The 72,089-nt window shown below is 41.6% G+C and overlaps 1 protein-coding gene across 3 annotated transcripts; it reads left to right on the top strand.

The window, feature by feature from the left end:
* The first annotated feature begins 33,102 nt into the window (after positions 1-33,102).
* DYRK2 (dual specificity tyrosine phosphorylation regulated kinase 2) lies at positions 33,103-43,861 on the top strand. Of its 3 annotated transcripts, none has more exons than XM_055395112.2 (3): positions 33,103-33,597; positions 34,172-34,320; positions 41,944-43,861. In XM_055395112.2, the coding sequence occupies exons 1-3, from the start codon at positions 33,549-33,551 to the stop codon at positions 43,543-43,545; spliced, it is 1,800 nt and encodes a 599-aa protein (XP_055251087.1). In that variant the 5' UTR covers positions 33,103-33,548; the 3' UTR covers positions 43,546-43,861. The 3 variants fall into 3 exon arrangements, with proteins under 3 accessions (XP_055251087.1, XP_055251089.1, XP_055251088.1); XM_055395114.2 differs by lacking the exon at positions 33,103-33,597 and adding an exon at positions 41,688-41,775 and having other exon boundaries at positions 34,211-34,320; XM_055395113.2 differs by lacking the exons at positions 33,103-33,597; positions 34,172-34,320 and adding an exon at positions 41,711-41,861.
* Positions 43,862-72,089: the final 28,228 nt, after the last annotated feature.

Below are 72,089 nucleotides of genomic sequence, written 5' to 3'. Positions count from 1 at the left end.
CTGTGTGATCTTCCACATGCTCTTCTCCTTCCACTGGCCAAACACAGACGCTCCAGTAAAGAACGTGAGGCTCTAGAGGATGGCAGAGCCACAAGATGTCTAAATGGCTCTAGAGGATCTTGTGTTAATTTGCTAGAGCTGCCATCACAAAGTACCACAGAACTGGGTGGCTTACACAACAGAAACTTGTCTCCCAGTTTGAGAGGCTAGAGGCTTCTGTTCAAAATTCTGGAAGAGTGAGTACCTCCTGAGGACTGCAAAGAAGACTCAGTCCTCTGACTTTCTCAGCTCGTGGAGGCCTGTTCATCCTCATGTATGGGCACCTGTGTCTGATTTTATAAAGACACCAGACCTATTGGATTAGAGGCCCACCCCACTCATCTACTAATCAAATTTGTGACAACAGCTCCATTTTCAAATGAGATCATGTTCTGAGCTACTGGGGCTTACGACTTCAACATGATTGGATTTTTCAGCCCATTGCAGGCCACATGGAAGTTCATCTGCCAAAGAGGGCCATCTTCATTAGACACAGTGTGAGATACTTTTGTGTTTGCTGTCATAGTAACTACTGCCTCCTACCGTAACTATGGCACCCTCCCATCACACTAATCTTGGCCTCGAGAGTAACAAGGAAAAGTACCTACCTATCTATATATTAGGACTTCCTTGGTGTCTCAATTGCCTGCAGTGCAGGAGACTTGGGTTCAATTCCTGGGTCGGAAAGATCCCCTGGAGAAGGAAATGGCAACCCTCGCCAGTTTTCTTGCCTGGAGAATTCCATGGACAGAGGAGCCTGGTGGGCTACAGGCTATGGAGTCGCAGAGAGTTGGGCACGACTGAGCAACTGATACACACACACAGTACCTATATATTATGCTTTTTGGAAAAATTTTTTTAAAGCTTCAAATTGTCCCTTAGCCTTCAGACCTGTAATTTTGCATGGACTTCCCAACACTGGACTGGTCACGGTCTGAAGAGGGTCACTCTTGGTCGTGCAATGGCAGGAGAAAGAGCTTTGGAGGACCTAAGCTTCAGCACTGGCTCAGTCCCTGAGAACAGCTCACCTTTAGGTAAATCACATCTTTCTCAAAGCCATTGTTTATTCATCTGCTGAAAGAAAACAATACTTCCCTTCTGGGATTATTGGAAAGATTAATCAAATTAAATTAATCTTCACAGTTAGCACAAAGTCTGGCATGGAGTAAAGGTACAACGTGGCTTTTTTAAAAAAGTAAGAGGCAGGTTTCTTATCTGGAAACTGTGCTCTTACCCTTCAACATTGGCATTCAATGTCTGAGGGACATAGGATTCAGCAGCTGCCATAGTAAAATAAACCTGGGGCAGATATTTGAACAGATGGCCTGAAGAAGAATTATACTCAGGGAGGCTATAAGGATTTTAACTCAACAAGAATTTCCTGTCACTCAGGCCTACCTAAAGTTAGGCTGCTTTGTAAGGTAGTGAGTTTTCTGTCCCTACCTGTATTCAAGATGACAAGACCCTTTGGTGGAGACCAGTTCAGTTCAGTTCAGTCGCTCAGTCATGTCCGACTCTCTGCGACCCCATGAATCACAGCACACCAGTCCTCCCTGTCCATCACCAACTCCCGGAATTCACTCAAACTCATGTCCACAGAGTCGGTGATGCCATCCAGCCATCTCATTCTCCATTGTCCCCTTCTCCTCCCGCCCCCAACCTTTCGCAGCATCAGAGTCTTTTCCAGTGAGTCAACTCGTCGCATGAGGTGGCCGAAGTATTGCAGTTTCAGCTTTGGCATCAGTCCTTCCAACGAACACCCAGGATTGATCTCCCTTAGAATGGACTGGTTGGATCTCCTTGCGGTACAAGGGACTCTCAATAGTCTTCTCCAACACCACAGTTCAAAAGCATCGATTCTTCAGCGATCAGCTTTCTTCACAGTCCAACTCTCATATCCATACATGACCACGGGAAAAACCATAGCCTTGACTAGACGGACCTTGGTTGGCAAAGTAATGTCTCTGCTTTTTAATATACTATCAAGGTTGGTCATAACTTTCCTTCCAAGGAGCAAGCGTCTTTGAATTTCATGGCTGCAATCAGCATCCGCAGTGATTTTGGAGCCCAAAAAAATAAAGTCTGACACTGTTTCCACTGTTTTTCCATCTATTTCCCATGAAGTGATGGGACCAGATCCCATGATCTTTGTTTTCTGAATGTTGAGCTTCAAGCCAACCTTTTCACTCTCCTCTTTTACTTTCATCAAGAGGCTTTTGAGTTCCTCTTCACTTTCTGCCATAAGGGTAGTGTCATCTGCATATCTGAGGTTATTGATATTTCTCCCAGCAATCTTGATTCCAGCTTGTGCTTCTCCCAGCCCAGCGTTCCTCATGATATACTCTGCATATAAGTTAAATAAGCAAGGTGACAATACACAACCTTGACGTACACCTTTTCCTTTGGAACCAGTCTGTTGTTCCATGTACAGTTCTGACTGTTGCTTCCTGACCTGCATACAGGTTTCTCAAGAGGCAGGTCAGGTGGTCTGGGATTCCCATCTCTTTCAGAATGTTCCACAGTTTATTGTGATCCACACAGTCAAAGGCTTTGGCATAGTCAATGAAGCAGAAATAGATGTTTTTCTGAAACTCTCTTGCTTTCTCCATGATCCAGCAGATGTTGGCAATTTGATCTCTGGTGCCTCTGCCTTTTCTAAAACCTGCTTGAACATCTGGGAGTTCACGGTTCACATATTGCTGAAGCCTGGCTTGGAGAATTTTGAGCATGACTTTAGTAGCGTGTGAGATGAGTGCAATTGTGCGGTAGTTTGAGCATTCTTTGGCATTGCCTTTCTTTGGGATTGGAATGAAGACTGACCTCTTCCAGTCCTGTGGCCACTGCTGAGTTTTCCAAATTTGCTGGCCTATTGAGTGCAGCACTTTCACAGCATCATCTTTCAAGATTTGAAATAGCTCACTCTTATTTCTTCCCAAATGTCTCATTCTCCAAGAAGCTTTCTCTGACCAGCTACAGTAAGTTAGGACTACATTTAAAAATCTCCCCAGGGTAACTTGCACTTTTCTTTCATAACTTATCACAGTGCAAGTTCTTTGAAACAGAAAGACTATCTCTTTTATTTCCTGCTGAATTCCTAGTTATCATTATTCCTCAATTCAGGTATTATTGAGGCATTTATTCATAGGATAAGTAGTTAGAATAGATTTATAACATACATATTGCATGATTTCAGAATGGTGCGGCCAATTAATATAGGATCAGATATAAAATAGTTACATTCTTATGGAATCCAGAAAGACAAAAAGTTTGCATGAAAACATGCCCAGGGGAGAAACTCTAGTGGTGGGCTACAGCAGCAGAGATGATGGAATCACGGGAAAGAGTAGAGAGGAAGGCACCAGAATGGAAGAAAAGGGTGCTTTCTAAACTTGAGTATATTTCCCCTGTGACACAGGTTTTCAAAAAACTGGCCCTGTACTATGATTGGAAAGGGCAGAATACTTCTCAAGAGCCATGTTCACTGTCACCGCCATGCTCATGTGCCTTAGGATCTCCAGAGACCTTTCCAGCAAAACCAAGCTCACAGCTTAACCCTAGGGGATATCCTACCTGTGCATCAACCTGAGCCATGCTCAGCATTAGACCACTGCCCCCTGGGACCTGGTGGGACCATCCTGTGTGCAGTAACCAGGCTGCTGAGCGGGAGACTCCCTCTCAAACAGTGTGATTCTGAGCAACTGGAAAGCAGATTTTTGACTGCAGATGTTCTGGACTCAGAGTGGGGATTGCCAAATCCTACCCAGGGCTTCAAAGGGGGATGCTTTTGAAAACCTTGTGGTCAGTTAAACTCGTCACACCTCGCATTCTTCTTCCCTCAACTACTAGCTGAGATGGAAGACTTCGTCTGCTTCTGTGCTTAGGGCTTCTGTTCCTCTGCAAATCCTCCCACGGCTCCCTTTTCCCTCAGTTGTCCTGTTTACCATATGGAAGCTTTATGCCATGGCAAATAACACTTTCTACCACCAGCTCCATTGCCTGATTGAAGCCTGGCCATCTCCCTAGACCCAACACGTCTCTTACAATTGTTCATTCTTACACGTGATGCAGAAGCTCAGGGGAGGTGAGTTGGGCCACCAAGCACTCCCCCAGCATCACTTCCAGATTGTTACTCCTCTGCCGTAGCAGAGGAAACCTTGCCCCTGGGAAGCCTTCTGCCATCTGGATCTGCTTTCAACTACATGCTTAATTGCTCTGCAAATGGTAGAAAAGACTAATTTTAGTATTTCCATCATTTACCAAGTCATAAATTTTGCAGCATGAATTAATCCCAGTTAATCTAGTTTGGAATCCTTGCTCTGCTCCTTACTAGCTGTTTGACCTTTGGAAAGTTATTTAATCTTCCACATCTCCAATATCTTTATCTAGGAAATGGGGATAAAAATACCTACCAAAGGAGACTGCTATGAATTGAAATACACAATAGATATGAAATCATAATAAGCATAAAATGTGAATTGAATCTGGATAGAAATATCTTCAATAGTGTGAACATAATTATCCCTGTGGTAATTAAGAGTTAGTTATTATTTTCTTAATATTAAAAACTATTTGGTAAAGCTATTCTGTATGATGGGGCTTCCCAGGAGGCTCTGTGGTAAAGAATCTGTCCACCAGAGCAGGAGATGTGGATTTGACCCCTAGATTGGGAAGATCCCCTGGAGAAGGAAATAGCAACCCACTCCAGTATTCTTGCCTGGAAAATCCTATGGACAGAGGAGCCTAGCAGGTTACAGTCCATGAGGTCCAAAGAGTCAGACACGACTGAGCATGCACGAATGCACAGTCTGTATGATACAGTAGTGGTAGGTACATGTCATTATATATTTGTTAAAACCATCGAATGTACAGTACAAAGAGTGAACCCTAAAGTGAACTGTGGATTTTAGTTCATAATAATGTCTCAGTATTGTTTCATCAATTGTAATAAATGTACCACACTGACTCAAGATGTTAATAGGGGAAACTGGGAAAAGAGAGAAAGGAATATATGAGAATTCTGTTTCACTTAATTTGTCTGTAAACCTGAAACTGCTCAAAATGTAGTCTATTAGTTTAAAAAAACTACACATATGAAGCAGATTAGTTCATGAGTTGAGAATTATTGAAGCTGGTGATGGGAGCATGAGGTTCATTATATATCTTCTCTCCAAATTTTCCATTAAAATAAAGTTTTAAACAATGTATTTGTTCATACTGAGTCTTTCAACCAATATCTTCAACTATCATGTATTCACTTTAACCCATCTAAAGTTTACTGATGGAATTTTAATCATCAAACTCAGTGGTAGACATAGTGGGAGGTTTAAGAACGCTTTAAAACATGGTAGATTCCTCAGTCGGGAAGTTGAAGGTTGTTGCAGAGACGAGAGGGTTACTTGTGAAATGAGTGAGTCACACCAGAAAAACAACACAGTAGAGAACTTAAATCCCCAGCACAGAATGTAAGTTCTATGAGAAACCTGGAGAAAACAGAATTAAAATTCTGTCAGTACCCAGCCTGGCACCCTGTGACAATCGAGGGTGTGGGAAGGAAAGCACAAGATGCAGGAGATATATACATATATAATTATGACTGATTCATGCTGATATTCGGCAGAGACCACCACCACAATGTAAAGCAATTATCCTCCAATTTAAAAAATTTATCAATAAATCTGAAGGTTTCTAAACATCTTGAATGTCAGGAGTTCTACCAGGAAAAATATGTGGGTCTTTGACTTTGTGGCATAAGAAATCACACATTGCTCAACTTGTATTTTTTTTTTTTAATTCCAAAATAAAGGACAGATGATGTTGAAACCAGGGAGTAAGATCTCACTCTTGAATTGAGAGCAAGGAAAAGATGAAACTAAACAAAAGCATGTATACAGGCTTAACCGTATCCAAAGTTGAGCTTGATGCTCTTTTCTGAGCAGAGGGCAGGGCCAAGCACTGAGTTGTTGATGAAATGATCATTCTGGTGGTTGTCTTAGATGATCAGTATGGCTTCTGTGGAGAGTTCAGATAAGGAAGATGGTTTTATTTTAGACCAGTTAAAAATAAAAATATGTCTATGTACATATGTTTTATAGATTTATTTTGGCCTTTGTAAATAACACTGAGACTTTACAGAGTACTTTAGTATATTTTGCCCTATTGGAGAATTATTCAATAAATGATGGTTCTGCACAAGAGTCTAATGTTGATTCTCACAGAATTTATATGTTGAGTGATTTATCCCCTTTCCTGCAAAAAAGAAAAAGAAATAGAAGATTATATATTTAGATTTTCATAGAGACACTCAGAAATTGTAATTCCTTGAGAAACAGGAACATCTGAGACTCTCTGTGGAGGACTATTTGTTATTCTAAAATTAAATCGCAAAATCAAATTTCCTGAAACACAAAGTCAAGGGGGTTGTAAATTTCAAGTTTTGGCAGCTTGGGCAGCACACAGGTAACTGTGAGGACATCTAATTTAGATCTTGGAAAAGAGAGTGGGAATTCAGATCTAATGAATCTTCATCTTTTTTAACTCGTGTAGTCTTTTGAATAGTAAATAAACTTTTGTGGATGCAGAAGAATATCTCTATCGTGGAATTGCTTTCTCTGACTTCTTAGGGGAACTTCTAAATCATTCCCCGTGTTCCTAACTGCTGCCAATTCCTAGAAGTTTCTCTGGTTTTAAGAAATAAATCCAAGAAACCACAGCATTTATCTGGAGAGGAGAAAAAAGGGGATTTGTAAGCACACTTTAATACTACAGAGATGGAGTAGAAATGATGTACAGAAGGCAAAGTGCTAAGTAGGGCTGATGCTTTACCTGTGTCGGTTCATTAAATCCTGCAACCACTCTGCCAAAGAGCTACCTGTATTTTCAGAGGAAGAAACTGAGGATCAATTGGCAACGTGCCAAAGGACACATGGCTTGTGTGTGGCTAAGAATTTGAATCTAGATTTGTCTGAGCCCACAGCCTTGGCTTCCCATCATGATGCTTTTATATTGTTGACTCTGGGGCAACATTTCAAACAGAGGAGAAAAGGTAACATTTTATCTCATTCTCTGAACCTGTTCCAATTATTATTAAAAAGATCACCTATATAAAAAAGAAGAGAGTTGACTCCTCTTAGTATCTTTTGAGGGCTTAAAACATTTTCCTTTCCTCCAATCTATACAACTGCTATTTCATATATTATTGGAAATTCCACCAATACTTATTCAATTGCATGCGTGCTCAGTCGTGTTCAACTCTTTGAGACCCTGTGGACTGTAGTCCTCCAGGCTCCTCTATCCATGGCATTTTCCAGGCAAGAATATTGGAGTAGGTGGCCATTTCTTTCTCCAGGGAATCTTCCTGATCCAGGGATTGAACCCAAGACTCTTGCATATCCTGCATGAGCAGGCGGGTTCTTTAGCAGCTGAGCCACCAGGGGAGTCCTTTGTGTTAAATATTTCTTTCTCTTGGTTCTTCTTTTTGAAAGGAAAATATACCCAAGGAAAGGATGGCGTATTAATGATTAAGACCAAAGTCTTAACAGTCAGTTAATTTACATACCCTTTGAACCAGAGGATTCCAGATTACTAGAAAAGGAAAGATATGCTCTGTGTGTTCATAAGTGGGATTGCAAGGCAACTAGGAAAGTAGTAACTGAGAAAAGGTTAATAAAACTAGTTCTGATATTAAAACAGAAATTACACATTCATTGGAAAAGGTTTTCATACTTTTAGGGGGGGAAAGCTTAGTTTTGCTTAGCTTTACATTGAAATAACAGTGTAACGAAATTTTGTCCTGAAATCCCAGGGGTGGTCACTGCTCATGCAGGTAAGCTCAGGAGGGTAAGAACTGCATGGGCAGGGAGCTTGTACTGCCCAGATACCATCCTGGGGACTTATAGACCTCATCACATTCTACCTTCACAGTGACTCTCAAAGAGAGGTTAGCAGACCCTCTATGCAGATATTGCTAATAATGGCTATAAACATTCTCAATTTTAAAAAGATGCAAAGCAAACTAGTCCTTAATTATAGATCATTTTACAAAGATAAAAACCAATGTTAGTTTAGGCATTACTGGCATATGGAAGAGTATAGAATTTTAAACCAGAAAACTTGTTTTTAAGCTCTGTGTTTGCCATTACTTTAAGTTAGGCGTCTTATTTTAAGCCTCAGTTCTTATCTACTGTATAAAGGAGTTTATTAATAACCAAACACCCAGAGGTTTGCGATGAAGTAGCTAGTCCGGTTTATTTGGGTAATGATTCATCACAGATACGCAGAGGAAGAGGCAAGAATGGGGGACGGATGGTAAATTGTCAGTCCTCAGAAGGAACCCTGGATCTATCTCACAATATTGCTCAAGGCCATCTCCTCCCCGTAAATAACTTCTTAACTCACCCACACCATTGTGGTTCTTTATCCAGCTTTAACTGTCAGATTTCTATAAAACTGCCATAAATTACAAGATTTAAAAATTTTAAAGGCTTACATGCTCAATATGAAAATCTCTAAAGTATGTGTGTCACATGTATAAATAATATAAAAATGACTGTATCCTGGATTAGCTGGAGGGGAACATCAAGTAAACAAAAGCAGAACACCTGTGACTAGGAATCAAAACCATACATTTCAGGAGACTGAGTAACGATTCCACTGAGTATCTTGATTCCTTACCAAATAAAAAATGGACTAAAACGGAGATCGAAAAAGAGAGATGTTCCAAGATGATGATCCAGTGAATGGTAGACACTTTCCTGGCATAGAACACCACTGTTTGAGGAAATTTAGAAGTAATTTGGGACTAGCTCCTACCATCCTAAATGTTTAAGGTTTAAAGCTCAGATTTTCTACCCACTCTTCCCTGTGGCTAAATGGAGAAGTAAGTTTTTCTGGAATATTTCCATAATGGTTTCTCATGACGAGTTGTTCTCTATGGAAGAGCAAGGTGGCCACGGTGACCAAAGTTGCCCCCTTGAATGCATACCTGGCAATTCTAAAAGGCAGTTTAGAATGTTACCATGTAACTAGGCAATCCCCCTGTCAGCGGGGGCTGCAGATCTAAGGCTTAATTGGGGCTAAAGGATCAGCTTCCAAACTCACCCACAGGGCAGCTGGCTCATGTTCTGCTAAGTTTGTTATGGTCTGACTTGAAAGAAATCTAGGAAAGTAAGTGATTGCCAAGCTAAGCAAGGAATTTAAGTAAGGATGGGAAGATGAAGACCTCCCATCCTCCTCCTACTTTTGGGTGTTAAATTGTGATGGTACTGTCTTTTTCCTTGAAGTGATGGGACCATATGCCATGATCTTTGTTTTCTGAATGTTGAGCTTCAAGCCAACCTTTTCACTCTCCTCTTTCACTTTCCTCAAGAGGCTTTTGAGTTCCTCTTCACTTTCTGCCATAAGGGTAGTGTCATCTGCATATCTGAGGTTATTGATATTTCTCCCAGCAATCTTGATTCCAGCTTGTGCTTCTTCCAGCCCAGCATTCCTCATGATGTACTCTGCATATAAGTTAAATAAGCAAGGCTGGATGGCATCACCAACTCTGTGGACATGAGTTTGAGTGAACTCCGGGAGTTGGTGATGGACAGGGAGGCCTGGCGTGCTGTGATTCATGGGGTCGCGGAGAGTCGGACACGACTGAGCGACTGAACTGAACTGAACTGAACTGTCTTTTTATGACTGAGGGGTCATAAAATGCAGTGTTTTGCTAGAGCTGGTGTGAGGTTCATACCATGGCTTTCATTGCTCAAATGAAGGAGCTGAAATATCTATGTGACCATCAGTTAAGAACCTAATGTTCACTCCCACTAAACTGAAAACTGGGGACTACCATAACAAGTTTATATCAAGGGTTCCAACTCTTGGGAGTGGGATTTCCAACAAAATATTTAAAAGCACCAAAAAGGTGAAGCACAGTGAGAAGCAAGCTTTGCAGGAAAGAGCAGCTCACCTGGATGAACTCGGTGAGCTCTTCTAGGAAACTGCCTTTAAGGGAACTAAGAGTTAAGTCCCGGAAGTGTTACAGTGGCTTTGTGTCAGGACAATATTCAGCATTCCCACCATTGTAATCACCAGGCCTCGAATCTGGAGGGAAAATACACTTTGTTGGAAAAGTGGTTTAAATGCCCACATGCTTAACTTGTTTTGGAGGGAGGCTTGGGACAATTGGGGCCACAAAGGTATAGAAAAGTGAGCCAACCATGCCATGAGGACTTCCAGAAGAAAGAAAACATCTCAAAGTTTGAATTCATTAAGCCCAATTGCCTTACAATGGAATGTTGCTCTAAAAATGCTGATTTTCCCAGCATTTCAAGAGCAAAGACTTCATTTAAAAAAAAAACAAAAACTGTGTTTTTAAAATAATTGATACCCATTCTTACTAGTAAGAAAGTTAAGTGGCTTGCCTTTGAAAACCTAACAAGCCTCCTTCGCCAAAAAGAAAGGCAGTGGTTTCTTTATCAAGCCTGACATTAATGTGGGCTATCATTGAACAAAACTAGCAGAGTGAAATATCAAACTAGCAAACAATGATGCTCTTCTGTCTGTAATGTCTACGTAGAAGTTTTAACGCGTTCATCAAGAGTTGCAAATTTGCATCAGCTTTTCTTCCACACTTCCTACAAGGACACTGTAGGTATATAGAGTTTAGATTCTTATGCAAACATTCCTTGTCTTGTTGATTTTTACATGAAATATTTACATACATTTATATGAAATATTTACCCTGTGCATCTATGGTAGTACTTTTAAGGTTTGACCTATCTTAAAATCTCCATAAAGACAGTTTCATTAATAATTTGGTAAATGTTAACATACCCTACTGTCTGAGTCACCAGGAAAGCCCAACATATCCTAGTTAGCATCAAATAGACTGTCACTAATTCATTTTACTCAGATTGATAGCAAGTTAATGGTTTGACACTAGAAAATTTATAAGAGTCTTCAATGAATATCTTCTGGTATATCCTATATGCTTGTATTCATATTATACCACTGACTAGATCGAAAGATTTTAATTTTTTTAAAATTAAAAAAAGTGGCTCAGTGATGAAGAAAACATATGCATTACAGGAGACATGTATTCGATCCCCAGGTTGAAAAGTTCCCCTGGAAGAGGGCATGGCAACCCACTCCAGTATTCTTGCCTGGAGAATCCCCATGGACAGAGGAACCTGGTGGGTTACAGTCCATGGGGTCACGGAGAGTCAGACAAAGCTGAAGCAACTGAGCAAGCACACTTTGAAAATAGTTTTATCTTATTCTAAAATACTCTTAAAAGTTTATGTGCAAAAAATTAAACAGATTTGTACATTAAAATATATAATTTATAGTAAAACAGAAAAGTGTTAGAAATATTATACATTAATATTTATTATCAATGCTGTGAACAGAAATATAAGAAAAAAATACCCCTCCAGGACATCACCATTTAAAAATAATGACTATTAATAGTTTAATGTATTTCCACTAAGGTTTTATTGCTATCACACTTTATTATATGCTCAGGCCATGTGTCTGAACTTTATTTTATCCTGCAAACTTATCATTATAAATATCATTAATTTTTCATAAAATATTTAAAGTTGTGTAACACTTCTTGATATGGATAAAGTGTTATTTAACTCTCTTTTCTTTGGAATATATATATATATATAATTTCTCTCTAAAACTGCAATTTGACTTTTTTGTTGCATTATCTCCTAAACAAACTTTCCCAGGAGTACAAAGCCAAAAGGTGTGATGCCTTTTCAGATTTATAATGCACAGCATCACACTGCTTTCTCACCAGCAGTGGGAAAAGAGATGTTCTCACTCCCAAACAGTCTGAGACTGTTTCACTAACTTTCTATATTCTCATCTGAATACTCTAATATTCTCTCTTTTGTTTCTCTCAAAATTCATTTAAGTACCTCATTTTTTGCATTTTTTTTGGCAGCTAAACATTTTGCATTTTTTTGCAGCTAAACAGTTTTTGTCAGATTTATTATCTATTTATCTTCTGTAAAATATCTTCTCTAGTGCATTTTGGAAACACTCTTTATGTGGCTTTTTCTTTGGACTGATAACAAAACATGTCTAGGGCCAGTTCCTAGAAAATACATTTTCTTTTGATACGGTAAAAACACTAGAATCTGGAAGTGAGGCTTTCTCTAATGTGGGCTTTGTTACCAAAGCTCACACAGAGCATTTGATTCAATGATGCTGTAACATCCTGCAGGACAATTATGTAGCTATAATGATCAATTCTTATACCACATCATTAATCTCCTGCTCCTTCATATAAGAACTCTTACCACTCCTTATTTTGAAATAATATTTAAAAATCAGAATTAAAAACACATATTTTATATTCCATCTTAAAACAGCCTAAAAATCAACTTGGCTGTGAATTCTGAAAAAACTCTAGCCACAGGTCATAACATTCCTGTGCACCAAGATAACTTGGCGGAGAAATACTGGATAAGACTGACATATACGAGGAAGCTCTTCTTTAGTACAGAATTGGTTGCACAGGAAAATGAAAGTGGAAACTATCAATTAAGAAAGATAATTTTCTTATTTATAAAAATAGAGCTCATTTCCCAAATAGGGCTTATGTACTCAAAATGTAAGGCAAAGCATGCCACTCCTCCAGGCCCTCCATTTGATTCAGAACAGATCTCAGGTCCTATACACTTAGTGCCTACCTCTGCCACCTCCTCTCTGCCTCGCCCTTCCCCTTCATCCTTTTTATTCTCTCTGCTCCAGCCCTTCTGGCCTCTGGGCTGTTCCTGGAATAAGCTGAGCAAATTCCTACTCTGGATCTGGCCTTTGCATCAGCTGTTCTCTGCGTAAATTTTCTTCCCCTCAACATCCCTGTGCAAACACTTGCTTACTCTAATACTTGCTCAAATGACTCCCTCTCGATGAGGCCTAACTCCCTATTTAAAGTTACAACCTGTACCCTGTCCTCACATATCTGAACCCTCTTGCTTGCTCTACATTTTCTCTCCATAAAAATTATCACCTAACTTATTTGTTATGTCTGTTGTCACTCTCCTTGTTAGAATATTAAGTTCCAGCAGGGTAGAGATCCTTGTTTTGTTCACCAATTTAAATCCCAAGGACCTAGATTAGTACCTGGAAATTGGCATTCAGATATTATTTGTGGAATGAATTAAAAACATTTTTAAAGGAAAGTACAGAGAGTATGCTGTGGCCAGCATTTTTCTGGGTATCCATGACCTACCTTAGTCTCATGTCAGCTTTTTGATAATATAGATCAATGTTGTTCACTTGTTGATTCGACAAATAGTCATCTGTCAGACTATGTATCGGCACTGTCCTAGGTTCCAGCAATCCAAGGAAGAGAAAATGTAATCTATATCATTAGTGAATGTGTAGACTAGCAGCACATAGCAGGGGCACCCAACCGGTCCGGCCGGGGGCGGCGGGGGTGGGTTTCAGGAAAGACAGATCATCAGACTGAGAGCTGAGGCAGGGGGAGGCTGGATGAAGGGCACAAAGAGTGTGCAGAAGGCATTCCAGATGAAGGAGGCAGGATGTTCAAAGGTCCGGCATGATATGGCTCCTACCTACCATCAGTTCTACGCTACGGTGTTTGGACTTTATCCTGAGAGTGGTAGGGAGTCATGGAAACATTGAAATAGAGCGTAACATGACCAGATTTGCCTCTTAGAATGAGCACACTGTCCTCTGATTCTCAAAGTGTGTTAAACAAGCATTTTATCAAATGCTTACAGTAATCAAAATGCTTTTTCTTTGTGCTTTGGGGGAAATTAGAAGGTATGCCTAAGGAAAGAAATTTTAAACTGTATTGGTAAACCATGTCTTAAAAATAAGAATAAGAGGTATTGAAAAAGCTTTGTTTTTCCAAAGTTAATTACAATATGGAAAAGATATAAAAATTTTTTTAGTTTAAATGAATTATTTTGCTTTTAATTAATTTTACTATTATTAAATAAGTTAAATTCAGTTTTCTTTATTTCCTAAAATTAAAAACTAAATGTTCAAAAAGTTGACTGAGAAGGAATACATTGACAACTTTCAATGTCAGAAAACTTTGTTGTTGCTTCAGAAATGTGCAGCAGAAGCAAGCTGACATGTATTCTGAAAGTATGTTTGATACATGTGACTAGAATTTACAAAGAGGCAAAGTTACATTCTTTATAAACTCCTGGCCTTTTCTGCCTGGGACGGCTAACCATCCTGTCATTGGTGTCATACCCTACCATGAGTATAGCTGAGGTATCAAGAGTTACCCCTGCCTGCGACACTCTCCAAATAGCCAATGGTGTCCTGAGACTCCTGGTAGGGGCCTCAATAAAGAATCTCTGGGGCAGAATATCCTTCTATAACCATATTCCACCTTTCTGATGTTAAATGATCTATAATCACTTTCATGATTTCATATCAGAGAGTTGAGGATTGTGGGGAGGTAAAAAGCATTTCCAGAAGAGGTTATATTGATTGAGGTTAGAGTTTTACATTCTTGATTAAATATATGTGTTCACATTTTTTCAAACTCAAAACAGCGCTAGTGATTCTGCAAGAGAGAGATTTTATCAGGTACCTCCATCAGAACTTATGAATAAGACTTTGAATAACCCTCAGTGAGGATTCTTATCTCATTGTCAGTATTTGAGTTCTGTTTTTGTATTTCTGGCATGTTTTCCAATACCACCAAGTTAATTCTCCAATTCTCAGCAGATCCTGGGTGTCCTACCAATTTAACTCAAACCCCACAGATTAAGAGTTAATCTTCAGCCCCCTCTCTCTTAATTCTCAGACGTCGGTGGGTGGTACTGAAAGTCCCAACTCTCCAATCATTTGTTCTTTCTGGTGACAGCCCTTTTCTGAGACTATCTAGAAGACTAAGTTTAAGCCGCTTCACTAGTATGTACGTAGGTGTGCTCCAAAGGGGTTCCTTGCGAATAGTAAAAGACACTCCTGTCTCTCAGGAAATTTCAAGGATTTGGAGAGATCTGCCAGAAACTGTGGACAAAGACCAGATATATTTTTTATTATATGTGTGTGCTCAGTCGTGTCCAACTCTGTGACCCTATGGACTGTAGCCTGCCAGGCTCCTCTGTCCATGGGATTTCCCAGGCAAGAATATTGGAGCAGGTTGCCATTTCCCACCCCAGGGGATCTTCCTGACCCAGGGATTGAACCCACGTCTCTTGTGTCTTCTGCATTGGCAGGTGTATGTTTTTTTTTTTTACCACTGTGCCACCTGGGAAGCCTTTTATTATACTACAGTATTATTTCCTTTCTTTATAGCCATGGGTAAGAGAATGAGCTCTAGAACCAGACTACCTACGTCCAAACCAAGTGCTGCAACTAACTAGATTTGTGACCTTAGGTCAAATTACTTAACCTCTTTTTGACTCAGTCTCATCATCTGTAAAATGGAGATAATAACAGTGATGGGGTTTAGGAGACACTACACAAAATATGCCACCTTGACGTGTTAAATTTCTTACACTGAAGGAATTTAAAGCACAGCAGAAGCAGGAAGGTCTCTCTGATCTCCTCACTAGTGCCCTTCTTCCCTGAAACTGATTGTAAATCTTCCACATGAGAGATGTCCTCCATGTACCAAGAGGAAGGAAGACATTCTTATTACCAGAGATAGGGAATCGGGGGCTAAGAAGCAGGTACAAGCAAACTTTGTTAAACTAGACTCATTCTTCCTAGTTACTTCCTCATTGCTTATTATCCTTAGTCCAAGCCTTTTATCTTATCAGTTCTTCATAAATTTATTGTTTCTTTGTCTAAAACATATAAAAGCTTCCTGCTCTGATTACTTCCTCACATCTTGTGAAGGTTTCCATGTATAATGTAAAAACACAGTCACACTTAATATGCTTTTCACCTATTAATCTGTCTTTGTCAGTTAAATTTTCTGACCCAGAAGAAGGTCGGGGACAACCTTTTCCTTTTGTATGACAGTCTCCACTTCACAGCATTGCAATTAGTTAATATGCTTAAGCCCAGGGAACAGTGCCCGTACAAGGTGAGAGTTTTGTAAATATTAGCTATGATTATCTGTCAAGTCTTATGTTGTCCCACAGTGCGTTGAATAAAAATCAACATTGAAGAATCCCCTGAAATAGGTGAATGGCAATTCCAGAATTAATAAGTGCATTGGATAGTTGGTCACATCATGTTTTAACTTATTTAGTGGCATATGCAATGAACAAGGATCACACCCATGTGAAATTAACCCTGACAAACAAAAGTCAGAAACTTTAAGATGGTCAATCTGTGTCCATTTTGCTTTGTTTTGTAATTGTTCCTACTTCTCTGTTGTGTTTTGTTTTTGTCTTTCTCCTGCAGTTATATTTTTTTCAAGTTCAGAAGAAGCATGATGCATTTAAATAATATAGCCTAATGGGCTTCTCTGATAGTTCAGTTGGTAAAGAATCTGCCTGCAATGCAGGAGAATCCGGTTCGATTCCTGGGTCGGGAAGATCCACTGGAGAAGGGATAGGCTACCCACTCCAGTATTTGGGCTTCCCTTGTGGCTCAGCTGGTAAAGAATCCACCTGCAGTGCAGGAGACCTGGGTTCAATCCCAGGGGACGATCCTAGAGAAGGGAAAGGCTACTCACTCCAGGATTCTAGCCTGGAGAATTCCATGGACTGTATAGTCCATGGGTCGCAAAGAGTCAGACATGACTGAGTGACTTTTACTTTCACTTTCAATGGCTGTAAGGTCTTAACCCACATTAAGGTGTTAGAACTGTTAAAAGATAAATGGAAGACTACGAAAAATTTTAAGAGTTGATGTGAGCAAAAATCAATTTGAATCAGGCAGTACCCAACTGAAAATTGTTAGGAGCCCTCTGCCCACGAGAGCTGGGGGACAGGCTTTTTGAGGCCGAAGTATGCAAGTACATTATTTGATTGGCAGCAGCTTACGCATTTGCACTATTTGGGAAAGCCTAGTTTCCTGTTTGTGGTGAGTTGTCCTCAGGTTTCAAGACCTTAACCTTGAGGGTTGGACAGGCTAAGGTTTTGGTTTCTTTATGCATGTAGGCTACTGAGGCATTAGAACCACCTCGGTATAATGGTCTCCTTGTTTAATTAATTGAGCAAAACAAATATAGTAATCAATGATGCCACTGATTTAACAAGAGTGGACCTCAGACCCGGAACCATGCCCCACATAATAGCCTAAGCATGTCTCCCAAAGGGCCTTACTTAAGAAGCCCTGGGATCCTCAGTGCAGTTGACAAGAGTCAAAATAATATCAAAACTGGAATCCTTTACCTCTTAGCTTGACTTAACTTGAAATAGCAAATTTTCCGTTCATTAGATATTTAAGGTTCCACATATTTAGAATTCAGCAGGAGGGATTAACTTTGATAAATCAAGAATTGCTGCTCATATCCAGAAAATATAAGAAATAAAACTTTTTTATTTTGGTTTCCGTTAATTTAAAGATCATATAAATATGCTCATGATTGGAAGCATGCATTCTTCTTTATAGACTTCAGTGATGAAAACAGAATAATTACAAAGTGGATGGCATTTCTACCTAATCTATTCATCAAATATTTATTGAGGAAATATTATGTCTCAGGCACTGTCCTGAATACTGAAAAGAGCAATGGAAAAGTCCTTGCCCTCATAAAGCAATCATTGTGGAGTGTATACATTGCACAGTGTACGCATAATGGAGTGTATATGTTGCAGAGGCAGACAAAGAAAAAACAAGTGAGGGCAATATGCTCTGTGACAGAAAATTCATTAAATAGAGTGGTCAGGGAAGACCTCACCATGAGGAAAACGTTCAGCAAAGACCTCAAGGAGATGAGGCTTCCCTGGTGGCTTAGATGGTAAAGAATCTCCCCTGCAAGTTGGAGACAATTCAATCTGTGGTTCAGGAAGATCCCCTGGAGAAGGAAATGGCAACCCACTCCAGTATTCTGACTGGAGAATCCCATGGACAGAGGTGCCTTGTGGGCTACAGTCCATGGGGTCACAGAGAGTCAGACATGACTGAGCTCAAGGAGTTAAGGATTTTTCTAAGGGAAGAGCATTCTAGGCAAAGGACCCAGAGACACTAAAGCTCTGAGGTGGGGCATGTGTATTTGAGGAACGGGAACAGGATCAGTCTGACTGGAGCAAACTGAGCAAGGACGGGTACAAGAATAGGATGTAAGTTTAGAGACATAAGAATGAGGGCACTCTAAGGATTTTGGCTTTTTGTCTGGAAAATGGGAAATTTGGGGAGTTCTGAGGAGTGACACGATCTTACATTTAAGAAGAGCGATATGGCTATTTTTTAGAGAATGAACTAAAGGGGACAAGAGAGAGAGACCAGGTAACAGCCTACTTCTGTAAATCAGGTGAGAGGTAACGGTGCCTTTGGTTATGCTGATATTAATGGCAGTAGTGAGGAATGGATGGATTCTGGGCATTTTTGGATGTGCAACCAACAGGATTTGCAAATGGATGAAATGTGAGTTATAAGAACAAGAGAGAAATCAAGAATGACTCCAACTGAATGACTTCAGTTGTTTAGCCTGAACAACTGAAGGCTGGAGTTGCCATTTGCTGAATAGGAATCCCACTGGGATAAACAGGTTTGGAGAGATGAAATTAGTTAGACACAATAAATTTGAGACATCTATTTATTAGCTATCTAAGCAGCAGTGTGGAATATGCAGTTGGCTTTCTGATTCTTCTGTGTCCTGAATATAGTCCTTCCAGTGTCTCTATACTACTGAGACATACATGAATTGCCACTTGATATAAAACATGTTTGTGAACTAAAGAAATTTGGAAACTCAATGCTGCTTTCAGAGAAAGCAAAATACTAACAGGAAGAATATAATGTATGCTTATGAGGAGAAAGAGTCCCAGATAGAGCTAACTCTGCCTACAGCAGCTGCAACAGGCACCAAAGGGTAAAAGAGAACAGGTTTAACTGCAGTTCAATCTCAAATAGGCCGTGGTTTTAAGTGTTTCCACGCTCTTTGGTACTAAGTATAGATTGGTTTGATTTTCAAGCACACGGGCAAACAATGTTTCCTGTGCCAGATATGTATTTTTGCACAAAATAGTTTGAAAGCTCTCAGCATGAACACTCCAACTGCAACTGACCTCTGTCAGGGGTGGCAATAGCGCCAAGACAGGGAGCGTGAGAAATGGAAAAAGAAATGAAGAGAGAAATTTGGAGCAACGGAGAATGGCAGTGAGGAAATTTCAGGAAAGAACAAAACTTAAAGTCGAGGTCAGAAAACCAAATGCCTTCTGGAGAAAGGCAGGTGGTGTCAATGGGTAGAGCCAGCCTCCTGCGCTCATGCACACACATGCGCAATAACAGGAAGTGGTGGGACCGAGGTGCTCCATCAGCGGGGCACAGGTTTCCTCCGAAAGGGAGCTTGTCGGGGCGCGGGGGTTGGGGGGAAGGCTCTTTGTTGTCATACAAGACTGGGAGCACAGAGTGGGCAGATCTTACCTGACTTTAAGAAAAGCCAGACATCTAGATATTTATGTGAAATCTCCTGATTTGTAAATATTGTCGTTCAGTTCACATTTCCGAAGGGCACTATGTAAGCCAAACAAAACATTATCTGCAAGCTGCTTTCAGTCTTTAGGTCCCCACTTCACAACTTCTAACACTGCTATTTACATACAAATAGTTTTAACTATTGACTAAATTGAGCCATTAATTTCCAACATAGTTATGACAATTATTTCTCCTACACAAGAGAACCCATTCTTTTTTGTGTAAGACCTGGAGTTTCTGTTTCACTATGAAGTCCTAATATAAAGAATAAATATAAGGTAATCATATAATAAAAATAATTCCTTTTGGGGGTTTTTAAAAATAAAAGTTACTGACTTTTGTTACTATTCTTGCATGCTGCTGCTGCTGCTGCTGCTAAGTCACTTCAGTCGTGTCCGACTCTGTGTGACCCCATAGACGGAAGCCCACCAGGCTTCCCTTTCCCTGGGATTTTCCAGGCAAGAACACTGGAGTGGGTTGCCATTTCCTTCTCCAATGTGTGAAAGTGAAAAGTGAAAGTGAAGTCGCTCAGTCGTGTCCGACCCTTAGCGACCCCATGGACTGCAGCCCACCAGGCTCCTCCATCCATGGGGTTTTCTAGGCAAGAGTACTGGAGTGGCTTGCCATTGCCTTCTCCGATTCTTGCATAAATCTCCTCAAACTAAAGTCTACCTTAAATTAAGTATAATGCAGAATGAGGCAGCCATGCCCTGCTGCTTCCAAAATAGGTTGACATTTTGCAAACTTCTCGTGAAATATTTTTTTGAGGATGCTCAGCTTCAGAAATTATACAGGCTGGTGGGAAAGGACTGGTTCTAACTGGAACGAACAAATGGAGGGTGCAGTTTTCATTATGATTAAGGTCAGTCTACATAGTCTTTCCTATAACTCATTTTCTCCATCATTCAATATAGAAATTTCCATTAAAAAGCAAGCATACCGGATGAGTGAATAGCTTTAGAGGAATGCTCGAATTCCTTTGGTTTGCATCCGGATGTCCTCTAAGCTGGGTAAACCCAAGCAGACAGCTAGACCAGGATTCCGGCCCTGTGATTTGAAAAAGATCTGAGCAGGGTTCTGTCTTCCAGGAAACTTTCCTTAGGGATGCTTGCCCTATGGTGGCTTCATTTCTACTCATACAGATAGATGGGGTGGCGGGAAGGAGTCTTCATTCTTTTTACTAAAATAATTGAGAAAGCAGATACCCCAGAGTAGGGTGATGTCTTAAAACACTTATTAGCTAACACATTATGCGAGAGAGTGACTTTTAATTGTTTTCTGTTCTCAACAGGGGCAGGGAGCTGAGACAGCAAAAGCAAGAAGAAACGACAGAGGCTCCAGAAGTCTGGAAAGGAGATGAACTGGAGGTGTGAGGTGTCGCTTAATTCTGCCTAGCGCTAGCTCCAATTCCGAGGAGAGCGAGGGTGCAGATGGAGACTTCAAATCTACATGCAGTGACAAGTCAAAACGCTCTCGGGTTTTTGGGGGGAATTTTTTTTTTTAAGTATCTGTTGCTCCAGATGAAAATAGAAAAGAGCTTAGAATTTAAAAAGAGGAAGGATCATTTTAGTTTATTTCACCCAACCCCAATTTTGTGTATAATCTCTAATGCCTTCAGGAAAACTTTCCTGACCATGGAAAAGATGTGTGGAAAACTGTGGAGGAAAAAGCAAAGTGGAAGAGCTTGGCTCCGAGTTGACAAGTCTATCTTGGTCAGTTACCTGTAAATGGAGCAGGTCTTCCTAGACAAACTTTGGAGAGATTTGCTGACAGAGGGCTAAGGAGAGGTAAGCCTGAGGTCAGAAGCTGCTGTTGAAAATATGACCCTGCTCACAAATAAGGAAGTTCTCTGCTGTAGGCTCTGGTGCAAATGTCTGCTAGCCATGCGTTTGCTCAGTGATTTCTTCGGCACTTTGTAAAACCCCGTAGGATTTCAGGATATTAGTGCTTCCTCCTGACTTACTATTCATAAATGGACCTTTTAGACACCCTTTACTACCAGTTAGCTTCATGCGAAACTCCTTTTTTTGAAAAAGGGAAGAAAGGGAGGTGTCTTTTCTCTTTTCCCTTGCCTTATCAGGTTAGAGAATATTATTTCTTTTTAGAGGGTCAGCATATTATTTTATTCTCATTAAATACTTGGGTTATGGATGTTAGTCATCTCATGAGATCCTTGTTCTCAGTCCACAACAGTTTTAGATTAAGGGGTGCTTACAGTAAAAGATTATGTTGACTTTTTATTTCTCAATGAAGAAAAACTCACCAGATACCATGTAGTAAACACTTCTGTGTTTCAAAGATCTGAAATAGAAGATAGTAGGTTCTTAGCGTTGGATAATCTTTCTTTACTAAGTGAGATTATTATTTAACATTTTCATTTGCAAATAGCATGATACTTGACTGAATCACATCAGAAATGGGTAATTCTCTACTAGTTCATATAGTTGATACTTCATTTTTTTGCCTAAATCCCCTGGGTCTTGCTTCATCATTTCCCACATGCTGTCTTAATAGCTCAGAAGTTAGAGGAAACAATTCTGTTCAAGTAAGGGAAGGGAAGACAAAATCCAGCCCAAGCCGGGAAACAGCACCATGGAGACAGACCTACAGCAAAAGAGGAAGTGGCCCTGGATTCTGCTTAGGGTGAGCACACTAGTGACAGGACTTCTATAGGGGGGAATTCTCTGTTTTTCCACTGCTCAGCCATTGAGCGGAAGTATAGAAATACCAGCAGGGAAGTGAAGGTGGCACTGTTAGGTCAGATGGAGCTCCGTGGGCATCCTTCGTGCCCCAAGCAGTATGCAGTCTGAGAACTATATGCCATCTCCCTCTTAATCGGTTCTGGATGAATAAGAGTGAGCTGTGGATTTCCCTGAATCCTAATCTGTTCACTGCCCATTACTAACAACTCACTGAGACCTGAGTCTCATCTCTAAAATCAGGATAATACTATACCTGCTCCAATGAATTGTAGGATAATTGAAGGAGGTGGTTCAGACAAAACAGTGCTCAAGCACAGAACTTGACACATAGCTCTAGGAGAAAGCAATTGAGAATTTCTTTTTTTTTTTTGCTAAAGTGTGTATGTATTGCATGAAACGTTTGGCAGGTTCCTCCCTTGCTGTGGATTAGGCACAGAGGAAAGATGATAAAGCATTGGTGGGAGAGGAGAAAAAAGGGAAATCAGAGCACTGGAATGGAACAACCCCCGTGAGAGGGGACCACAGATAACTACATGGAAAGAGGCAGACAAAGCAACAGAAAGAACCCTTAGGTAAGGTAAACCACAGGCACACTGTGTGTATTTTTAGAAAATCATTCAGTCTGAGCGTTCTGGCTCTACTGCAGTCCTGTGTTTGGTTTTCTCACTTTTATCTTGTGTTCAGCCTCACCTCACACATTTCCCCATGCCCCTCTTCTTCCTTACAAAGTTTTCTGTAAGGTTCCTCCCCTTCTCCTCTCTCATTCTTGCTTTCTTCCCGCACCCATTTTTTTCCTCTTTTTACTGGTACTTTCATTATGATTTAGTTCTCTTTTGCTGTTCTTGTAAAGCGTTACTCTCTCTACCCTGCCAGCTACCTTCTTTTTTCTCCCTTCCAGATCATGAGAAAGCCATTTTTTCTTTCTCCAAAAGCAATCCTCTTTTTACTTCACAAACTCCTCTCTTCTTCATACCCATTATTGTCTGCCCACTGGTCACTCATTTTCCTTTGGCTAATTTTTGTTATTTACGACACCTGGAGATGATCAAGGACCCTTCACCTGCACATGAGCTAAATGCAGGTGTTTGCTTACTGGCCTTGTGATTTTCTGTATTTCAAAACCTTTGTTAGAGAACATTGCTAGGTGAACAAAGGGCCTTGTCCATTATCATGTTGTTGCAGATAACTAGCAAGCACAGTGCAATTGTCCATAGTGATATTTAGAGTGGCTTTTCTTCAAACAAAGATATTTTGGAATATAAAAGTGTTAAAAAATTGTCCAGGACTATTTAACAACAAGTACCTAAATTACTCACCAAAAATGATTTGTCTTGCTTTTGCCAAGGTAATTGAAGACGAAAGTGGGTCTGGCTTAGCTGATCCACTGATTGTTTATACTACCTTAATGAGCATGAGCATTGTTAAGTCAGACTTTAACCTGAATAACAGTGTAGATGTATGTAAATGTATGATTTAATGAAGAGCAATTCCCCAAGAACTTTACATGGTCTAGATTCCACCATGGGAAGGCCATGTTGGTTGAGAGAACCCACTTCAACTAATATAGACTCCTCTTTTCCATTTGCCTGAGGCAAAGGGCTGGTTTGCTACAAATAATATAAAGAAGAAATGAGCTACTTGTCATTGGACACTTTGTGACTCGGGTAAAGTTAAGTCTTTAATTCTGGTTTATAATGAAGGCCAGACTGAAATCATTCTTGCGGGAAGCCACAATAAAAAATTTGTCCCCAAAGTCCCAGTGTTTTAAGACTTGTCCTTTATGTGGCATGCATACATCCCTTTAAGAAGTATATATCCCTTCATCTCTGAAATGGAGGAAATTTTATAATAACTTGGTTTGGGAGAAAAAAACTGTATTACAATCGACAAAACTGAATTCTGACCGTAGTGCCTCCTCTGCTCCTACTGGTGGTTCTGGACATGGTGTGTCTCTGCTGTTTTCATCTCACTCTGAAAGTGAAAGTGTTAATCACTCAGTCATGTCCAGTTCTTTGCAACCCCACGGTCCACAGCCCACCAGAATCCTCTGTCCAAGGAATTCTCCCTCTACTCATCTATTATGTATACTTGCCTTGAGCTATTGGTTACCAAGGATAACCAGAGATCTGAATGACCATATAAACATGTGAGGGTTCCTCCAAAAGTTCATTGTGTGCTTAAAATGCTATTGTTGGTAATAATGAGGTTGAGGTCATCACGGTGGTGATCTTGTAAAATCTCTTGTTGTTGTTCAGTCAAGTCATGTCCAACTCTTTGCAATTCCATGGACTGCAGCATGCCATACCTCCCTGTCCCTCACCATCTCCAGGAGTTTGTCCAAGTTCATGTCCATTGGATTGATGATGCCATCCAACCATCTCATCCTCTGTCACCCTCTTCTCCTTCTGTCTTCAATCTTTCACATCATTAGGGTCTTTTCCAATGAGTTGGCTGTTCGCATCAGGTGTCCAAACTGTTGGAGCTTCAGCTTTAGCATCAGTCCTTCTAATGAGTATTCAGGGTTGATTTACTTTAGGATGGACTGGTTTGATCTCCTTACAGTCCAAGGGACTGTCAAGAGTCTTCCCTAGCACCAAAGTTCGAAAGCATCAGTTCTTCGGTGCTCAACCTTTTTTATGGTCTGACTCTCATATCCGTATATGACTACTTGAAAGACCATAGCTTCGATTAAACAGATCTTTTCTGGCAAAGTGATGTCTCTGTTTTTTAATACATTCCCTAGGTTTGTCATAGCTTTTCTTCCAAGGAGCAAGCTTCTTTTAATTTCATGGGTGTAGCACCATCCTCAGTGATTTTGGAGACCATCCAAAATAAAATCTTTCACTGTTTCCACTTTTCCTCCATCTATTTGCCATGAAGTGATGGCACTATTTATTCTTATTTATAATACCTTATTTTCTTCTTGAGTGATTGGTAAATCTTCTCTACAGACCACTGAGAAAGGTCATGATGGGAGAATCTTTTTGGATTCAAAGATTTTTTAAGTTATGTCTCACTTTTAGCAGATCATTTAATGAGCTTTATTGCAAAATGCCTAGATAAGTAGCTTTAAGAATTGTGTCTGCTTCTGAAACCCAGATGTAGCAAGGAAACCATCTGCCCCCTCCATTACTTCTGGCCTCTCCCCATTTCAAAGACCTCTCTCTTGAGCTCTAGTGAAAGTGAAAAGCATTAGTCACTCAGCTGTGTCTGACTCTTTGCAATCCCATAACCCACCAGACTCCTCTTATCCATTGAATTCATTAGGCAAGAATACTGGAGTGGGTTGCCATTCCCTTCTCCAGGGAATCTTCCCCACCAGGGATCAAACCTGGGTTTCCTGCATTGCAGGCAGATTCTTTACCGTATGAGCCACCAGGGAAGCCCCCTCCAGCCAAATTGATCTACATTTCTTACTTAACATGGAAATCTCTAGTGGCTCTGTGTTTCCATCTACACCAAGTAAAAACTCTCCTGTCCAGCTTCCACTGTAGTCTGGGACCTGGGCACATGCAGTCTGCCACCCACCATCTTGTTTTCTGACCTTTTCTCTGCTCTAGGGGCTGTTGCATCTCCAGTGCTGATTCCCACTTTTCTGCCTACCCCCACATTGTTCCCCTGACCCAGAGTGCTTTTTCTTCTGCTTAAGAGAAGCCTGCCCATTTTATGAGGCCCATTTAGAATATGAAGATCAAATTTTATCTTCTCCAAGATTCCTATACTAACTTTCCAACAAACCCAGATCCTTCTGGCCTTTTCAGGTTCTATGATATCTAGATCCCATAATCTATACTATATAGGACTTATATATATGTTATCCTCTGTATCACTTAAGTGTGCTTAGTTGCTCCGTCATGTCTGACTCTTTGTGATCCTTTAGACTGGTAGTCTTCCAGGCTCCTCTGTCCATGGAATTCTCCAGAATACTGGAGTGGTTTGCCATTTCCTCCTCCAGGGGATCTTCCTGACCCAGGGATCAAATCCGCATCTCCTGTGTCTCTTGATTTGTTGGCAAATTCTTTACCTGCTGAGCCTGTTGCTTACCTTCTTTACTTGCTGGGGAAGCTTGATTATCACTTAGGACCCAGCGGAAAAAAAAACATGACACAGAGTTTAGCTAAAAGACTATGTGTGAAAGTATGGGTTGGGTAAAGAGAAATAAGTAAGGGAAAATGAAGCAGCATGGAGCTAGCAACTTCAGGAAACTCTTAACCACCTGTAGGCTTGAAAGGGCAAGGGAACTGAGTAGTTTCGAGAACTCTGAGCTGTAACTGTAGGAAAGGGCTATCTGATAAGAGCTGAGGTCAAGGAACCTGGCCGGTCTGTGGCAAGCTGTCATGGCAGGAAGACAGGAAGATCAAGAGCTTGACCTCATTGTTCTGAGCCTTGGGTCTCTTGCCAGAACTTTCCATCAGCTAAATCCAGCTGGAAGTCAGTGGGTATAAGAGCCCATTGATGCTGTCTGTAAAGCCCCCTGTGGCACAAAGTAGGGTGGGAAGAGTGGATCTGAGGGGCAAAAGGAAAACACGCAACATGTGGCCTCTATTGTGGGGTTGAAAAGATCCCTGGAGTATGAGTTTTTTCCCAAACTAGACTAAAGGGTAGAGACCATGACTTGTGTCTGGCCTCTGTCTTCCACAGTGCTTAGCTCAGTGTGAACTAGGAAAAGTGTAAAAATGCATGCACATTGAGAGCGTAGGAAAAATAAAGGGGGAGAGGGCTGGTTCTAACCTCCCGCACTGTTTTTTTTTAATTGGAGGATAATTGCTTTGCAATGTTGTGTTGGGACCTGCCACACAACAACACAATTATAGGTGGTGCTAGCAGTAAAGAAGCCACCTTCCAGTGCAGGAGATGTAAGAAATTCAGGTTCGATGTCTGGGTAGGGAAGGTGCCCTAGAGGAGGGCATGGCAAGCCACTCCAGTGTTCTTGCCTGGAGAATCCCATGGATATAGGAGCTTTGTGGGTTACAGTCCATAGAGTTGCAAGGAGTCGGACATGACTGAAGTGACTTAGCACACATGCGTACATATATATGCAATCTCCCTTCTCTCTTGAATCTCCTTCTCCCTATTTCCCACTTTTGGTTTGCTATCTTTTGAAGCATCTAAGCCTTACTTTCCCAAATTGAAGTAAAATCCAGTTTCCTTAATGTGGCTTTAGCTGTCCCTCTGACCTCAACCCTGTGACTTCCTAGCTCTTGCCCATGCCACAACTCTAGCCATATGCCCTCTAGCTGTGCCCCAAGTATATTTCAACTTCAGGGACTATGCACCTGCTGGGCCCTTTGCCTGCAGATTTTTTTTGTACTTCTTTCAAGTCTGCTATAATATTGTCTTATCAGAGATGCCTTCACTGATGATCCTCAGTAAAACAGCACCATCTCCCATTTCTCTGTCCCCTCTTACCTCACATCATATTCTGCACAGTATTTATTACTCTCTGACATGTGATGTGTGTATTGTCCATTACTTGTTATCCTCCTTGCAACAGAAGACAAGACCCATGGAGCAAGGATCTTATTTCAGTTCAGTTCAATTGCTCAGTCGTGTCCGACTCTTTGCCACCCCATGAATCACAGCACGCCAGGCCTCCCTGTCTATCGCCAACTCCCGGAGTTCACTCAAACTCATGTCCATCGAGTCGGTGATCTTATTTGCTTTGTTCCAAATACCAAGATCTATGCCTGTCATGTAGTAGGATTGATTATATACATACATGTATAGTTTCCCCCCACTATTCAAAGTACAGCATTCCTTTGAAACCTTTCATAAGCCAAAATGGCATCAAGTGGAGAAATAGTGACCTTAGGACATACCCCGCTAACAAAGGAGCAGAATAAGTACAGATAAAGCAGACAAGTTCAAAGCAATGGTGGCTTTGTGCTAAGATGCAATTTCAGGGGACAGAACTTGGTGGCGTCACTCTGGTTTCTTGGGATGTGTGATGCCTCTAAGAACTCATTGCAAAACAAATGTTGAAGGGTGTTATTTTTGCTCTCACTTTTTATTCTTTTTGGTAAAAATGAAAATCCTCTTTGGATTTCTTTCTGTTAGGGAAAGCAGGTACTCTTATAGGTCTTTTGTAGAAGTAAAGTGGAGTGGAATCCCTTTTCATTGTTTATAAGTTTGAATGTGGATGTTCACTCTTAGCCCATCCTAGGCTAAACTAAATTGTGCACCATTTAAATGTTTTTATTGAGTCTGTGCTAAGGCAAGCCAGGAGCAGTGCCCATTGCAGCCCTGGGCACCCACTCCTTCCCACTAGCCCCTTCCTAGCTTCAGATTCCTGGAGAAGGAAATGGCAACCCACTCCAGTATTCTTGCCTGGAGAATCCCAGGGACAGAGGAGCCAGGTGGACTGCCGTCTATGGAGTTGCACAGAGTTAGACACAACTGAAGCGACTTAGCAGCAGCAGCAGCTTCTAGATGGCATTACTTTTGGTTAGAGTGTCACCAAAGATCCCAAGGGCTGGAATCCTGTCTCCTACTCTTCTCTGGCTTGCAGAATTGTACCACTGTTTCTTTTACAGCAGACTTCCCAGGAGAGAGTCACTCTTGGAGTTGCTGTACTATTCTTATTTATTCATTCCTTACCAGGTACGAGGACCTGCATGGTTGCTGGTGTCCTGGAATCAGCTTGTTTCTGGCTGCTAGCTCCCAGTGTGGCCTGCTGATCCTGTCTCCTGGTGACTGACTCTACTAGCAAGTGCTCTGTGAGTTGAGCCAGTGGCGGGGGATGCCCTGGCCTAGGGACCTGCTGCTGGGGGCCCTACCTAGTGATGGCCTTCCTATCCCTCTGAAGCTCCTGGACACACTGAGCACCACTCTCCTGGCACTTGTACTGGTGGCATCAAAGGTAGAGGCCCTGCACAGCACTCTCCACATCCAGGATATAGCTTTCTCTTTTCTCTGCTTACTTCTTTTTAACGTTAACTCTGTCCTTAGGATTCAGTTGGAAAAAAAGCAGATGAACCATCCCTAAGAAATGCTGGATAATATGCCTAGCCTTTCCAGATAACTAGTTCACCTAGGGGACAAATGCATTTTCCTTTCCCAGGACTAAGGAAACTGGCTCTTGTAAGTACTCTGACCAGAACACCACCAACCTGCTTAGACACTTCAGATCACCAGCTCTCTAGTGGTACAGACATTTCTTTCAGATTTCCACACCAGCAGTGGCCACAGAGGCAAATGCAAATACCAGGGACCATTTGGTTATGACATCCATGCCCCCTACATCTGAGGAGGTAACATTCCTGAACTTTAGGCCATGTGGTCTTGATATTCTTCTCTAGATGGTTCTGGACCTTGGTGATGGACACAGGGATTATACCATCAGTAAATGTTACCCTTCTAAGGGGCGTTAGGCCTAACTGACAGGTCTAGGTTATCCAAAATGAGTCAGTTCCTTAGGAATTACCTTAGTTGCTTTAAAAGACTTTGTACTTTGTTTTCACATTTCCATAGCTAGTAAAGTTTCAGATCATTCTTACCCCAAATGTATCATCAATATCACTAACCTTATAAACATAGCAGTACTCTCTCTCCCTGCCACTTCCAGCTTCCTCTGTTCTGAACTGCTTACACTTCTCCCAAAGGACACTATGTTTTCTTCTACTTGTTGCCACTGCACATCCTATTCTTCTGCCTAGAATGTCCTAGCCTGGCTTGTCTGACTGCCAAACTCCCAAGTGCCAAACTCCCAGCACTTTTGAGGCCAGTCACCACTTAAGCTGAAGTCATGATTCCTTCCCATGGACCACCACTGTGCCTCCTGCCTGCCTTGACTTCTGTCCCATCGCATCAAGTATCTCATCTCCCCTACTGGATTGTGATTATTAATATCCATGGCCAGAGCCAAGAATTCTTTATTTAAATGTACAGCTCCAGTATCAATAGTGTCAAAAATATGTTAGGTGCTTACTGCTTATTGCTTCATTGAATAAAAGAATGAGGTCCTAACAGACTGCCTGACTGAAGCCTTTCCCACTACATCTGATGATTCATCCTGTCCTCTAGGCCCAGCACATACTAAATTCTTTGTAAATGTTTCTGGGATAAAGATATTAAGTGGGTGAATAAGTTTTGAAACCAGCAATGTTCTTGTACATTTCCAATTTTCTCTGTGATCAGCACTTTTCTTAGTGAAGAATCAACTCTCTTCTACAAAACACCAGGCTGAATTCCCCAAAGTTTCTTTCTCGCTCACCCTGCCTACCTGTTATTTCAATCTGGATTTTGTAAACATTCAGAGTGGATGACGGTTTTACAATGGGCAAGAACCAAAGAGCAGAGTCTTACTAACTGAATGGAGCCCCTGATGTGGTTACTTTTAACATCAGTACAACTCTGGTCTGCTTATGAATTGTGACGATTAAACACAATAGTATTTGTGAAAGGGTTCTATACAGAGATTAATGTAGTGTAATTAGTAATGATGCATTAGAAAAATAAAGTTTGAGGGTAACTCCTAGAATTCACCTAGTTCATTCTCCTCGAAAGCTTGGGGAGTGCATTTGTTCATCTTTCTATATTTGCCATTAATACAGGTTGGAGTCATCAATAATAAATATAATGAAAGAAGTCCAAGCAATTGTAAATACTAATTCAGAGGTCGGTAAGAATATGATTTTTAAGTCTTTGATTTGAAAGGTATAGCGTATATAATTAAAATAGCAAAAGATATTAGACTAATTGCAAATTTTCCTTAAGAAAGCAAAAAATTAAGAAATGGAAATTGTACTTGTCATGTCATAAAGCAATATACTAGAAAAAGTTTTCTAAACATACAGTTTTTCTTTGATCAGAGTTAATGATTCATTGTGTCCCTTCACTGGAAAAAAAGTCCGTGTTCCTTTTCCTCATGTTTAATGTGGAAATTAATATTACTAATATGGATTTCACAAACTATGACGCCTAGCAGTTATTGTTTTTCTTATTCATGAAAAAGCAGGAGAATATTCAGCTTCTGTTGAAGTAATGTAATAATTATTTGAGTAAAATAACAGTGTCACATTATATCAAAATTGAATTTTTGGCTTCACATTTTTCATCTGAACATCAGTTGTATGGAAGGCTCACTAAGAAAAGGAAAACAGTATGAAAATAATTGTTTTGAAAGGGAAGGAAGGAAAAGAGGTGTGAGGTTTCTTAAAAAGCCAAGGTAGTGTAACAGAGAGCAGAGTTAGACTAGAGGGACTCAGAAAATGAGTTCTAGCTTCAACTCTGCTACTAAGGAATCTCTTTTCATTGAGAATACTGAATATGTTTCCCTAGGTGAATTTGAATGTGATAGCCTGTGATGACAAGCAAAGGGAACTATCCTCTTCTGGGACCAGATCAGGACCAGATCTTCTTTTGTAAAGCTTATTATTGGATTGACTGTTTCACTGTGGTTCTACTTAATTAAGAGAAGGAACAGAGAGAATCCGTTGGAGGTACATATTACCAGTCACAATTTTATGCTTTGCCACCTGTTCTCTCTGCCAATGCCCTCAATCCTTGCTGCCCCGTGTGGGATCTCTGGAGACTAGAAGAGAGTCACACTGTAGCTTTGAAACACCCATTTGGGGGCATTTGTATAAAGCTGAGAGTGATGTTGCTGGGAGGTTGCTATGACAATTTGCAAACAGTAGAGGGGATGGGTCCCCATTCTGATTTGAGTCTACACTAGCTCAGGCCCGCACACTTGGTCTGGCCAGCGGCCACAGAGTCCCAGAACAGACTTAAGGGACCCAGGCCCCGAGGAGAACTTCAGTAACCAGGCAGATCTCAGGAAGAAAGCGCAAGGCAAGCTTCCCGTCTCCCTTCCCGCTGAAGTAACAAAACCTGTGACCTTTGCACAAAGGCCTGTGCCACAGACGACACGATGCGGATGTGAGGAGGGCAAGCAGTTTTTCCGTCTGCAAGGGAAAGAGAGGCTGTATATGGCAAAATAAAAAGGGAAATTTCTCCACGTGTCTTGGATGGGAAAGGGAAAGAGACTTTGTGTCTCTGGAGGAGAGGAATCGAAGGTATCGCTTGGGAAGGTGTGTCTCTCCCTGTGGCCGCGCAGGGAAAGGCTCGGAGTTGTTAAGGAAATGGGAGGTGTCTCTGATGTTTATTTTTGCCTAGCAACCCACAGCCAGCTGCTTCCCCGGCAGCCGTCCACACGCGCCTCGCTGCCTCCCCTCGTCCTAGCGACTGGAGAGCGGTCCTTTGGTGTCAGTAAACCCGGGAGGGAGTATGTGTGGTGGAGGTGGAGGTGGAAGTGGGAGGGCAGCCCCCTCCTTGGCCCCCGTTCTGGGTCACCAGGCTAAGGCTCGGCCCTCCAACGGGGCTAGACTTACCTTAGCCAGGTGACCCTTGCACAACTAAGTTGTTTCCATGATCAGATGAGGCGACGGGGTGGTGAAGCCACTGGGACCCGGAAGGCGGGGAGGGGGGCGGGCAGTATTGTCTGTGAGCAGCCATTAGGTTCGGAAAGCTGAAAATGCATACGTGTTTGGGGGAAAGCGCTAGGAACGGGAGGGGAGGGGGTTTTCTGCAGCGATTTCGGTGGGAGGGAAGCGGTGGTGGGTTGCGCTGGGCGGGGAGAGGACGAGGCCGGGGAGGGCAGAAGGTCGTTAGCTGAGGCGCCGAGGGGAGAAGTGCAGATGGCCGGAGGGGGAGGCGCAGGGCGAGCGGAGGCCGCGGAGTTTTCCGGGGAGCGGAGGGGTGTCTACGCCGACGCCCGGGCGCGGGGGCGAGCGGGGAGGGGCTTCGGGGGGCGGCTGGGTGGGGGCGGGGCGGGCGCGGCGCGGGGGGAGCCCGGGGGCGGGGCTGCCCGGCGGCGGCGGGGGCGGGGCTGCCCTCCCGGGCCGCGCGGCGCGCGGGCTCCCGGCGAGTGTGAGCGGGGGCGCGCCTGCGCGGGCCCGGGAGGAGGCTCCCGAGCGAGGCGGTCCCGGCGGCGCAGCCCGCCGCTCCCCCGCGCCCTGTGTGAGGGAATCGGGGAGGCCCGCGGCGCGCCGGGGAGGGCGAGGCATGTGCACGGGCCGGAGGGTGCTGAGGCCGTCCGAGGAAGAGGAGGACGGCGGCGGCGGCGGCGAGGAGAGCGGGGGGCTCGCGGCGGCGGGCCCGGGCCGAGGGGATGCAGCGGACTGTGTGTGTCTGACTGTAGCTGACGCGAGGCGGCGAGGAAGCGCCGGAGATCCGCCAAAGGGGCGACCAGGCGGCGGCCGCGGTGGCGGCCGCGAGAAGTAGCAGCAGGACGGGCGGCGGCGGAGACGGCAGCCTTGAGATGCATTTTCTTCTCCAGCGGCCATGTTAACCAGGAAACCTTCGGCCGCCGCTCCCGCCGCCTACCCGACCGGTAAGGAGGCCCGGGCCCCGCGGCCCCCGCCGGCCCCCGGGCCAGCCCTCGTGGCGCCGGCGCCCGCTGCCAGCAGGACCTCGAACAGAGTCTGCGCCGCGGCCGGGCGGCGCGGGGTTCCCCGGGTGGACGGCGCGCCCCCGCCTCGGCTCATTGTTAACACGCGGGCCCCGAGGCTCCTCGGAGCGGAGCCCTCCGGCCGGACGGGAGCTGTTCCTGACCTCCCCAGCCTGGGGCTCGGCGATGCGGCGGCGCCCGGCTCGGCAGTCCGTCCCCGCTGCGGGCCTGCGGACGCCCGCGGAGTGGACCGGCGGCCCGGCTCCCCGGCGGGGTCGCGAGCTCGCCCGCGCTCGGGGAACCCTACTTAACTTTGCAGACGCCGACGCGGGCGCGCCGGGTTTCTGCGTCCCAGGCCTCCCGCCGCTCCCCGGGCGCTCGCACTCAAGGTCCCTGGCTCGGCCCGGGGGAGAGCGGGCTCTGCAGCCTGGAGGGGTGGGGTGGGGCGGGGCCACGGGGTCCCAGTGACTTTCTCCCCCTTGACCCTCTTTTGTCTCCTCCCGCGCGTGGCTGCCAGGCCGAGGAGGGGACAGCGCCGTTCGCCAGCTTCAGGCTTCCCCGGGGCTTGGTGCGGGGGCCCCCCGGAGCGGAGTGGGGACCGGCCCGCCCTCCCCCATCGCCCTGCCGCCTCTCCGAGCCAGCAACGCTGCCACCGCAGCCCACACGGTGAGACCCAGCTCGCGGGCGGCTGGGAGGGGGACGGGGGCGGGAGAGGGGCCCGGGGCACGAGCACCCGGACTTGGGGGGTTCTGCAGCTGGGAGAGGGGAGAGAGATCGAAGTGCGAGTGTCTCCACGCCCGTGGCCAGTGGCCTCTCCGGGACGCCGCCCTCTGGAACTTGGGCGAGCCCAAAGCTGCAGCCACAAAGGAGGATTCGTGGCACGGGCCCCTCACTTCCCCTCCGGAGCCCGCCCACCCCTGCGCTCCTCTTCCTTCGAACTTCCTCCGGCTCTTTTCTCCTCTTTTTTTTCCCCCGTCCTTGCTTCCTCGAGCTCCTTTCCCTGACCCGATAAACATCCCTCCCCCACCGCCACCACGTTGGGTAGTGGATATTTATAGAAACAGATCTGTGTTAGGGTCAGCCCGGCTGTCCTGCCCGGAAAATAGATCCCCCAAAGAGCCTCACAGGCCTGGCCTCAGCCAGCAGGGAGCATCGCCAGTTGTCCCCCGCGTGTGGAAGCATGTTTTATGAGTGCTACAGGTTTGAGCATAGCAGAAATTGTAATTAACATTAACAAAAATAAGAGCCGCAGCAGCAGTCAAAACAAGCCACCCTGTAGGTTTCTGCAGTTGGGTATTATTCAGAAGGAAAGGGCCAGCTTTGCTTCCCAGGGAGGTGGGGAGGGCAGGGCACTTGACAGGGCCAAGAGGGAGGCGAGAGCCCAGCACCAGACCCGTGGCTGCAGAGATCGGCAAGCTGGGCTTGACTTCAGCGTGTACCCTTTTTCTCAGTCCCAGGGAGAGCCCTTGGATGGTGGCTGACAGCCTAGCAGAGCTGTGCACCGGAGGAGGTGATGGTTTCCAGGGTCTTGTTTACATTTTCCTCGGGATCTTTCAGAGGAAACGCCTAAGATGATGGTTCTAAATGAGGGGCGTTTGCTAGGGATATGGCTTTGTTTGCCAAGTGAAAGTTAAGTTCTTGTAGAAAAGGCCATTTCTAGCCTATAGAGGGGTAGCTCTGAGGGTCATGGGCTATGCGGAAACTTGTTTATCAGGGGAGAATTTGTGAGGGAATGGCCAAAGTGGAGTGTTTTCTGTTAGGCCTGAACATCTGTGTACAGTTCCACAGAAAAGTGTTTTCTTGTTAAGTCTTCTCTCTCTCTCCTCTTTCTGTCTCTCATGACACATCTAGACCCAGGGGCTAAGAATTCACTGCACAGAAGTTAACCAATCTGTTGGGGCTCTGGTTGATGGAAGCGAATCAGTAGACTGCTGATTCTGCGTGTTATTGTCACGCTGATGTTTTAGTTGAGAAATTGCTATTGGGTTTTAGGTGTTTCAGTTTGTTTGTTTGGTTTGGAATCATCTGACAACTTGGAAAGTATAACATCCAGTTTTTTTCCATGTCTGAATGTAATCACATGATTTGGTGTGACCTGGAAACGAAATACTACTTGGTTTGCATCTGGATTCTGGTTTTCTAAAGTGGGCTTTGCTTGATCAGAACCTCTTTGCAAATGAAATGTGTATGAGATGATGGAAAATGAAAGGTGACTCCTAGAGGAGTAGTCTGTGGGAGACCAGAAATGAAAAGATAATGTGGGTGCTTCTCAGCTCTCCTAATGATAGTGCTTAGATTTTACTGTGGTATCTATTTGATTCACCTAAAACTTCAATGTGCCATGGATTAGAAGCTTGGTTTTGAAAGTACGAATTTTGGTTCTGGTTGTTTAGTTTTGATTTTATTTACACAATATCGCAGACTTCCTCAAATGGGTGAGTAAAAGGACCATGGGGTTTTATCTGGTTCTACTCCTTCATTTTATGGATGAGGCGAGCAGACAAGTTAACTGGTTTGATTGAGATGCCTGAGCTAGTTTCTGTGAAAGCTGGAGCTAAAGCCCAGGCCCTCCTGAGTCTAGCTTTACATACTGCTTGACTGCTAATTCTAGGAAATTGAACTAGTTTCGTTATAAATACACAAACCTTAAAGATCCATGTTTCTATGTGTCTTTGAGATTTTTTTAAGTTTTTAGTTTTTAATTCCACAGCAGTTACAACTAAGAATAGCTATTAATGATTGAGTAGGGGAAACATGAAGAAGAAACTAGTGTTTGCCTGTGTTTTCCCTTGTGAATGATGTAGTAGGTAGATAAATATATGACTGAGAATTATAAACTTTGGAGTTTATCTAGTGCATTGCCCTCTTGTTCCTTGTCTCCATGGCTATCTTATACATTAGTCATTTTGTTTATCTCTTTTGGTCTAAAAGCACACCTAGTAACTATTCTGATTCTTAATAGTTTTTTCTTTTCAATGTTTTTATGGGGGATATTAATTTGCTTATTTTTAAAATTCTGAAATATTAGTATTGTATCACTTTTATAACTGCTTAATGTTTAAAGCACTCTCCAGTTACCAGTTTTACTGTTGTAAAATAATTGAAGAATGAATATTCCCATTTTAAAAAATAGTAGAGTTTGGTAGAAGAAAAGTGGACATTTAACTCAGGGCCATACAGACCATCAGTGTTTGAGGAGGAGCTAAAATTCCAATCTTTTTGGACTCAGTTCCATTCCCATAACACTATATAGCATTTCTAAGATGACTCCAGTGAAATTTTAAAACTCCCAGAAATGTTAACACAGGGAAGTATGTGCTATTTTCCCTTTTATTTTTGGAAGAGACTAAAACTACCAAATTGGCTAGACTATTGTTCTTATATAATTTTTAGTGCAAAAATGTTTCATGGTCAAAGAGGGCTTTTTTAGGTATCTTTGCTATAATCCATACTTTTTAGGTATCTAACAATTACATCCACTCACTGTGTTATTTTTAAATTCAACAGGCACTGTGCTAGGTAGGCATTGGCAAAAAAGGAAAAAGCAAGTAAGAGGTTTTAAACATCCTTAAGTTTATGGTATAGTCCTGGCCTATGTATTCTGGAAATGTTTTGGCATTTCTAGGGTTTTTTTCCCCCTTTTTATAGAACAGTTAATTGTCCTTCTGACCCAGGTTGTGATTGTAGATTCCTATGGTGTTTAAGACAATATTCTCCTTTACTGGAGCCCCTCAAATGAATTTCCTTAACATCTGGAAAGTTTTTAAGGTTCCACATGTCACTTTTAGGTGTTTAGTTGATGCTATTATTCTTTTAACGGGCTGTCCTTGCCTCCATGTCTCTGCTTATGTATTGCAAGCCTAACATTTTGTGACTTGAGTCACCAGGGACAAGTCTTGATTCCCTGGGTGTTAACTTCATGTTTTCTTATGAAGGTCCAAAGGTAGTTCTCAAGAATAACTCAACGAGGTGAGAGTTAAAAAGGAGTTACTGACATACATTCTTCCATTCAGCAGAAATTGACTGAGTGCTTACTGTATGTTTGGATTTATGTCAATAAGGATTTAAAAAGATAAGAGGTGACCCCACCCTGGAACTGCTCACATCCTGGTTGGTATATCAGGTGTGAAGACAGGTGTGAAATGAAATAAGTATTTTAATATATCAGTGCTCTGTAAGCACCCTGGAAGGGAAAGGGACCTTTTCAAAGAGGAGGTGAGAGTTGAACTGGCCATTGAAGGGTGAGTAGGAGTTTTCCACATAGCTCACGTTAGCAAGGAGATTTCAAGCAGCACTTGGAAAGAACGACAGTTCTAGCTCTCCTTTCAGTTCAGTTTAGTCGCTCAGTCGTGTCCAACTATTTGTGACCCTATGAACCGCAGCATGCCAGGCCTCCCTGTCCATCACCAACTCCTGGAGTCCATCCACACCCATGTCCAGTGAGTCGGTGATGCCATCCAACCATCTCATCCTCTGTCGTTCCCTTCTCTTCCTGCCCTCAGTCTTTCCCAGCATCAGGGTCTTTTAAATGAGTCAGTTTTTCGCATCAGGTGGCCAAAGTATTGGAGTTTCAGCTTCAACATCAGTCCTTCCACTGAATATTCAGGACTGATTTCCTTTAGGATGGACTGGTTGGATCTCCTTGCAGTCCAAGGGACTCTCAAGAGTCTTCTCCAACACCACAGTTCAAAAGCATCAATTCTTTGGTGCCCAGCTTTCTTTATAGTTCAATTCTCACATCCATACATGACCACTGGAAAAACCATAGCCTTGACTAGACGGACCTTTGTTGACAAAGTAATGTCTCTGCTTACTCACTACTATACTAAGCACACTATGCCTTTTACCTTGTTTAACCCTCCTAACGCCCCTAACGAGGCAGCTTTGTTACCCTCTTTATACTGATAAAGGCCCTGAGGTTCAGAGAGTTTAATTGCCTAAGGTCATACAGTTTGAAGTGGTGGAGCTTAGATTCATTTCCCTTGTGTCTAATTGAAAATCCCTGAACACCTAACCATTATGAAACATGACCTCACCGAAAAGAGAGGAATGTAAAAGAGAGTCGTGTCTCCATGGGTCCTAGGGAATCCAGCTTATTATTCTCAGAGAGAGTATGACAGTGGTAGGTGACACTGGAAAGACTCAGGTCATTTAGGCTCAGTATTTTAGAACCTCATGTTCCTGCCTATAAGTTCTTGAGTTCTTTGTGGAAATGGAGTGCCCACATGAACCTTAAGCAAAGTCAGGGGCAGTGTGAATGACATTTTCAGTGGTAACTCCAGAAACATGGAGAGAAGAGATGGTGAATTCTAGGCTTAGAAGCAAAAGGACACGTGAGGAGGCTGCTTTTGTTGTCCTAGTAAAAGACACAAGAACGCCAGGGTGGGATAGCATGGCTGGAGGGGAGTGGGTCAGTTAGAAATGACAGTGGGGCTCCATGGTGACTTGGGAAGGTACAGGAGGTATGGAGATGGACTGAGTGACTATTCGGGAGGGTGACTCAGTAGGTAAAGAATCTGCCTGCCAATGCAAGAGATCCAAATTTGATCCCTCTGTGGGGAAGATACCCTGGAGAAGGAAATGGCCACCCACTCCAGTATTCTTGCCTGAAAAATCCTGTGGACATTGAAGCCTGTTGGGCTGCAGTCCATGGGGTCGCAAAGAGTTGACCACAACTGAGCACAGCAGCACAGCCTTTTCTTGGTCAGAAATTCAGGGTTATGGGAGGAAGAAACGGTTTGGGTGGAAAAAGTGTGAGTTGAGTTTGAGTTGCCCATGAGGAAGGCAGCTGATCTGTAGTTGGACACAGCAAGTCTTGAGTTCAGGAGTCATGGATTGGGCTTGTCTAAGCTGAAGGTGTTTCGGGAGAGTTCTGGGAGTGAAAAGCCACGAGCAACTTGAGGCTTGAACCCTGGAACCCTCTTTTATTGCTGCTGTGGAGACCAAGAGAAGGTAGTTGGGAGAGACCGAAGGTCATCCAATTAATTGGCAAACTCTAGTTCTAGTCACTCAGCTTTTGTGATGGTATTTTAAATTATGCAGAACATTAAAATTGCTATTATAAAAATTGAAGTCAGTTTCTGAAGCTCAGAATGTTTTACTTTGCCCTCTTTTTAGAACTTCCTATAGCTCCAAGGTCAATTTTATCCCCAGTGAATCCTTATGCTTTTGTACTGTGTATACTGGTAATGTTGGCTTTTCTTCTGAAATCTCTCCAGGCTGCCCTGAAGAGAATGGTCCTCTAGGAGACATATATTTCTAATTTCAGGTCCTTTCATTCCTGGTACTTGAAAGACCACAGTGGGGAGGAGGAGAGGTACAGAGAGTGAGGCTTGGACAAAAAGCATTGGACAAGCCTGTACTACTTTTATATATACATCCAGGACTTCCCTAATTCATTTTTATGAACTGCTTTGCTTTTGGCAAAGAATGAGGATAAAATAACTTGTCTAGCTACACTGACGGAGAAGGCAATGGCAACTCACTCCAGTACTCTTGCCTGGAGAATCCCAGGGACGGTGGAGCCTGTTGGCTGCCGTCTATGGGGTCGCACAGAGTCGGACACGACTGAAGCGACTTAGCAGCAGCAGCAGCTACACTGACAGAAGATAAGTTCATTTAGCATAGAATACCATCTGTGAGTTTAGTAGAAGGGTTCAACTAGAAGTCTTGTAGAAATCTAAGAAGTAAAATCCCTCAGTCAATGAAATCACACTTCAGACAGGCCCAAGTACTGAACTGTATTCTCTTTTGTTTTAGAAGATTGCAGAGAGAAAGCACATGCCTCAGATAGTGCATCAGTCAAAGAAAATTTGAAGGTCTTGGATTCCTAGTAAGAAGGACTTGGAATTTCATTTTGTAATATAGGTAGTCCCAAACCATTTCTTGAATTATGATACTACATAGAGCACTTCTATGCATTTAGTGATATGTAAAGCCCAAGAGATAGGGTTTAGGAGATGATGGGAAAAATACTGAAAGTTGAGGACTTCAGCTAATTGACTGTATACTCCTGAAGGGCTGTGTGGCCAGACCTCAGAGAACACTGAATGAGTGAGATGGATGGCAAACAGCAAGTTGATCTTTAAACTTTCATATAAAAAAATAACCTACTGGGATGCTTTTAAGACTTGTGAGTTACTGTCTGAGGCTGGCAAGAATTCCTAACTGGGAGGGGATCCTGGCTGTTAGCTTTCTTCCACCCTTCACCTCTTGTCCATAATATTGCTTGAGAGAAATCCCAAGTAGATTCTCTGTATGAAGGCTGGGACCCGCTGGCTTATGCCATCACTTTTATTCATACAGGAATGTTCAGGGATGGCTTGTGTGCCTGAAATAGAAATCGCTACATTATTTTCCTTGTTGGAAAGCTGAGTATCCCAGCAGCTGGGAGAAATACATGTTTTGAGAGAGCCAAGCCATTCACCAAAGGAAGGCCCGAGTGTGGTGGTTGGATTGTTGGGCTGAGTGGCCTTAAATGGTCATCACAGTCAGTAAAGCCCAGAGACTTAAAATAGGTTTGGGGTTTACAAGATACTATGGTGCATATCTACATGGGAATCTTTTCCAGCCTAAAAGTACAATTCTCTTTGCTTCTGGATCATGTACTTTCCTAGGTGTAATTAGTTTGATTTGCAAGTAGTGGAGAAGACCAAGAATGAAGACAGCAGTGCTCTCAGAATAGAGCTAAATGCCAGAGATGGAGTAGTAAACAAGACCGACCTGGTCCCTGCCCTCATGGTAATAAAGAAGCTACGAAGTGAAGTGTGAAAATGTTTTAATCGGGGGTGGGAGAGCCAGTAGAGTGCCAGCGTGTTTATGTGCTTTCTGTATTCTTTCATCTTGATATCAAGTATGGGTTGAATGGAATGTCTTATGATACCACAATGCCTGTGCTAAACGTTAGGTAGAGAATGATGACCAAGAAACCTGATCTCTGCCTCCACTGAGAACTTACTCTAAGGACCCTGAAAACATGTAAAGCAAACTCTTTGTTAGGTGCAGCAGTTCTGGGGTCCTTTCTTTTTTTCCAGATCCCGAGTTTCATAGCCATCCCCAGCCCCTCTGCCTTTGTCTGAGGCTGTCTGCATCACCACGTCCACTCTCCCTGTGGCAGTATTGGTGAGGTCCCTGCTGCGTGCGCAGCTCTTTGCTTTGAAGAAACCCGATACCGGCTGTACATTCAAACCAAATTGGATTTCGTAAAGGTGGGGGTGGGAGCCAACTTATCAAATAGCCTTTTTGAAAGAACTGCTTCTGTTCCACTGATGTTCCCTCTCTGAATTCCAGATTGGTGGCAGTAAGCACACAATGAATGACCACCTCCACGTCAGCAGCCACGGACAGATCCAGGTTCAGCAGCTGTTTGAGGATAACAGTAACAAGCGGACAGTGCTCACGACACAACCAAATGGGCTTACCACGGTGGGCAAAACGGGGTTGCCAGTGGTGCCGGAGCGGCAGCTAGAGAGCATCCACAGACGGCAGGGGAGTTCCACCTCTCTGAAGTCTCTGGAAGGCATGGGGAAGGTGAAAGCCACCCCCATGACGCCCGAGCAAGCGATGAAGCAATACATGCAAAAACTAACCAGCTTTGAACACCATGAGATTTTCAGCTACCCTGAAATATACTTCTTGGGTCCAAATGCAAAGAAGCGCCAGGGCATGACAGGTGGACCCAACAACGGTGGCTATGATGACGACCAGGGATCTTACGTGCAGGTGCCCCACGACCACGTGGCTTACAGGTACGAGGTCCTCAAGGTCATTGGGAAGGGGAGCTTTGGGCAGGTGGTCAAGGCCTACGACCACAAAGTGCACCAGCACGTGGCCCTGAAGATGGTGCGGAACGAGAAGCGCTTCCACCGGCAGGCGGCCGAGGAGATCCGCATCCTGGAGCATCTGCGCAAGCAGGACAAGGACAACAGCATGAACGTCATCCACATGCTGGAGAACTTCACCTTCCGCAACCACATCTGCATGACGTTCGAGCTGCTCAGCATGAACCTCTATGAGCTCATCAAGAAGAACAAGTTCCAGGGCTTCAGTCTGCCTCTGGTTCGCAAGTTTGCCCACTCCATCCTGCAGTGCCTGGACGCTTTGCACAAAAACAGGATAATTCACTGTGACTTGAAGCCCGAGAACATTTTATTGAAGCAGCAGGGTAGAAGCGGGATTAAAGTGATTGATTTTGGCTCCAGTTGTTACGAGCACCAGCGGGTCTACACATACATCCAGTCCCGTTTCTACCGGGCCCCGGAAGTGATCCTTGGTGCCAGGTATGGCATGCCTATCGACATGTGGAGCCTGGGCTGCATCCTTGCAGAGCTCCTGACCGGTTACCCCCTCTTGCCTGGGGAGGATGAAGGGGACCAGCTGGCCTGTATGATTGAACTGCTGGGCATGCCTTCCCAGAAACTGCTGGATGCATCCAAACGAGCCAAAAATTTTGTGAGCTCCAAGGGTTATCCTCGTTACTGCACTGTCACGACTCTCTCAGACGGCTCCGTGGTTCTTAATGGTGGCCGTTCCCGGAGGGGGAAACTGAGGGGCCCACCAGAGAGCAGAGAGTGGGGGAATGCACTGAAGGGGTGTGACGATCCCCTCTTCCTTGACTTCTTAAAACAGTGTTTAGAATGGGATCCTGCAGTTCGCATGACCCCTGGCCAGGCTTTGCGGCACCCCTGGCTGAGGAGGCGGCTGCCAAAGCCTCCGACGGGGGAGAAGACGTCTGTGAAGAGGATCACGGAGAGCACTGGTGCTATCACATCCATTTCCAAGTTACCTCCACCTTCCAGCTCAGCTTCCAAACTGAGGACTAATCTGGCACAGATGACAGACGCCAATGGGAATATTCAGCAGAGGACAGTATTGCCAAAACTGGTTAGCTGAGCTGAGCCCCCCAATGCTGGTAATTCTGAAAGATACGACGTTGCTGAGCCTTATTGGGTTGAAAAAGAGTAGCTCAGACCTGTTTTTATTTGCTCAATAACTCGACTCATTTGTATCTTTTCAGCACTTGTTTTAATGTAAGGAAGTTGTTTGTTTTGTTTTATAAAATACATGGGGACAATGCTTTAAGTTTTTATACTTTCTGAAACTGTTTTTGTGTTCTAAAAGTACGATGAGCCTTACTGTAATTAGTGTGGCAGAATAATAAACATCAGTGGCAGGCCATTGATCACGTCATGACTGCCGCGCATCTACAGATCGGTGTCAAAGACATTCACTATGTCTTCATGGTTCATAGTGTACTCTCCCCAAGGTGATTGCCTCTGAAGGGTTCCCCCCCCCAGCCCCGCCCCACACCCAAGCCCTTCTCTCTTCACACTCCAGGTTCATGCTCAGGTGCAGCGTGTCCTGCTTCGCTTTCCATAAGTTACCTGGGTGGTAGTGATGGTGGGAGGAGGATGGTCAGGACGAAAATAGTATTGTAGGAAAAACTGCACCTTAGAGGTTTTTTCCCTGAAATAGTGCTCAGAGACAAAATCCCCACAGTTGAAATGCCCAGTTAGCATTTCGACGTTCTAAAGGCCGGCCAAGCAGACCTGGTGGATGAATGGAAATGCGTGTGTCCCTCCAAATTCTCCAATGTGATCAGCAAGCTGTTTTGCAAAGAAGTCTCGTTTAACAGAATTTGGTTTTGCGCCTAAAATTAGAAATGTATTTCATGAACTAACTGTTCTTCCCTTCTCTTTGCTTTTCTCCCCGCTGTTCCTTTCACCACACATCTGTTGCTTGCATCTAATTTCTTTTCCTTCCTTCAAATACATATCCCAGACTGTTAATACAGAAAAGAGACATTTTTAGCTGTGATTATGACCATCTTTTTCATATTCCAGTTTAAAAAAGAACAGCCTAGCTACTTCAGGTGGGGATTTCCATAGTTCCAAAGACGGTTTAGCAGACTCGAGTGAGTTCACACTTCAGGTGCCACAGTAAGGTTCTTTTAGCCTGGGAAAGCATCACCTCTTTAAAAAGAAAGAGGATTGAAAATCCTCTTCATGAACAGACGTCAATTGTCCTTGTCCAGCAAGGCCAATTTTAACAAATTCTAAGGAGGAAAAGTTCAGCCTCAAGTTAAATGGTTTGACTTACTCTATGCATCATTAGAAGAACCACAGACATTGCATTCCTCTGTTTTATTTTACTTTGGTTTGGATTGCACTTGATTGTTTTTGTGGGAATGACACTTTACCTGGAAAAGTAACTCTTGAGAGTTAGGTAAAAGAATATTTTCTCCTCTGAATAATAATTATTTTCACAGTGAAAATTTCAGTATTTTATCACTAATGTATGAGCAGTGATACATATCATTTTCAAGGCACGTGGAAAACAATTTAGTTATGTGCAATTTAATATAGAAAGATTTCTGCCTGTTTGGACAATAGGTTTGGGTAGTATAAAATAGGATAAATACTGTTTTATATGCACAGATATTATTGTATGGATTGCCTGTAAATTGATTTACAAGTACTTAAAGCATGGTCCCCAGTGAGGCCAAGAAAGTTTCCGGTTAAGTTCTTTTAATATTAATCCTACAGTTTCTCTTGCTTTAAAAAAGAAAAAGAGTAGTTTTGAACAAAACGCTTTACTTATCTTGAGGCTTTGTCAGTTGATGGTGGAGAAAAATGCTCAGGAAATATTACAGATATTTGCCAAAAAATCAGTAATAAAATTAGCTTATTAAGGTAGTCGTGTTGATATTTGCTTTACTATTTAAGGGTATCACTGATAAATTAATTTATACTTCTGTATTTAGAAATTATAGCTTCTTTCCCCTAGTCAAATTCTTTAGCCTGTTGTACACATTTCTGTGTAATCTGTGGAAGTGCAATAATGTTAGTAAGTTGCATTTTAAATGATGCTCATGTGATCAGTCAGTGGCTTATAGAATTTAAAGATTGTGAATTATTAAAATTTTGGCTTAAAGGCATAAGAAGTGTAAGACTTGTGGTGGCTTTATAAAACCATAAGCCTCTTAATGGTTAGGGCCTTTAGGTCATTAAAACAAACAGAAACATAAAGGCTATTTTCCCCTTGCAGCACTCCTCTTCTGCTGTATCCACTCTCAAGATTTTCACTGAAATGAACCTGAGCCTACTGTTAGTATGAATTTCCCTATAGAATGATTATCCATGTTAAAATTTATAAACAGACTGATTCTGCTTGTCTCCTCCCCCACCACACAGAACTGGTTCTTAAGATGCCAACAGTGCATTTGTGACTATCTTTATTCACAAATGTAACCGGAAACTTTTAAGCCAAACTAAAATGTGCAGCACTATGGGGCTCCCCCCGCACCGCACCTCCTAGATACAGTGAAATTTCCCTTATTCACAAAGAGCCACCATGTTCAGTGTTTAGTGATAGAGCTGCTTTTTAAGTCTAGCTTAATTATAATGTCAAAAAAGAAGAAGACAATGTTGCATTGTTGTGATTTTAAAACATAAATCAATGAAGGGCTCTGATAGGCTACTAGGAGTTGGCTTGGAAACAGTCCTTGGTCTCACAGGTTACCATTGTCTAGGGATGTCTGAGCTGTTTTCAGATTTGGGAAGAGCACAGTGTGGTCTGGTCTTTGGTTGTGGTCTCATCTGGCTCCATTTCTTGCACCCCCAGAGTGTGCATTACCACTTAACGTGTATTGCTACAACAGTGATGCAAGACAGTGTAGATTAACAGTAGAGGAGAAATTGTGCCCTTAGTGATAACAATGTGCCTTTTGTTCTGAATGCCATGTTGTAGGGCATGCATTTTTTGGCCTCTTTAACTCTTTGAATACTAGGCGGTAAGAATGGAACCCACCTCTGCAAAGAGACGTCTGTCTTAAACATCTAGATACTTACTGGCCTTAATAGAAACCATAAGGCGTAAATCATAGTCAGGCACCAAAAAAGGTCACCACTGGTTAGTTACACATGGAATTCCTATGTTTAAGGGGTTAAAGATGGTCTTTGTTGTATCTTAACATCAGACTGATTTTTTAAATGATTTTTTTTTTGTTATGCTAACACTAGACAAAAATCGACTGTATTTGTAAAAATTTACCTCAAACCATTTAATTTTATAGTGTGATTAATCCCAGGGCATTTGGTATGAACCAAAGTGCATTCCTTTTATATATGCCTGGCTCTAGTAAGGATGGCCAGGGATTTTTACAATTTGGGTGCAAGGCACTTAAGCCACTTTTAAACTTACTAGGTGGTTTGGAGTCATGTGGAAGGACTCCATCAGAATGTTAGGAAACACTTTAGGCATCAGTAGCATTGGGCCATATTGGAATCTTCAAAGTGTGAATTATTTTCAAGAGAGCATTCATTTTTGTAATTTTTTTCATCAAGAATATTCTGGTAAGCAGAAGACTTAAAAACAAACTGATTGGGTTGGTAAAGGTTTTAATATTGCCCAACATAATGCTGTGGTAGCATTAAAAAAAAAAAGTATTTGTGAACTCTGTTTCTTAGGGGCTTGTACATCTCTGCTATGGACATAGATAAAATTAATTGTAATTATACTCAGCTCAACTGCTACAGTTATGTCTAGGCAGTGGCTTGGGTTTCTATCGAGCAACAACTTAGACACGTGACTGTAATATGCTGCAACTGTGTGTACTGAAAATATGTGAAAATGGTTGAATGTGGACTGTGTATATATGTATGTAAAAATTTCTGTGAGATGCTGCTGTCGCCACTTAACATGAAATATGTTCTAGTGGATTTTAATCCTAGTGGCCAGTTCTATGATACTGTATGTATTGTACAGCTGATGACAGGAGTAAGACTGTTCAGTGAATATTTGTTAAATTTTATTGTCGTGGCCAGAGATAATTTCAGAATAAAATTTTAATGTCCTACCTTACTTTTCTCCCCTTTTCTAACTGTAATTTTACTCCTGATCTCTTTCTGGTGTTGGTCTTGGTCTAGTAGCCTGGAGAGAGTTTAGAATACAAATATTTTTCAGCAATCACCGATTATTTTTTTATTAGTTCCATGTAAATGTACAAATGCCAAGTCAGAAAGCCTAGAGTTTAGTTAGATCACTCTTGCTTTTTCTCAATGTATTCTGTTCTTTTACCTTCAGTTTTTTTTGTGAGCCTCTGCTATATTCTCTATCTTATACTTAGTATCTTGCTAGAACTTCAGCTCTTTTGTGTGTGTGTGTTTGTTTTTTAATTTCTTTTTAATTTTCAGGGCTGTGGGAGCAGAGTCGAAATTATTTCCCATCTTCCCTGTATTTAAAGTCCTCCTAAACGATCCTTAATGTGCTCTCACCAGCTCCCCAGCATTTTTTTTAATGCTTATGCTTTTGCAGTTCTTGTACTCAGTGGTCTCTTTGGTTCACATTTACGGGAGTTTTTAGTGGCTCCTCTAGTCATGGCTGGATCAGAAAATAAGGCCTGTGAACTGCAGCTAGCTCATGATTTGTCAAGTTTAGTTAATACCAAGCGGAGAGTTTACTCACAGATGACAGTGAGCAGATGCTGTGGTAATTTGTCAGACATTGCAGGGTTATTATGTAGACAAATATTTCCCTCTTGTGGAAAGAACTACCTCACATTTTTATTTACACCCATCCTGCCACCAATAGCAGAGGAACTAGTTAGTGTGGCTTCCTGCAGTAGAGGGGGGCTATGGTGAAAACAAGCGCATGCAATAGGAGTTCCCAGCCCCAGACTTGGTCTTATTACAGCCTAGGCCATGGACTTCCGTAATTGCTTCTCTTGTTTCTCAGAGTTCTTACCCAGTGAAAAAATAGCAACCAACCAAGAAACCCAGTATATTTGACACAAATATTTAAGAGATGTGCATTATGTTTGAAAATGAAAGTTGATGCTAAAGCTACAGTTTAAAATATTGTCCAGATTTGACAGAACAGATGATAGTTCTTCATTCTCTATCATCAGATCTTCTCAAAGCTCTTTCTTAAATTGATAATTGCTACTTTTTATTTGAATTTCTGTAATCTTTTCCCTTTTGGAATAAATACACAAATATTCTTGGAACCTCAAAGTTGCCTTCAAACTAACACTGGAAGGTGTTCCTAGCTGGCAGCGGTATTGATCTTTTAGAGCAAGATAAATTAGTTTATTTTCTGTTTTGGAAAAAGAACTGTTGAAAGAGATTTGAAAAAAGGGTATTTGTGACTTTGTTTCATTGCTGTTTTTAAAAAGTTTGAATTACGCTGCATTTCCTTTGGGCCATTAGGCAAATAAACACTTGTCATGAGTGATGCTTAACACCTTCCAAAATGAAAAATGACTTGCCAGCACATTACACATACATAAGAAAATTGCATCTTCCTGCAAAGGATTTGGTTGATTTGATTTGACTTTGACTTAGTGTTTTGCTGTGGTCACATCCTTAATATCTGTGCTACATTTCTTATATATGGGAAGAAGAAACATAATTGCCATTCCTTTGCATCTCAAGGACGTTTAATGAGCAAACTAATATTCATTCTTCTGAGGAAAGCTGACATTTTAGGAGTATTAACTCCCTATCTATAAAAGGGAGCAACAAGATATATAATAACTCCCATGTGTTCAGAGCTTCCTGTATGCTCTTTATGAAGAAAGCCTCCCAGATCTCATGGTGGTGTATGAACATCACTTCAGCCTTATTCATCCCTCTAACTGTAATTACCCTCATTTGAGAGAAGTGACTTGCTCCAAAGTGACTGCAAAAAAACTGGGCCTCAGGTTGCAATCAGATAAAGAACTTTGGTTTCGGACAATAAAGGAAAATCCCTAATTGTACATCACAACTAAAAATTTAGAAAGGGGAGAAAATTTGAGCTAGCAGTGGGTGTTTCTATTTGAATAAATTGTGTATCAGTTTCTAGGAATATTTTTTAAAAGGGGAGAAACTAGTACAAAGACAAAAAAAGCAAAATGAAACTGAGGACTAGAGTACCTTAGTCTCTTTTGGCATATCTAATAACTAAATGCACTGTTAGCACACCCTTAATTTAAGAAAGAGGGACTTCTCATATTGCCATATGGGGGGAGATTAATTATAATGGCTCTATTCTTTATGGTTCTTAAAATGCTTGTACATTTGAATGTATGAAGATATTTTTGACTCTTCACTAAATCTCAGGGATTAAAAGTTAAATTTGACTGACTAGCAGCAGGTAAACCTCTTAAATTCAAACTTACTCAGGTTTCCGCTCCTTTGCCTCCCTATTTAAAGAAACAGAATGCCTGCCAAAGAAATATATAAAAATTAAAATTCCAAATATAATTTTAAAATACCAAATTGTAAATAAACCAGTGTTACAAACAGAAATATTGTGTCTTTCCTTGCTTTTTACTCCAAATTATTTCCCCTCCTAAGTTTGAGGAGTTTTAAGTATCTAAACTATTTCTTCACTTACAGAAATGAAGTGTGTTATTTACAAAACAAAAACCCATGAACAGGCTTGCATCACTTAAAGTAAGAGCTTATGGAATAGTTTTCTGTTGTTTAGGGGGAAATATGATTAGTGTACAAGCAGTTTATTAAGATTTTCAGAAAAAAGTGTATGGGTAAGTTTAGGCTGATATTTTTATCCTTTTTTCTGAAGAGGGATATCTAACCTAATTTACCTTTTATCTAGAGTTCAATTTATTTACATTTTTGGCTTGAGTAGCCTTAAATTTTAAAAAACACAAAAACCACCACCCCAAGATATCCATCTTATTAATATCTATTGTAGATGGCTTTCATTTGTCAAATATTTATTAAATGCCTACTATATGTCAGGTGTTATTTAGGCACTAATGATATATGTTAGTGAACAAAACGGTTCCTATCTTTAGGTTTTTAGACTGGGAAACAAGCTATTAGACAAGTAAATATATGAATAAATACATAGTTGTAAGTGTAAGAAAAGTTGTAAAGAAAAAGTACAGTGGTGCTGTGTAGTGTGGATAATGAAAGTGGGGAGGTTGCATTGTATGGATCAAGAATGGCTTCACTAGTGAGCAGAGCTTTTGTGAACAGAGGAAGGAGAGCATGGACAGAAGCACTGAGCTAAGGGCAAGGCATGTGTGAGCCATTAAAGGAAGGTCTTTGTGGCGGAAACTCGCAAGAACCGCAAGAATGAGAGAACCTGGTGTGACACGAAGCTGGGGAGCTAACTGGGCCCCAGGCCATGCCAAGCCTTGTAGGTGCTGTCAGAGATTTTGGTCTTTATGCTATGTGCAAGCAAGCATGGGATTTTAAGGAGGAAAACGCCATGAGCAGATGGACTCTCCCTGGCTGTCTTCAGCAGAATGTGCTGAGAGGGGTCAGAGTAGAGGAAAGAACACCAAGGCAAAGTGTTCTCAGGAGATGTACACTGAGAGCCTAGGGCAGGAATGGCGATTTTCAAAGAGGATGGATTGGAGGGCTTTTTAAGATGCAGAATTATTAAGGTAGAAATAACAGTGGTGTTTCTTTGTGCATGAAAAGTAGCTATTGCTATTTTAGTGTCTGATTTTCTACATTGCATCAAAAGGAAATACAGTTTCTGGTTTGCTGGAGAAAAGAGAAGGGTGAAGATTAATGCCTTTGGATATAGAGTTATTATACTAGTAAGCTATTTATCTCTTGCTGAAATTTGAGGACTTTGAGTCAAATCTCATTTATTAATTGACTTTAAAAATTTTCAGGAATTGTATGTTTAAAAGAATTTGTAAAAAAAGAAAGGAAAAAGATGGAAAAAGGGGATTGTGGAGGTTGGCTAAGCCAACTCTCCCCACAACAACTATCCTCTTCTTTAGGTTTCCCTCCATCTCTTTCTTCCTCCCTCCTTCCTTCCATAGAAGTCATACTTTTAGTGTACAGACATTTGAATACAACAAAACAAAACAACCACCCCCCCCCAATAAAAAATAGAAGGTGAAGGACATAGATTCCAGTTAACTTTATGTTAACTGAGTAGATTAGATAGAAAACATTAATAAAACATAAAATTCTGAGCAAGGAAAGGTTATTTGTGCTGCTGCTAGATAAGGAAAACTTCAGGGAGTGGCTCTCCAGCCAGGTCTTGGTGGTCCAACTGGTAGAGAGAAAAAGAGCATTCTAGAAGAAACTTACTGCAATTGGGCCTGTCATGCATCATACATTCTTCTGGTCATCCAATATTTATGAAGCACTTTGTGTGTATGATTTTTTTTCCTTGGCCTAATGTAAGGGCCAGGGAGAGACTGAGCTTTTTTCGTTGGTTTGTTTGCTTTTTGCAGGATAAGAAAGTGAAGGATAATTCCTTTGTTTTGAAGGGTGAAGCCTTTTTGTCTTGTGGTTTCCTCAAATGTGCCACATTCTCAAGTCACAACAGCTGTACAAATGCATGCTCTGTGAAGAATGCCTTTCCTAAACTCTGTTTCTTGGTGGGCCTCAACTCAGGCCAGATATCATCACTTCCTCTCCAAAGCCCTCCTTTACCTGAGCTTGGGCAAGGTGGCCCTTTCCAAAAGCTAACATTGGCAATCTTAGGACCTGGGAGGAAGTTTTGCTGAGTAGAAGGTGAGTGGAAATGATGTGAGATCCTTTGCCCTGCTTCCCTCCACCTTAACCCTCTGGGCATTCACTGCCAACGAGCAGAGAGGTGTCTGGAGATACCATTTTAATAGGGGAGGGGGGGCAAGATGTTTAACAGATAATCCTGAAAATGTCAGGTATAAATCATGAGACGTGCCATGAGGGAAAAGGAGCTAGATATTGTGAGAAAAAAAAGTGGCCTGGGCAGTCAACAAAGGCCCCTCTGGTATGACGGTGTTGGTGCGGTATTCTAAAGAGTGAGGGCAGCTCAGAAGCCCAGGGCATGTACACATTGCTGCATTTAAAATACGTAACCAATAAGGGTCTGCTGTGTAGCACAGAGAACTCTGTTTAATATTATGTAACAACCTAAATGGGGAAAGAATTTGAAAAGGAATAGATAAATGAATTTATATAACTGAATCACTTTGCTGTACACCAGAAACTGTCACAACATTGTTAATCAACTGTGTGTATGTGTGTTCAGTCATATCTGACTCTTTGTGACCCCCTGGACTACAGCCCACCAGTCTCTGTCCAAGAAATTTTCCAGGCAAGAGTACTGACTGGAGTGGGTTGCCATTCCCTTCACCAGGGGATCTTCCAGACCCAGGTATCGAACTTGTGTTTCTTGTGTCTCCTGCATTGGCAGGTGGCTACTTTACCACTGCGCCCCCTGGGAAGCTCTAACAGCGATATTCCAATGTAAAATAAAAAAGTTGAAAAATTTTTTTTAAAAATTAAATAGAATCAGTTAAAAGAGAAAAAGGAAATCCCAGGGCATGGCAGAAGGCCTGTGAGCCTGGAATTTGGGATTTGGTGACCAACTATCACAACATTGTTAATCAACTGTGTGTGTGTGTGTGTTCAGTCATATCTGACTCTTTGTAATCCCCATGGACTGTAGCCCACCAGGCTCTTCTGTCCATGGAATTTTCCAGGCAAGAATACTGTCTGGAATCAAAAGGACAGGTGACACAAGATGAGGAGGAGGAGAAAGGGAGGCCAGACCACAGAAAAGGCTGTTTAGACCACGGTGAGGAGTTGGGAATTTGTTCTGAATGCCCCAGGAAGCCATTGGAGCATTTAAAACAGATTTTTAAACAGTCATTCAGATTTCCTATGGAGAAATGCTGGAAGGGAGCCAAGTGGAAACGGTGAGATTAGTGAGACAGTGGAGCCCTAACTGCCTGAGAGAACTTAGGGACAAAGTGTCTGATAGGATTAATAAAGGCCCCACACCACAGGTTCTGTTTAGGAAGTGAGGTGAGGTGGGGGTTAAAAGACCACCAAAGGTACCAGTTGTGTTGTTATTGTTACAACTAGAATTGCATAGTCTGAGATGAAAGTGTGTTTTATAAAATATGACTATATAAAAATTACAGATAAGTAAAAGATTTCTATCTGACAAATTTGAGAGAGGACTACTTGCCTATAAAATCTCAAGGTGCACCAATTCAATTTAATTAATCTATTAAGGACTTTTTAAATCACTAAGAAAAACACACTAATAAACCACAAACATGACAAATGACATATTTGAAAATTTTATATAAGAAACATAAATTGACCAAAAAATATTAAAATTGTGATCCAAACTAATGTAAATTAGAACAATGAAAAAAATTTTAACCCATAAAAATAAATAAAATAAAACATTAACAATTAATAAAACAAAAATCCTCCGTGCTAGTAAGGGTGTGGGGTGGCTCAAAACATTCATTTAATGCTGCTGAGGTATAATTAGCAGAACCTTTCTGGGGAGCAACTTGGTGACCTGCATGATGAACTTCAGAAAATCTCACGTCCTTTTACCTGGCAATTCTACTTCCAGAAATATCTCTCAGAATAATCCAGGATATAAGCAAAGGTTTGTGTACAAGGATAATCATAATTATATCTCAGTTCAGTTGCTCAGTTGTGTCTGACTCTTTGTGACCCCATGGACTGCAGCATGCCAGGCTTCCCTGTCCATCACCAACTCCTGGAGCTTGCTCAAACTCTGGTCCATCAAGTTGGTGATGCCGTCCAATCATCTCATCCTCTGTTGTCCACTTCTCCTCCTGCCTTCAAACTAAGGAAAAACTTTGTATCCATCAGAGAATTGCTTAAAGTATAAGAAATTTATGCATTTTCATGAGGAAAATGTTCACATCAAAATATTAAGCCAAAAACTTTCCCCTTCAGAAATAAAATAAGATTCAAAATTGAATGCCCTCTCCTCCAAAAGAGGCGGAGGCAGAGAGATGGCAAAGAAATAACAAAGAGAAATAGACCAGTGTTTTAGCAGGGAGTTGATTTTAATTTTAATTTTTTTTTAGATATTTTTTGTCAATTTTCACAACGAGCATTCACATCTTAATATTTTTAAAAATATAATACACTTTAAGAAAAAAGTATTTGTAAAGGAAGACAAAAGAAAAGTAGATTGCTATGGATCCTGTGAACAGAGCACTTTAGTAATGAGTAGGCAGTTCATTTCCCGTCTCCTCTGGCTCTGGGGCACATTCCTGGACCATTTCGGCTCCTAACGCTTGCTGTGCTCTTCTCACCTCCAGTTTCCACCACCTGGATGTGGTTCTCCCCATCTCTGCAGCCTGGCTAATGCTTGCTGTCCTGAAGCCTGGCCATGCTTTCTTTCCCTGCCCTCCCTGTCCCCCACACCACTCAGGCCTCCCCAAGCTGTCTGAGCTGCTCCACTGTGCTTTCCCATTAATAACCCACAAGCCCCACCTTCATAGACCTTCAGCTTCATTGTTAGGACTGGCTTGACTGTTGGCCTTTAAGTTTCATGAAATGGAGTGTTTCCTCAAGTGGTGAAGGAGGAGGGCCGTGTGAGGAAATGGTGTGGTGGGTGCAGATCCAGTCCCAACCGTGAGTGGATGCAGAGAAAGATAACTAGCGGTGGGTCAAGTGAGGATGTTTTTCCAAGTAGGCAAAAGTAAATCAGGCTGTTGAGCCTTCTACTTAAATTCTCCAGTGCCCTCTCATCACACTGATAAAATGGGCCATTTCCTTGACATTCCTTCAAAACCCTCCACCATCTGTTTCCCATCACTTTCCAACCTTATTTGACTTCATTCTCCCCGGCTCAGTATGCTCTAGCCATACTTGTCTTCTCTGTGAACCCTAGATGTCTGTCTCATTCTGCCTCAGGACCTTTGTACTTCCTGCTCCCTCCACTGAGATACTCCTCCTCTCCTTGTGTGGTGCTTGACTCATCACTCAGCATTAGATCTGACTCCACCTATTCAGACAGCACTTCGCTGACCACCCTACCAATGCCCATTCCCCCACCCCCAGTCCTTCTCCATCATACTACCCTGTTTGTTTGTTTTTTTAAAACATTTATTAGTGTCTGGAATTATCTTGTTTGTAAGTTTAATGATTGTTGATTGTCTGTCTCCCTCATTAAGTGTAACTTACATTAGACTAGTTGTTCAGTTGCTCAGTCATGTCTGACTCTTTGTGACCCCATGGACTGCAACATACCAGGCTTCCCTATCCTTCACTGTCTCCTGGAGTTTATTCAAACTCATGTCCATTGAGTCAATGATGCCATCCACCCTCTCATCCTCTGTCACCCCCTTCTGCTCTTGCCCTCAATCTTTTCCAGCACCAGGTCTTTTCCAATGAGTTGGCTCTTTGCATCAGGTGGCCAAGGTATTGGAGCTTCAGCATCAGTCCTTGCAATGAATATTCAGGGTTGATTTCTTTTAGGATTGACTGGTTTGATCTCCTTACTAGAGATCACACTAATTCTTGCCATCTCTGTATTTCCATTGCCTTAAATGGTGCTTGGCACACAATGTGTGTGTGTGTGTGTGCTCAGTCGCTTCAGTCATGTCCAACTCTTTGCTACCCTATGAACTGTAGCCTGCCAGGCTTCTCTGTCCATGGGATTCTCCAGGCAAGAATACTGAGTGGGTTGCTATGCCCTCCTCCCGGGGATCTTCCCAATCCAGGAATAGAATCCATGTCTCTTACATGGCTCCTGCATTGGCAGGTGGGTTTTTACCACTGGCACCACCTGGGAAGCCCAACACCCAGTAAGTCCGCCACAAATATTTGCTGTTGAGAGTAAGGTCTATGTATATTTGGAGAAAGTGAGGAAAAAGACAGTAGCAAGGGAGAAATTAGAAATATTGTATACCAGGAAGGCAGACAAAGTTACTGTATTTAATGTCAGCCCTGAATAGTGGCTACCTAGAATCTTGCCTTGGGACTCTAAAGTTTCCTCTGGGTTCATAGGAAATAATGCTATGATTGATTAGCAATGTCTGCCATGGGCATAGGAAAGGCTTCATGGTCGAACAAACTTTTCTATATTCTGCTAAGCGTTGTCTCAAGTCTTGTCTTGATGTGTGGACATTGTGTTCAGGACAAGGCAGAGACTAGACCTTAGTTAATGTATAGGTGTTTGGTTTTCTCTTTTTCTTGAGGAATCAACATAAGGTGAAGGGCATAAATTCCTTTTATATCAGTACGGCTTGTGTGTGTGTTCAGTGGGATGGGAAGACAAAAATGTATTTCCTATCCCTGTTAGATCTTTCAGGTGATATCAGAATGGTAGCTAATTCTGGGTAAAAATTTATTACCAAGCATCTGGCCAGCAGTAAGAGGTGGACTAGTAGAGATGACAGGGAGGAAACTGTAGATTTTCATTCTTCAGATACTTGCTGTCTCCTTTGAGCCTTGGAATCTGCAAATTTCTTACTCCCCGAGCTAATTATTCCCTCTTGAGAACAGTAAGGCCTTTTATCAAGATGGCCGCATCCCTGTGTGTCCTGACACACGAATGATGAATAATGGGTCTGATTAACCCGGTGACCTTCATGAACGATAAAAGGGAAATATCCACAGGGGAGGTTTTACCTTCTTCGGGAATCAGGAGCTTCTTCCCCTTGGACTTTACAGAGGCAATCCCTTTATGACACACAGTGCACTGTACTCATTTCTTGTCTTTTTCATGCATCATGCACTCTTGAAATGTGGATTTTAAAACCCAGTGCAGAGTGTTTGACCCCCAGGCCCTTCCCAGAATCTGCTCAGCACGCACCATTTAACCATGTTCAGATTAACCCCTGGGCACCTGCAAGTCACCTCAGTGTTGCAACCATCCCAGCCCCAAGGTTTGGAAGGCCCTCTACCACTGCCGCATTCCCCTTTTACTCTGAGCAAATGCTCAAGTTGATCTTCCCCTGAACCAGTGCCATAGAGAAAGGGAAGCCAGCTCTCTGTTTGGAAATGGCCTAAGAATCCGTGACAACCAAAGAGCCATTGTCTCACACAGTATTATTCCTCTAGTCCTGTCTGTGATCAGCCCACCATTGTGCCTTCATTTGCCCTCAGGAACATATTATGGTGGGGCTGCAGCTCAAAGGACCGCCCTGTGGCAGGCAGAACAATGGCTCTACCAAACATGTCCATGTCCTAATTCCCAGAGGCTCTGAATATGTTAGATGACATGATGTTGTGGACTGAACTGTGCTTGCCCCTCCCCAAATTCATGTGTTGAAACTTGTGATACTGTGGTAGAATAAGAAATGTGTACTTGATCTTACTCCCTAGTTTCTGATGCAAGAGCTTCTAAGACCCTTGGAACCTCCATAGTGATAAGAATGTCTTTTGTAACCTAATCAGAGACTGGTGACCAGGGGCCCCTAGGTGGTGTCAGCATAGGGTTGGTCACTGGCAAAACCAAGTCCTACCCTCTGATCTCAGGGGAGGGAGGAGGGGTTGGAGAGTGAGTTAGTAACCTATCATGCCTGTCTGTGACAAAGCCTTCATAAAAATCTTTCAACTGGAGAGTTTGGAGAGGTTCTGGGTTGGTGGTTGGCATCCATAAGCAGGAAGGTTGGTGCACTCTAAGTCCACAAGAATAGAAGCTTCTGTGCTCGGGACTCTTCTAGATCTCACCCTTATGTGCCTTTTCATCTCTTATTCTATCCTTTATAATAAACTGGTAAACTTAGGTAAAGTGTTTCCTTGAATTCTGTGAGCCTTTATAGCAAATTGAACCTGGGAGGAAGTAGTGGGAACCCCCAATTTATAGCGGGTTGGTCAGAAGTACAGGTGGCAACCTGGGACTTATGACAGGTGTCTGGAGTGGGAGAAGTCTCGTAGGACTGAGTCCTTGTAGGACTGCACTGTATAGTACAGTCCTATGCAGTCTGCACTAACTCCAGTAGTTAGTGTCAGAATTGAATTCAATTGTAGGACAACTGTTTGGTGTCTGGAGAATTGAAGAACTGGTTTTGTGAGATCAGGAAAACCCCACACTTTTGATGTCAGAACTATTGTTCATTATTAATAGTTGTGGTGCACAGGCTTCTTTGCTCCTCAGTACATGGGATCTTCCTAGATCAGGGATCAAACCTATGTCTCCTGTACTAGCAGGTGGATTCTTAACCACTGGACCACCAGGGAATTCCTGCAAAAGTATTTCTGAGTAACAGTTAATTCTGTCCTTTATCAATCATTACTTTTGAATGTGTGTATGATTTTCAGGGTGCACAGTTACTGAAGGCAGCTTCCCATGACTGTATTTTGAAGGTCAGGACAGCTTCCCCATTCTTTCTGGTTTTCTATTCCCTCTTGTCAGTAATCTGTTTTCATTAGTTGTTTAAAAACAACAACCCTTATATCTATTCTGACTTCTGAAAGGTCAACTTTCTAGGTATGCCTGGTTCCTAATAGTCCATCATCTCTGGGGAAATAGAAAAAGCCAGCACTCCTAGTCAGGTGGACACACATTCTCCTCTCAATAGTTGAAAGAAAGTGATTATCTTATTCCATTCCCCTCTGTCCTTTGACCTGCTGCACCATTTTTGATTTGTATTAGTTGCTTGCACTGACTCTTTCCACACCTTTTTTAAGACCTCTAGCTCTTCTGCAGCCTTAGGTAATGCTTTTAGAATTCTCCTTTCCACAGAACATACCTTCTGAAGAACTTTAAAGAAGATATCTGTATTTAAAATTGAGACCGAAGATGATTATGTGCTTGTAGGCAGAGAAAAATATTGTGGTTCTGCTCTCTTGAGTATTTTTAAAGAGTGCTGGAAGTTTGGCCATGATTAGAACTAGTTTATAACTGCAAAAGGTTTTAATGATAATATCCTGAAATGCCTTTACTCTGCACTCATATATAAAAGGTAACAAAAAACAATGATCCTAAGAGTATGCCTTCCTTTAATTTTCACACTTGTTTCAATATTGAGACAATTTGACTGAAGTATTTAAGATTTTCTTATGGTTTTGAGTTGTTTAAATATTGATAACATATTTTTCCAAACATGACCTCATTGGAGAGTGACTATATTTGGCTAAAAATTAAACAAGATTTATAAGTTTATTAAAAAATTCATAATACAGCCAAGTTAAGAAAGAATACTTGTGCACAGAGCTACCTGGCTTATTCTCATTGGTCTGTCTTTTGTGATGTCAGGTGAATAGTTTCATTATATCTTTCTATTTCTGTGCTTGGGCAAATGAGCATGTTGCTGAGACTTAATCATATGAATGTTTAAATTTTTGTTCTCTGACATCAACCATTTGTGGAAGCCACTGGGTATCCAAAAGTATATTTATAAGCTTCATTCTATTCTGGTTTTACATTATTCATCAAGTAAATATTTATTGAGTGCCTTTGTTTACCATTGCATCTCAGGTCCCAGGACGGGAATAAAAGTTAATGCTAATAGTTCCCAGTAGTCAGGAATATTAATTATGGCCTGGGCACTGCTTCCCATAGTCTTAGGATGTAGGTGTTATAGTTCCCCCAGTTTTGCAGATGGGAAGCTAAACCACAGAGGAAGTAACTTGCCCAAGGCCTCATAGCTACTAGTGGTACAGCTGGAATTTGAACGCAGATTCTGTGTTTCTACCCACTAGTTGCTGAGTGAATAGCTAAGTAAGGTATTAAAGATTCCCAAATATCTCTAAATGGAATGAAAACTATACTGGAAAATGAAACTTTCTGGCCGGTTTGGGAGGATTCCATATTCCTCATCTGGTTCCTCCTGTTCAAAAAACACACCCAGCATTGCTTGGCTACACTGATATGGAAGGACTTCTGCACACAGCTCTGGAGACTGGGGCAACTGAGTCACCCCAGCAACAGACCTCCCACCGAAGATGCCATGAAGAAGACTTTTTAAGACTTTATCAGTCTTTGTAATGTGTTTAAGGCATGAGTGAGAAACTTGGAAAAAAATGCAAACTCTTATTACATGCAAAATCATGTTTCTGTCTTTTAGAAATCTTTGCTATTGATGTACTGCTGTTCTTGGACTAGCTCTGAGTTTGTAAAATAGGTGCAAGAGCAGACGTGATTACTAAGAATATAGCGATGACCTCTGTGTAAAATTTATAGGCCTGGAACACACTGTGCGGAGGCTTTTGATCATCAAGATCTTTGAAAGTATTGCATGCATACACTTCAAGTAAAAGATCACCCTAATTATTTTATTCTTCACGGAAAGGATCTTTGTGAGTAATTGGAAACTCTTTAATGAGCTTTGATTTATAACACTGTTTTTAATTTGAAACTTTAGATTATCATACTCCTGCTGCTGCTGCTGCTAAGTCACTTCAGTCGTGTCCGACTCTGTGTGACCCCATAGACGGAAGCCCACCAGGCTCCCCTGTCCCTGGGATTCTCCAGGCAAGAACATTGGAGTGGGTTGCCATTTCCTTCTCCAATGTGTGAAAGTGGAAAGTGAAAAGTGAAAGTGAAGTCGCTCAGTCGTGTCCGACCCTTAGCGACCCCACAGACTGCAGCCTACCAGGCTCCTCCATCCATGGGATTTTCTAGGCAATAATACTCCTAGTGGCTGTCAAAATAAGGACTATGATTGTCAAAATAAGGACTATGATTGATTTAGCATAAATTCTAAGTTCGTGCCATTTCCAGGTGTGACAGAAAGTAGGGTGTGGAAAGCAGTATTTACTGAGCGCTGCCTGTGTGCCAGGCTCTCGGCTGGCACATTTGTACAATATGTCACCATTTTATTTCATCCTCAAAACAACCCTGAAAGGTCTCTGTATTTTATCATTGGGAAAAAAACTAACGTCTAGAAAGTTTACATAGTTCTGCACCTGGTAAAAGCTAGAACCCCAGATCCATTTCCTGGTCTATCCTTTCTCACCACTGTTACAGTGCCACTGAGCTGACGAGCCAGCCAGGTGGGGAGGGCAGTGAGGGCTTCTCAGAGGAAGCCATGTTTGAGCTGTCCCCCAGAACCTGAGCAAGGGGACTCCAGTTGAATGAGGCGAGGAAGGGCATTTCAGGCAAAAGAAAGGAGGTATGGGAGAGTGTGACATCCACAGAGAACTAAAAATAGCTGCCCAGCACAGTGTGTGTTTATGAGGCTTGTAGGAGAGCCAGTCGTGAAGGTAGGGGATCCCACAGGGCCACCAATGCCAGGTAATGCCAGGTGCTGCCACACACCTGTAGGAACAGGAATGACTTCTCCCCAAATTACCACTGACCAAAGAAAGTAACTGTTGATTTATCAGAGGAAGCAAGGGGGGGATTTTTCCTGAGATGACTTCTTAGCTTCTTGCCAGCATTTCAGCTCTGATTCCTCATAGTCAACATTCCACAAATGTTACTGACATAGTCCATCCACTTGGCCCAGAGAATGGAAAAGATACTAAAGAATGGAAAAGATTCTTGCTTTCTAGAGGCTGGTGGCATCATTTCATGTACATCTGAATCCATCTTCCTTAACCAAAGTTGTAGGAGAAAGGTACTTTAATAAATCTGATAAAATTGACTGTGAAAATAATTTAATGAATTTGAATAGACTCCATTAAAATAGACTGCAGATCTTTCTAGTGTATTATTGAACCACTAATACCTAGCACATAGTAGTTTCCTAAACAACTGTCTTTAACAAACAGATTTTGAAAACTCCTACAAAATTCCTATAAAATGTTTTGGTCTTTCATCAGATTTATAAATTTTCCATATATATTAATATACTTAGAAGCCTTTTCTTGTACAGTAGTTTTAAAATGTGCTCTTCAAGGAACTGAAGGCAAGGGATATTCCAAGGAAGGTATACATATCACAAAAATATTTGTATTAGCTGATAATTGTACCATGTCATTTTGTCAGGCAATATTTTGTTTGAATTTTAACACTGTCTGCTATATTGGGATGTCACACTGTGATGTTTTAGATTGGCATAATGCTTTTCTTTATCTTCTTTTTATTGATCTTTAAGTTTTATATATATATTAACTAGTAATAATTTTATAATGATCTGAAGCTCTTAGAAAAGGGTTCATTTTTGCTAATGAGAAATACATTGGGCTTTGAAGTTGCATTTCAAATACTTGAGGCTTCCCAGGTGGCTCATGTCTGTCGTAAAGAATCTACCTGCAATACAGGAGACCCAGGGACCCAGATCCAGGTCATTCCCTGAGTTGAAAAGATCCCCTGGAGAAGGGAATGGCAACCCACTCCAGTATTCTTGCCTGGAGAATTTCATGGACAGAGGAGCCTGGTGGGCTATAGTCCATGGGGTTGCAAAAAGTTGGACACAACAGAGTGACTAACACTTTCAAATACTTAAAGAAATATATAGTAAATTCAGTTGCATGATTCAGTCAAACTTGGAACAATTTATCCCCAAATGTCTTCCTCATCCCATAGTACCATCTTTACAAAATAACTAAAATTGTGTTTTAAAATGACCTTTATTTAAGTGATAAAATAATTGTGTATAAGTTAGAGGCAGGACTAGAGAGCCTGGAAATTCTTGGATGAAAATTTTTCTTGCTATTTTCCCACAATTTTGTGGCTTTTAAATATATCACCATTACAGAGAGTCTTTCCAGCAGGTGCTGGTGGTGTGTGTCTCGGGCAGGGAAACAACTGGACAGTGTGGATGCATATTGTGGGAGGAAGGACTGGATCACTGTCAACCAGCTTCCAGTTTCATTCCCCTGGGCATTGCACTGAATTCTTTTAGAGAGATGGAAGATGACCTGAAGAAAATGATCAGAATGATGGGAAGACTAAAAATTCAAAGAGGCATAGTTAGTAAAACTAGAAATATTTGACCTGGAGAAGATAGGAGGATATAAAACTAATTTCAGATATTTGGAGAGCCTAAGTAGAAATTCAGCCTTGTTTGCGTGATCCTATGGCTGACCCTCAGTGGAAGCTATAAGGAGTTTTTTGCCCAAAAGTAAGAAAGAAATCTTATGCAGTCCATGGGGTTGCAAAGAGTCAGACTTGACTTAGCAACTGAACAACAAAAATGAAGGAATCACAAAGGTGTCCAAAGAGACAATGGGAATTCTTGTTCAAGATGGCAGACAGAGCACATACATGCATCTCTTTTTGGCTCTCAAATCCCATAGTGATGTCAGTCAAGAGGAACAGAAAATAATACATGAAAGACAGTCCTGGGCACAGGAGAAGGGGCATCGGGAAACTAGAGATGGAGACACATTGCTCAGAAGTAAAAACTACTTGGAACTGTATTAACAGATTCAATCGCATTTACAGGAGAGGGCTGCAGTCGGGGCCAGAGTTATTTTTTCCTGGCAGCAGACTCACAGAGAGGCTCAAAACTTGGAGCATGAGAGAAAGTTGGACAGAAGTCAACTGTGGAATAACTGTGAGTCATAGCCTGCATTCCTCTTCCCTGCGTCACATGCTTAGGCTAAAACCAGAGGATTAATCTTTGAAATAGTTGAGAAGTGTCTGCTTAGGATGTAGCCCTAGAAGGGGTGATGCCCACTCTGAATAAAATTCTCTTTCAGGCTGGGAGGTGAAAGGGAGGGGCATCTTCCACCTCCTCTCTCCCCTCAAGGTCTAAAGCAAAGTCTGCCAGTCAAAAGGCCCACCCACATAGACAGAAGGTGAGACCAACTGAGGCAAGCAGAGCTATCTGTATTAAATAAGCTGGTCTGCCTCAGTTATAACTATTAATTGATAACCAAAGGATTATAAACATCTGAGAAAAAATGAGGACAGAAAGGCAGGTAGCATTAAACTGACCCTGGAGGAAACAGATAATTCAGAAAGATATCTTTAAAATAATTCTATTTCCTCAGAGAAGAAAATTAAAAAAAAAAAAAAAAGCATTTGTGAAGCAAAATGGGCTGCTAAGGAAAAGAGCAATTTAACCTACAAAGTGTCCTTAAAATGAAAAAAATAATTGTCAAAGTTAAAAATTCAGTGGATGAAAGAATGGAAGAACTATCTCTGCATGTAGAACAAAAAGGGATGGAAAATATGGGAGAAAAAATGAAGAGATTAGAGAACAGTCTAAAACTTCTAATGTCCAAAAGGATGTTCGGAATGAGAAAACTCACGAAACAGAGACGCATAATAAAGAATTTCTAAGTGTGAACACATAGGAGTTCAGATTGTAGGGGCTTAGAAAATGCAGATGATGAATGAATAAACTCACCCTAAGACACATTCTTGTGACATTTTAGACACTAGGAAGAGAGGAAATATTCTGAAAGTTAATGAAATAGGTCACTCAAAAAGAAATGAAGATCCAGGTGACAGTGGATAGATCATCAGCAACTCTATATGGCAGGGAAAAAACAAAACAATAAACAAACAGTATGTCTGTAAATGTTGAAGGGAAAATGTTTCTGAATCTAGAATTCTGTACCTAGCCAAACTATCAGTCCAGAGTGAGACATTTTCAAACATGCAAGAGCTCAGATCATTTACCACCCACAGAACCAGAAGTCAGAGGCTCTGTGAAGAGTCTCTTTTGGTAGAATATGGGTTTCTTCTAACAAATACAGTGATTAAGAAGTTGGGTGATCTGGTGACAAGGCAAAGACATGTTATATCATTATAAACCTGTGCCATCCTAATCCTCTCCAAACTTTCAAGTTATTTTCTACTTCCAACAGTAAAGACTTACTGACAAGAGTTACAGGCTTAATGGTACTTCTACAGGCTTAGTGGTACTTCTCAGTTCTTCAGTGAACAACATTTCTATACAAATAGTATTGTGGATACTGTTTTTTAGTTTTCAATTAAAAGAAAAAGAATTTATAGACAATGTATCCAAAAGTAATTGGAGTTACAGAACAAATGTAAAACTAATAGTATTATGGAATGGAAGTTTAAAGAGAAGGGTAGAGAGGTTAAGTCTGGGGCATATGTGCATACCTCTGAGACTATCACTATAATCGAGATAATGAACACACTCTTTGTACCCAGAAGTGTCTTCAGATCCTTGCAGTTCCTTCTCCCTGCTTCTCTCCATTCCTCCTCCTCAGGCAACAACTGTTCTGTTTTCTGTGAGAACAGTTTGGTTTGCATTTTCTAAAATCTTAGGTAGATGAAGTCATACACTATGTACTCTTTATATGAACTCTTTCATTCAGCATACTTATTTTGAGATTCATCCAAGTTACAGAGGTTATTGATAGTGTATCCCTTGTGTGGATAAACCACAAGGAACAAACTCACCTGTTGGTAGAAATTTGTTTTTTCCCCTCAGTTTTTGGTCAATTACAAATAGAGCTACTGCATTCATATATGAATCTACTGATATAATCATGGTTTTTAAAAAATGTTAATATGATAACTTTCATTGATTTTTTAATGTTAAGCCCATCTTGAATTCTTGGGATTAACCTTTCTTAATTGCTATGTATTCTCTTATTTATAGTCAGATTTGATTTTATTATTTTTTTAGTTGTTTTGGGTCTATAAGCTCCCTCCTTCATCTTCCCTCTAATTTTTTTTTAACTTTTTGTTTTGAATTGGAGTATAGCTGATTAACAATCAGGTGGACAGCAAAGAGACTTAGCTTCACATATATAGTATTTGATTTTTCAAAATATTGTTTTGAATTTTTACATCTGTCATGAGAGAAATTACAGTTTTCTTTTAATCTCTTTGTCTATTTGTTATCAGGATAATGCTGGTTATATAGAATGAGTTGGAAGGTGTTTTCTCCTCTTCAATTTTTTTTGGAAGAATTTGTATGAATTTGATAGAATTCTTTCTTTAATAGATACAAGACTTTTAAGGTTATATCTTTCTTTGAATTATTTTGGCAAGAACACTTAACATCATATCTACCCTCCTAACAAATTTCTACATGAACAATACAGTATTAATATAGGTGTAATATGGTACAGTAGATCTCTAGAGCTTATTTATTTTGCATAACTGAACCCATGCTATTGAACAGAGCAACACCTTATTTCTACCAGCACCAAACCCCTGACAATCACCATCTACTCTCTGTTTCTATAACTATTTTACATATATAAGTGGATTCATGCAGTACTTCTTTTGTGACTGGCTGATTTCACTTAGCATGATGTCCTCCAGGTTCATCCACATCGTTGCATGTGGCAGGATTTCCTGGGTAACATTCCACTGTATGTAATACCACATTTTCTTTATCCATTTGTCCATCAGTGTACATGTAGTTTGTTGCCATACCTTGGCTATTATGAGTAATACTGCAATGAACTTGGAAATGCAGTTGTTTCTTTGAGATTTTCTTGAATATATTTCAATTCTCTCGAGAATATTTCAAGTTTGAATATATTTCAATATATTCTCTTGAATATATTTCAGTTTTAATTCTCTTGAATATATTCCCAGAAGATGGATTGCTGAATCATATGGTAGTTCAGTTTTTAATTTTTGCCAAACCTCCATACTACTGATGCAGTAGCTGCATTACTTTACATTTTTACATTGCTACCAACAATGTACAAATATCCCAGTTTCTCCATGTCCTCACTAGTTGGCTTTCATTTTTATGATAATAGCCATTCTGACAGGCGTGAAATATTTCATTGTGGATTTGATTTATATACATTTCCATGTTGCTTAGGGGCTTCCCAGGAGGTGCAAGTGGTAAGAACCTGCCTGCCAATGTAGGAGACATAAGAGACACCAGTTCAATCTCTGGTTTGGGAAGATCCCCTGGAGGAAGGCATGGCAGCCCACTCCAGTATTCTTGCCTGGAGAATCCCATGGACAGAGGAGCCTGGTGGGCTACAATCCATGGGTTGCAAAGAGTTGGACACAACTGAATGACTGAGCACTCACGCAACCCTGCTGATTAATGATATTGAGCATCTTTTCACATATCTGTTGCCCATTTGTATGTCTTCTTTGAAAAAGTATCTACTTAAGTCCTTTGCCCATTTTAAAATCTGATTTTTTTTGTTGTTGTTTTGCTGTTAGTTTGCAGGAATTCCTTATACACTTTGGATATTAACCCCTTATCAAATACATGGTTTGAAAATATTTTCTCCCATTCTGTAAATTGTCTTTTCACTCTGTTGACTGCGTGAAAGGCAGTTGACTGTTTCCTTTACTGCACGGAACCTTTTTAGTTTGATGTGGTCCCACTTGTCTCTTTTTGACTTGTTGCTTGTGTTTTTAGTGTCATATCCAAGGTATAATTGCCTCCACCAACGTCATGAAGATTTTCCCCCTGTTTTCCTTTAGGAGTTTTTTAAGTTTCAGGTTTTATGCTTTAAGTCTTTAATCCATGTTAATTTTCACCTTTGGTGTGGGATAAGGGTTCAATTTCATTCTTTTACATGTGAATATCCAGTTTTATTGAAGAGACTGTCTTTTCCCCATTGTATATTCTTGGCACCTTTGACTGCATATGCACTGGTTTATTTCTGGGCTCTCTATTCTGTTCCAATGGTCTGTTTTTATTCCTGTACCATACTGTTGTAATAGCTTTGTAATATATTGTATTCTGTATTATAATATATTTTAAAAGCAAAAATTGTGGTGCTCCCAGCTTTGTTCTTCTTTCTTAGGATTGCTTTGACTTTTTGAAGTTTTTTGCTGTACTATGTGACTTTTAGGATTAGCTTTGGTAGTTTCTGTCTTTCAAAAATTGTTCTATTTCATCTAAGCTGTATATAATTTTGGTATGAAGTTGTTTATATACCTTTATTATCCCATTAATATCTAGAATCTGTAGTGATGTCATCTTTTTCAGTCCTAATATTTGTAATTTATGTCTTCCCTCTTTTTATCCTGACCAATCTGGCTAGAGGCTTGTAATTTTTATTGATCTTTAATATCCCCTTTCAGTTTCATTGATTTTCTCGATTATCTTTCTGACTTCAATTTTATTGAATTCCACTCTGATATTTACTATTTGCTTTCTTCTGCTTATTTTGAATTTATTTATTATTTTTCTGGCTTCTTAAGGGAATGTTGAAATCACTTATTTGAGATATTTCTTCTCTTTTAATAAAGGCATTTAGTGTTACAAATCCCTCCCATCCCATACAAATACTTCTTTAATGACATCCTCCCAACATTTTTATGTTCTTTTTTTTTTTTTTCTCATTTTCAATTAGCTCAAATACTTTCTATTTCCCTTCTGCCCTCTTCTTTTATCCATGGGTTATTTAGAAGTGTGTTGTTTTGTTTGCAAAAATGTGGGAGTTTTCCAGAAATCTTTTTGCTATTGGTTTTTGATTCAATTCTATTATACTTAGTTGGACTTGAATTCATTTGCATTTATTGAGGCATGGTCTGTCTTGGTTAATATTACATTACATGAAGAGTGTATATACAGCTGTTTGATGAGGTATTCTATAAATATCAATTAGGTCATATTAGTGGATAGTTTTGCTCAGGTCTTCTAGCTCTTTACTGACTTTCTTTCCATTGTTCTATTGATTATTAAGAGACGGGTAGTGATATTTTCGTTTTGGTTGTAGATTTATTTCTCTTGGCTGTTCAATGAGTTTTTGCTTCATGTATTTTGAATTGCTTTTGTTGAGTACACAAACATTTTAAGATTGTTATGTACTCTTGATGATTTGACTTCTTAGTCATTATGAAATGACCTTTGCCCCTAGTGCTATTCTTTGCTCTAATATTTACTTTGTCTGATGTTAACATAGTCACTTGAGCTTCATTTTGATTCATCTTAGCATGTCTATTCGGAGAAGGCAGTGGCAACCCACTGCAGTACTCTTGCCTGGAAAATCCCACAGACGGAGGAGCCTGATGGGCTGCAGTCCTTGGGGTCGCTAAGAGTCGGACACGACTGAGCGACTTCACTTTCACTTTTCCTTTCATGCAATGGAGAAGGAAATGGCAACCCACTCCAGTGTTCTTGCCTGGAGAATCTCAGGGACGGGGGAGCCTGGTGGGCTGCTGTCTGTTGGGTCACACAGAGTCGGACACAACTGAAGTGACTTAGCAGCAGCAGCATGTCTGTTCAGTTTACCATAACAAAATAAGACAGCCTGGTTGGTGGCTCACACAACAGAAGTTTTTCAAGTTCTGGAGACTGGAAGTCCAAGATCAAGGTACCAACAGGGCTGGGCTGGTGAGACTACTTTCTCTGGAGTGTAGATGGCTGCCTTTCCACTGGGCTCTTGCGTGGTCTTTGCTCTGTGTGCTGAGGGCAGAAAGATAGAGAGGAAGATGACACGTCTCTAGTCTCTTCCTCTCCGTGTAAGTCCTATGGGATTAGGGCCCTACGCTGATGGCCTTATTTAACATCAGTCACCTCTTTAAAGGCTCCGTATCCAAGCATATTCACATTGAGAGTCAGTGTTTTCACGTAGGAATTTGTGTGTGTGTGTTTAGGGGGGGTACACAATTCATTTTGTAATAGCATGGTGTATCTTTTCTACCATTTATGTTTAACTATTTGTTTCTCTGTATGTAAAGTACATTTCTTATAGAAAGAACATAGTTGGATTTTATATTTTTACCCAACCCTGACGGTCTCAATTAGGACATCTAAATCATATTTAATATGGTTATTGATATGCTGGGGTTCACATTTACCACCTTGCTGTTTTATTTATTCCCCTATTATTTTTTTAATTTTTCCTACTTTTTCGCCTCTTTTTGGATTGACTAAATTCTTTTATGATTCTATTTTATATCCTTTTGCTGTACATACGCTATAACTTATTTAAAGTTACATAAATGTGTACATATGTACATATACAGCGGCTTCCCTGGTGGCTCAGATGGTAAAGAATCCGCCTGCAATGCGGTAAACCTGGGTTCGATCCCTGGGTTGGGAAGATCCCCTGGAGAAGGGCATGGCAATCCACTCCAGTGTTCTTGCCTAGGAAATCCCCATGGACAGAGGAACTTGGTGGGCTACAGACCATGGGGTTGCCAAGAGTCGGACGTGACTGAGCAACTAAGCACATACATATTCGCGCGCGTGCATGCACACACCACCCCCCAGTCTACCTTCAATAGATGTTATTTTACTCCCCATATAATACTTTTATAAATTTCATTTTGGATAGTTTATATTGCTGAGTTTTCAGGTTCACTAATCTTTTCTTCTGAAATGTTTATTCTGCCATTAATCCTACTCATGTAATTTTTCACCTCAAACATATTTTTGCATTTCTAGAAGTTTGACTGGTATCTTTTTAATATCTTCCATGTCTTAACTTTTAAAGCATACAATATGCAGCTAAAACAGCTATTTTAATATCCTTGTCTGTTAATTCTAACATCTGCCTCAGTTTTGGTTTGGTTTCAATTGACAGTTTTTCCTCATGTTATATTTTTCTGCTATATTACTTTCCTCATAATGTTTTTACTGTATACGTATTTTGGCATATTGGGTATTTTTCCCTGTTGAGTGTTTTTTTAAAAAATTATTATTCCTATAAATCTTCTTAAGCTTTGTTTGGGGATGCAGTTAAGTTACTTGAAAATAGTTTGATTCTTTCAGGTCATATGTTTAAGATTTGTTAGGCAGGACCTCAGCAATACTGAGGTTAGGACTAACTTTCAGTTCAGTTCAGTCACTCAGACATGTCCAACTCTTTGTGACCCCATGGACTGCAGCACGCCAGGCTTCCCTGTCCATCAGGAACTCCCAGAGCTTGCTCAAACTCATGTCCATTGAGTCAGTGATTCCATCCAACCATCTCATCCTCTGTCGTCCCCTTCTCCTCCTGCCTTCAATCTTTCCAAGCATCAGGGTATTTTCCAATGAGTCTGTTCTTCACATCAGGTGGCCAAAGTATTGGAGCTTTAGCGTCAGCATCAGTCCTTCCAATGAATATTCAGGACTGATTTCCTTTAGGATTGACTGGTTTAATTTCCTTGCAGTCCAAGGGACTCTCAAGAGTCTTCTCCAACAACACAGTTCAAAAGCATCAATTCTTTGGTGCTCATCTTTCTTTATGGTCCAACTCTCACATCCATACATGACTACTGGAAAAACCATAGCTTTGACTAGACAGATCTTTGTCAGCAAAGTAATGTCTCTGCTTTTTAATATGCTGTATAGGTTTGTCAAAGTTTTACTTCCAAGGAGTAAGTGGACTAACTTTACTGCACTACTAAGGCAAAGCTTTTCTGAGCTCTCAAGGACCTGTGAAATATTAAATTTTCCAGTCTGACTTGTGGGAAAAGGCATCATGCCCCACCATATGTGAGCACTTAATTTGTGCTCTCTAATCCTCTGGATGTTTCTTTCCCTGGTCTTGTATTGTTTCCTCATTGTGTATGAACCACTGGTCTGATGAACACTTGAAACATTTATAGATCTTGTCACCATATTTTTGCAGGAACCTCTCGGATATGCAGATGACACCACCCTTATGGCAGAAAGTGAAGAGAAACTAAAGAGCCTCTTGATGAAAGTGAAAGAGGAGAGTGAAAAGTTTGGCTTGAAGCTCAACATTCAGAAAATGAAGATCATGGCATCTGGTCCTATCACTTCATGGGAAATAAATGGGGAAACAGTGGAAACAGTGTCAGACTTTATTTTTGGGGCTCCAAAATCACTGCGGATGCTGATTGCAGACAGGAAATTAAAAGACGCTTACTCCTTGGAAGGAAAGTTATGACCAGCCTAGATAGCATATTAAAAAGCAGAGACATTACTTTCCCAACAAAGGTCCGTCTAGTCAAGGCTATGGTTTTTCCCGTGGTCA

The sequence above is a fragment of the Moschus berezovskii genome, chromosome 6, assembly GCF_049115385.1.
Source record: "Moschus berezovskii isolate FMDL1 chromosome 6, NW_MosBer_1.0, whole genome shotgun sequence".
Lineage (NCBI taxonomy): Eukaryota > Metazoa > Chordata > Mammalia > Artiodactyla > Moschidae > Moschus > Moschus berezovskii.
The sequence above is the reverse complement of the archived record's forward strand: the minus strand, read 5'-3'. Positions and strand labels throughout refer to the sequence as shown.

What these genes read in the sequence shown, in the direction of transcription:
- DYRK2 (XM_055395112.2), top strand. Translation starts at nt 33,549, where the DNA reads ATGTTAACCAGGAAACCTTCGGCCGCCGCTCCCGCCGCCTACCCGACC. An exon ending in TCCCGCCGCCTACCCGACCG is followed by an intron (nt 33,598 to 34,171) that starts GTAAGGAGGCCC and finishes CGTGGCTGCCAG; the next exon opens with GCCGAGGAGGGGACAGCGCC. An exon ending in CTGCCACCGCAGCCCACACG is followed by an intron (nt 34,321 to 41,943) that starts GTGAGACCCAGC and finishes TCTGAATTCCAG; the next exon opens with ATTGGTGGCAGTAAGCACAC.